This window comes from Equus asinus, chromosome 18 (assembly GCF_041296235.1).
Source record: "Equus asinus isolate D_3611 breed Donkey chromosome 18, EquAss-T2T_v2, whole genome shotgun sequence".
Classification (NCBI taxonomy): Eukaryota; Metazoa; Chordata; class Mammalia; order Perissodactyla; family Equidae; genus Equus; species Equus asinus.
This window is the reverse complement of record NC_091807.1, coordinates 19,549,168-19,621,256: the sequence shown is the minus strand read 5'-3', so window position 1 is coordinate 19,621,256 and position 72,089 is coordinate 19,549,168. Positions and strand designations below refer to the sequence as shown.

The window sequence follows — 72,089 nt, the reverse complement described above, 5'->3', positions numbered from 1 at the left end:
TTTTGTTAATTTTTAAATCCCATAGTAATATTGTGATTGTTATTTAATTCCTTGATGTTTTTCATTTTTGGTTTATAGAATTCTAGCTTCATAACAAGCTCTTTAAGACCAAAATATCTGATTTTAAGAACGTACTTTCAAATATTTGTTGGTGATATAACAAGGATTAGGGAGAATTACTCTTCTAGAATGTAATTCTTTGAAAAGTTTTAGGTATATTTTGCACCTTAGTTCTATGTATAACTTTAATAAATTGGATTGAGTTTTGGAGGGACCTAGTAATGGTCTGTGTTTGGGGAAAGAATACCATTTCAAATATCTTCTTTTGAAATAATTCAATCATACCTCCGTTTTCACCTACATCAACTGTGTGCATGTGTGTGTGTGTGTGTGTGTGTTTTCCTTTATAACACACTGTGCTGGATGCGTGTAGCTTTATCTTCTCTTGTTTCTATGAAGATTTTGCCTTTTACTGTATTTCCTGCTTTTTGTTCAGTCTATCTGCTGCAATTTGTTTGTGATTTAGCTTAATTTTATTTTCTTTGGCAGTGTACGTTTTTCTCCAGTTTTTGGTGATCTTAGCTGCCTGTCCATGTTGAAGAATAAGACTCTAAATGAGACTCCTGTAAGCTCGTACTTGCACAGCAAGGCTTATTGGAAGCATCTTTACTCTAAGGGTGATATTACTGGGTTTTCCCTTGGAGAACAACCAAATGTCCTTACTTAGATGTTTTTTCTTGGTCTCCTAGTTTTCTTGTTAGAGAAATCTACCATTCTTCTTAATAGAGGGTAAAAGCTTGAGTATCAGAGTGCCAGGTGCATGGCAGGAGAACAGGGCTGGGAGAATGGCCACACCATTCAATTAAACGTTTACCTCTAGTCCTGTTGTCTACATGACCTCCCACCTCACCTGTGCCTTAAGGTTGTATTTTGTCTAGTGGGGAATTCTCTAGAAGTCTAACTATATCTTTCAAACGTTCTTCCTCTTTTAAATTCCGTAGCTGCTTGGAAGGTCATCCTTAAATGGGGGTCATGGCTTTTAGGTGTCATCCTAAGTTCCACAGGGCACTCAGAGGACGTTTGAGTTTCCTATTGTTTTTTCTCCTTGCATTCTCAGTCCAGGCCAGGTATCACTGATCAATTCGCTTATCAACTTTCAAGAAAAATGTCATTCTGCCATTTTTCTCCTGTTCCCTTTGCACTTGTGAGATTTACGTTTCTCTTCTTTTAAGATCATTTTATTGTATTTTTGTTGGGACTTGAGAAGGTATTAAGGAAAATACATGTGATAAATCTACCAACTTTAACTAAAAGTCTTTAGTCTTAAACTACTTAAGAAAAAAAAAGAGAGAAAGTTATTTGAGCAAAATATTTTTAAAAGGTAAAATATAGTATATATATTTCCTCAATTTAAAGAATTTGATGCGTTCTTTACGGAAAAGAAAACAAAGAGTTGTATATCCTAATTTGACGAAAGTGTACCTTTTTGAAAGGAAACTATCTTCTTGCTTGTCCTTTTCAAGAAACTTTCATTGTTAGTACCAATATGATCCTAGAAGTTTTAGATTCTAAGAACAGAAAAAAGTTATGACATGATTCTTCCCCTTATGAGGGATATGAAGAAGTAAGAAGTATAACTGTCACTAGATTTTTCTTTTCATCTTAATTTTTGGAAATGCTTAAAAATTAACTGACATTTTCTTTAAATTATCTGTTTCATGCTGATATTTGATTGGAAATTCAGTTACTTTGTAAAGTTCTAAGTAAAATTTTCAACATTGATTTTCTTGTGAAATAAAAAAAATATATATAGTTTCATGGATGGTTTTCCTGCCCCTACAAATTTCTTAAGCTCTTTGGGGAGGGTAGTGGGGCTGTAGACACTCAGACACATATTAGATCAAATGAAGCTTAACAAAACGTTAGATACTGGTCCTTTCAGGATTCACATCCACTTCCCCATCATCTTAGAACCCTCAAAAATACCTTTGGAATTGTGTATATTAGTTGAATAGCACACGAATCTCCTAAATCTAACGAAAATGCTATTTGATATTATTAGGTCATTTAAAAAATTTCAGGGAGATCCAAGCTGCCTTGTTGCTATAATAGATTAAAATGTTCTTGCTTGTTTGTTTTGCTTTGTTTATAAATAATGTTCTCTCAGATTTGCTATATGTTACATGGTATCATAAAAATTATATTTGATTGAAGGCTTTTAAAAAACTTTTTGGTAAGACATTTAGATTTTGTAGGAAGATTTTCAGATTCTCCAATCTTGGGAATCTCTTGGATGCTTCAGAAATGATCTACATAAAACAAGTGAAATGAAATGGAAAAATAAATTGAAGGGAAAAATGAAATAAAGTAGACCTCCAATTGAAATGTTAAAGTTCCCAGGAAAGCAAGGATAATTGTGTTTGCAACTACTCTGTTTTAGGCTCTCTTTTTACAGTAATTTCATGGTTAAATCAGTTTTGTAAAATCATCCTATTCTTTGCCCTTTCTTTGCTTATATTTTCTTTTTTGTTTTTTGTGAGGAAGATTCGCCCTGAGCTAACATCTGTTACCGATCTTCCTCTTTTTGCTGAGGAAGATTGTCCTTGGCTAACGTGCGTTCCAATCTTCCTCTATTTCGTACATGGGATGCCACCACAGCATGACCTGATGAGTGATGTGCAGGTCTGCGCCCAGGATCCGAAAATTCGAACCCCAGGCCACCAAAGTGGAATGTGTGAACTTAACCTCTACACCACTGGGCCAGCCTGCTTATATTCTTTTTAAAGGGTTATCAAAGTAGACTATTGCCTGTAGCCATGGCATGGTCAGGTGGCTTTAATGTAGGCTATTACAACCCCGTCTCCTGTGGTTTTATTGGTCCAATGTGACTCATCTATTAAATCAAGAATTAAGAATGGGAGACTTCCTCTTGATGATGCAGAAGAGTCACTCACATGAGGAGACTGAAATGGGCTGTTAAGCAAGGTTTACTTTAGAGAGTAGGTGGCTCTGATTTCTGTTCTCAACATGGAATTTTAAAACTCCATTGTCACTTGGGCATCCCCTTCATCAACATGCCTACTTTGGAAGTATGAAAACAAAATGAAGAAACAATCTTGCCCAACATCACAGAGCTTACCACTAACATGGTGAGGTGATGAATCCAGAAATTCTGATGTACCAGTCCATGGATCTTAGGTTTTTTAGTGATTTGTGTTAAACAAAAATAAGCGCCTCGCAGACGCTTTAGGCTATAACCATTATGTCAATGACAGATTAATATGCCTTGTATTAAAAAGGTCTTTATCAGACATATTTATAAATCCCTTAAAGGGATAGAAAAAACAGTAAATTAGAAGTGATTCAGACCTTTCTTATTAAACTATCCCTTAAAATATATTTATATCTTTAAAACATGTTTTAAACATATGACATACAGGGCTATGTCAAAGGACAAAAATGTTTATATTATTATTATAGCAATCCTTTTTGTCTATTGGTTCTCTCAAAAGAATTACTGAGTAAGGATTTATGATTGCAAAGAACAAAGCCTATCTATTAATTTTCTTTCATACTTTCTCTCCATGCATACAAATATTTTGTCCCAGAATGAACTCCACATTAGAATTCAGAAACTGGGGTCTCTCTGTCTCTCAGAATTGATATATACATATATATATATATGTGTGTGTGTAAATATATAAAATATGTATATAAATATATCATATAAATAAATAGTATTATAAAGCAATTCACTTTCTTTAAAAATTTGCTTTGTCATCTTATATTTCTTCAATTATGCATTCTTTAACTCATACATGAATTACCTAATTTTTTTCTATATATATTTTTTAGTTATATTTGTTTTAGTTTTGATTTTTTCTTTTTATTATTTAGATGTCTACCTACCAATGCCAATTACTCTAAATGTTTAAGGGAGCCCTTTTTTCTTTTTGGTTTAGGCAATTTAAAGGTATTCCCTATACATTTGAAGTATTCAGACCCATGTTCCCCTCCACTTTTTTTCTTCATTTACTAATCCTACCAGTACAACTGAATGAATTTTGTAAACTAAGCTGTAGCTGGAGATTATGATTTAGCATAGTCTTTTACTGGAACTGAAGGCCCCCAGCATTGATTTACATACAAATTTATTTTGGCTCTTCAATTTTAAGAGAAGAATCTCTATAGATGTATCCTTGCCTTTCCTTGAAACGATGTAGAAATAAATAACACATTTGTGACATCTAGATTTGGCAAATATATTACTGAAATAGTATAGCAAAAGAAAAAAGTTTCTGATTAGTTGAGAATTTAGTTCCACCCTGAAACAGAAGTCATTTTAATAAAAAAGTAAATTAATATATCCCTTGGAGTAGATTTTGAGATCTTGAGTCACTGAAAGTGAGATGAGTTAATCTTCTCAGCATTAGAAATAAAATGGATTCAGGGCATAGAATAAAGCAGACTCAGAAAGAAAAAGAGAGGGATGAGATACAGAAAGCATCCTTCACAGATCATTTTATATGGAACTCTTGTAAAATGAGACCAGTGGGAGGGAGGCAATTCTCCATAGTCCTCTCTTATTTCTCTGTCTCTTTTGAATGAAGTTACTGACAGCTTTTGTTGTGGACTACCTTTTCAAGTATATTTGTACAGGAAAATGCTGTGGAAAATAGAGACACTCTCTCCCTTCAGAGCAGAGGACTGTTTTGTTTTGCTGTCCAGGATAAGAAAGCTAATGTTTCCCTGTGTTGCAAAAGTTGGGCAGGTTTACTTGAAGTCCCTTTACAGTAATTGGCAGTTTTTAAGCTTGGGCTTCCTTGGCCAAGGCCCAAAGCCACTGCATGGGCAGCATCCGACTAGGCCAACTTCTGCAGCTCCCCAGTGGAACTTGTGGGGCAAGTGAAATCGATACAAACATAAAGCTCATACTTCCTGCTTGACCATGAGCAATAAATTTCTTTTCTCTAAACCAATAAGCTGTTGTCTTCTGCTGGCATCCATGAAACTGTGGCAAGCTAAATTGTTAGCTTGCAAGTCAGGCAAAATCACAAACCATTCACAGTACTTAAGACAATATTCTCCTTGAAGATCTTTTCATTTCTGTGATGAATTGTAAACTCTAAAATTCCGTTATTGGATTTGTTTGCATGCATTTTTTTCCTTTTCCTCTTTTTCTTTCTTTCTTTTCTTTTCTTTTTAAGTTGTTTGTGTTCTTGTTTTTACTAGAAATCAGAGAAATAATCTCAGTTACACTTCTGGATTCAGATGACCCAGAAGGACAATGCCTGGGTCAGAGTGATATGATAAGATGCATAAAGTATTTTGCAAAGTAAAATCATGATGTCCCCAGTGAACATGAACTAGTGGAATTCATAAAAATATTGGGAGGACTGTGGAATTTTCTTAGAAGCAGAGAAAGAGTCTAAATGTATCTGTTGTAAATGTTTAAGGGCAAATTCATACTGCTGATGTCTACGTTTCACTCTTTTAGCACAAATAATGAAACAATCTGTGAGGACATATTCTTTAATAATAAATGTGAGCTACACTCACAGCAGAAATTTAGAGCATACTATACATTTTTTTAATTCATGATTTCTAATATTGGTTTCACACTTTCTGGGACTTCCACTTTATTCTGCCTTAGATTACTTTCAACAAGGAAATCAGTTAACACTGCTGATTTCACTTGCTTTACTTTCAAAAAAATTTCTCTCCAAAATTGTATCTCTACCTTGTGAATTGGCCTGAATTAGAAAACAGAGAATGAATTTCCCTTCCCTTTGTAAAAACTCTTAAGAGAAGCTACAACACTAAGTCAAATCAGATCAAATATTCTCTGGGGCTGTTGCTGGCCTTCCAGATCATTCTAGTCTACCAATAATCATTGTCATAAATAGTTATGCAAGTGGCTAGATGCAGAATCATCAAAATGCATATTGTAGAACTGTTCAAATTCATTGATTTATTTGCTGTAATTCTTTTACAAGTCTTGGAAAATTAAAACAATACAGACAAAAAAGAGATATTTGTAATGACCTATATGAAGTCAGATCAAATGGGAAATAGTAACTGAAGATTTTTAACAATAACTGAGAAAAATTTTTTTTCACAATTTCACGATGGTATTTTTCTCCTTCCCTTTTTGTCATTAAAGTCTTATGGGATCCCTTCAATACAATGTTATTCCTTCAAACTATTCAAAGTAACTTGAAATAATATTCATTAGAACAAACTTTGTCTTATTTTTAAATAATTTTCCATTCAAATCATAAAAGTTCCTAACTAGACTAGACCCAAGAGAAGTTCTTGTCCAAATTTATTATTGTACACATAATGAGATAAAGGAATTGAAGGATGAAGGAATATTCCCTAACTCCTTTCTCTGCTACTGAGAATTCTAGTGGTTGTCAGCTTCCAGTCCATTGCACTTTCTACCATATCATCCTACCTTGGAGATACCACCTTGTTGTGAATTCAAGAAAACAATGCCTAGTTTGTTCTTTGAAGTATTCCTTACTCTCAAGAACTTTCATGTATGGTCTCTTCTAATTTTCCTCTGATATTTTACAATTCAGCCAGAAGCATATTGTAAAAATATATCCTAGAATTTCCAAGATTATATTTACTACGTTGAGTAAGAATTGAGGTGATTATTTATTTAGCAGTTAATTTATGCCATGCTGTAACAGACTTGAAACGTTACACACACATACACACACACACACTGGAAGTCTAGATCAGGAAACCATTAAATAGATTATAGAGATTTATTAGAATAGAAAGTATCAAGGGAGTACTAGGAAGAAAAGATATCTTCACAGAGTAGATATAGATTTAAAGACCCAAATGAGGATGTAGCCTGGTGCATAATTAGTCTTAATATAGTTTTTTATCATTACTGTAATTTTTTTTGTTGTAGTTTGGGTAGAAAAATAGACAAATAAATAAAATGAGTTCTTATCTTTGGGAAATCATTACTTTCTGAAACGCATATAACCAAAATAAATATTTTGTTAAAATGAATTCTTATAAATCATGTGCTGTATCTAGATAGCAAAAGTTGAATCCTGGTGAGTTCTTTACCAAAAAAGCATGATATAAGTCTTGTCCAGAAAGAAGTGTTTTATAACCTGAATAATCTAGACAATAGAGCCTAAAGTGAAACTCCAAGGCTGATATTTAGTGGTGGGCTGCAATCTCGTGGCACTCAGTTTTGAAATCTAGGTCTTGACTGACAAAAAGCTGCCTTCTATTCTCCTGCAAGCGGGGCAATTGCTGCACTTTCTCTGCTGAGAGCAAGTGAGACCATGCCAATTTGGACCAAGTAGAAAGCAGGTGCAAGGGGCACCAAAATTGGATCCAACACAAAGTCTTTAGTTTGATATTTGTTTTGTTTTCTGTTTACATTCATCCAATAGTGTTTATGTATACTCCAAGTTTATTGGATAATTTCTAAGCAAACAGTTTGCATTGTTTCTTATGTCTAGGAGTACACAATGATCAATGGACTTTTATAAAGCAATTTATATGTCTAGATAGTACATGTCTACCACTGTCATTCAAGGTGGGTCCTTTTGTAAGCTCCCCATTTTGTGTACCAGGACCCAGAAAAACATCTGTATCACTTAATGTGGGATAAGGACGAGCAGGAATTCCCCCATCCTCTCATCATACCATGAGAGCACGCTGATAGCTGGGTGATCTGTGGCACATGCAGTCAGTTTATACTCCAGGGCAGGACTCCTCAAGCCTGTTGCTCACCAATAACATTAAAAAATATAAAACTTTGCGCAGTTTTTTAATATACACTAGAGACTAAAAATAAGTAAATAAAAAGTAAATACCATGGAAACAATTATGTAAAACAATAGACCCTAGATATTTAAAACTCAAAAATATAAAAGTAATTTTGTTTTGTATGGTCTGAAAAGATATATAGAAAAGATATATTTTCTTAAGAAATGTATAAGCTTATTAATTTCTTGCCATGTGTAGGCCATATTAATAAAATATAATGGGGAAATTATATCATATGTGACATAAATAATATTATCTTTTGGCTTCAATTATTTGAATAGTTTATAGATTGAAACCTTCTGAGTTTTAATCTAAATTAACCTGTTTATATTATTTACATCAAAAATAACATATTTTATGTTTTGACATAAATAATCCAAATGGGTTAATGTTTCACCCCATATTGTGAATATAAGCTTGGTGTTTGATCTGACTTCTAAGAAAGAGTTCTAACTTCGTTAATTAATATGATAGTCAAATACATAATAGATTTTACAGTGAGAGAATTTTTATTCATTTTAAGACAGTTATGTTAGAAGGAGCCTAGAAACACCATTCTAAAATATAATGAATATATTGCTAAAATATCTACCTAAAAATTCAGTGTATTTATGTAAAATTATGCAAGACACAAAACCTCAATTTTTAAAATAAATGAATGACAGATAATTTTTATTTTCCAAGAAAATTCTAAAGTTTTGTATTAATATAAATATAAATGTGTACTTACATATACACACATATATTCCCTTATGGGAAGTCAACATTTTCAAAATAAGAATGTTTTAGAATATATTAGTGACAGATTCTAGGTGACATAAAAATATGTAGGACATATTGTACCTGAACTTTTTTCTCTTGTAATTGCACTTTTCACATTATTCATTAATCAATAGTTTACAAAATTAATTTAAATGTGTAAGTAACTACATACATTTCAGACAAGTCTTATCTATCTGAATATTTGTTGTGTTACAAAAAGGAAAATACATTCTTTCTGATAATGTCTTAGCTGTATTCTTGAGAAAACTTATATTCTCTAGAAAGATCTTAAATTTTTTTCCTCAATGAGAAAATGAGAGACCAGAAATACAATAGCCAACTTCTTAATTTAATAACTTCAGTAATAACCATTGTATTATTACAAGAAAATCCAAATTCAAAAGGTCAAAACTGAAAAAATAAAAACTGATCACTTCCTTCTTTTCCCTTCAATCTGTAAACACATTTCTGTCACCTTTGGACCTAACCTTACTCTATTTTTGTCACAGCCTCGTTTACAACTTGCAAAAAACCCCAGAAGAATGACAGGGTCAATGATGGAGCTGTGAATTCCCCTGACTTTTCTGACTTGCAAGGTGTAGTTTCCTTTTGTTAGGCATTAAAACCAATAGCAGTCTGAAATATATAATTTGTGATATCTCATTCATCAATCATTTTTATTCAATGTATAAAAACTCATGCTGTAGAATAAAAAGCTGTATCATGAACAAAACTGGAATGCAACAAATTGCTTTGACTACCACCCTAACTGGTAGGCCAGGAAATTATGACTTCTCTTAAGTGTCCAAATTAATTTGGAGCAAGAATAAAAATTCCCTTGAGGAGGCCAGACCATGGGGAACAACAAGCAGTCACTTCCACCTGGACTTTTCCAATGGCGAATGGCCCTGGGGCTTCATCAATCAGAAGCCATCAATGATTTCTCACTTCTCTGCTCTCAGAATTCTCATCCTACATCTTCCTCTGTGGTACTACAATACTATACAGGAGTTATGGCATTTATTGTGATGTATCAGAATGTATTTTTTCGTTTGTTTATCTTTTCCACTGGATGATGAATTATCTAAGGAAAAGGAATCAGTCCTATGCTGGTTTATTCACAGTATCTTCTATCTGGGCCTTCCCTGGAAGAATGAGGTGCCCTGGGGGAACTCAATCCATCTGAGCTTGCCCAAGAAAATTGTATTTGAAAGAAACCAGGCACTGTTGCTATTTTCAATGGATCTGTTGGATATCACTAAAAGAAGGAATTTTGAAATAAAAAGGAAAGCCACGCAGTCCAAGCTTTGGGTCAAGAACAGTCTTTCCAATTGAAGTAGCTAGCCAAAGATAAGCCTGCCTGACAGGGTTTTAACATATTTCCAGATCCACAGCTTTTGGGAATTTGTAATATAAAAGCTGGTAATTTTGTTATTTAAATAGTTTCTTCTGCTCTCTCCTTCTGTGAAAGTGAACATCCATATTGTGAGGGATCAGAATTTGCCACCCCAAAATCTATCTCTTTGGCTTGATTATTTTTAAGCATAAAAACCTTGGAAAGAAACTTTGACCATTCCTTTAACTGCATAAAAGAATTTAAGATAGAAGGCCTGTTCCAGGAAGGAGCTATCACCATAGATAACTCTAGGTGTGGTAGACTGGGAGAAATCTTGCCAGGCCCATTTTTATCCAAGTTCTTTCTTAGGTCACCCTGTCTATAGATGGAACAGCAAACATTTGTTTGTCAAACACTTGCTTTTCCATCTCCCTGTGAATTGTCTTCCTCCCCTTTGAAGTCCCAAACTAGTATCCCCAACATCCTCCTTTGCCTTTAACTAAAGATGGTATTTAAGGTGGTGGCTTCAGCCATTTTGGTGAGTTACTCAGATTTCCTGGGTTTCTCCCTTGTATACATGTTATTAAACTTTGTCTGATTTTCTCCTATTATTCTGTCTCATGTTAATTTAATTCTTAAAATCAACCAGAGGAACCTAGAGGGTAAAGGAATAGTTCTTCCTCCTCTGCAATAATGATTTTGATTTTTGTACACTCTGTGTCAGTCTCCTCCACTGAAACTCAAAGAAAATTGTTGATACGTTGAAATATTGAAACTAAAATTAGTTTCTTCCTGTAAAGGAAATACAAAAACCTTCTACTGGAAAGCAAAGTGGAAAATTGTCAATTAAATGTCAATGAAAGTTTAATATGCTGAATTAGTTTGCTAGGTATGCTGTTACAAACTGCTGCACGCTGGGTGGCTTCAATAACAAGAAATTTAGTTTTTCAGAGTTCTGGATAAAGGTAGAAGTCCAAGATCAAGGTGTCTGCAGGATTTATTCTTCTGAGGGCCAGAAGGGAAAGATTTGTTCCAGGCCTCTCTCCTTAGTTTGTGGATGGGCATCTTCTGCTTGTGTCTTCACAGAGTCTTCCCTCTGTATATCTGTATCCAAATATCCTCTTTTATAAGGACACTAGTCATATGGTATTAAGACTCACCCTAAAGACCTCGTTTTAACTTAATTATCTCTGTAAAGATCCTATCTCCAAAGAGTCACATGTGAGGTACTGGGGTTAGGACTCCAACATATGAACTTTTGAAAAGGCACACTTCAGCCCATGACAGTCGCTAAATCAGTTCTCTAAATGCTTCCAATGGTAGATAGGTTTTTCCGAAATTATCCAGAAATTAACATTATATCTTCTCTTCTCTGACAGCAGAGTTCAATCTTACTGATTGAATGCTAAAAAAAAAAAACAAAAAAACAAAAAAACAAGTGATTCCTTTCCCTGAAGATCAGACCTATAGAAATGCGTTTTTAAAAATTTATTTTGGGGGCTGACCCCGTGGCCGAGTGGTTAAGTTCGTGCGCTCCGTTGCAGGTGGCCCAGTGTTTCATTGGTTCCAATCCTGGGCGCGGACATGGCACTGCTCATCAAAACACGCTGAGGCAGCATCCCACATGCCACAACTAGAAGAACCCATAATGAAGAATATACAACTATGTTCTGGGGGGCTTTGGGGAGAAAAAGGAAAAAATTAAATCTTTAAAATAAAAATTTAAAAAAAAGTTTATTTTGGACAGCTGTATTAAAGGGATGCAAAGCTGCTGTCACTTTATACCATCATATTTTCATTTACTCACGTGGAACACCATATGCAACACTTTAGAAATGCACTCACTTTGGGTATAAAAAATTCACATAAGGCTGCCAGTTCTATTGCCAGTTCATCTTCCTTCTTCTGGATACTTTGCTTTGCACATTCACAACCAATAATTTGACAAGTACTGACAACTGCTTTTTGCAGAATCACCTATGCTAGGTAATATATATACTACTAAAATCTCACATCAACATCTGGTTAGAAGAATCTGCTATAAATGCGTAGACACATCATTTTGTGATTTTACTTGTATTTCACCTTTATTTGCTAGCAGCATTAAAATGGAGTGATTGTATACATATTCCTTCCACCTGGATAAAATGTACTTAAATGTCTTCGAATATTTGTTATCTATTTCTAAACAAATGAACTAGTCGACTAATAAAACAAATAAACTGCTAAATAAGCCAGACAATCATGCAATCTATAAAGCTATTTAAAGCTTTCAACTTTCACAATCAGGAATCTTGCTTTTAGGAAATGGTAGTGAATGAGTGCTATATGCCAGGCACAGTTTGAAACCCTTGAGATATATATTATTTATTAATGTATGTCATTTTTATAGCTAGCCTATCAAGGAGGCCCTGTTATTATCTCCATTTTACATATGAGGAAACTAAGGCACAGAGGGATTAAGTAATTGATGCGACATCACACTAGTGGTTATAAAATAGTGCACCCACAATTCAAACCAAGGCAGTGTGACTCCAGAATTAAAACTCTTATCTACTGCACACACTGCCATCTATAAAAACCAATGAAAAAGTACTGAGATTTAAGCACATCAACTTTTGATCATGAGACGAATTTTAATACTAGTTTTATGGCTTATTATCTGTCTAACATTTGAGTCTGAAAATATTCTTACCATACAGTGTTAACTAAACTCTCCATCTCCACCCAACACAGATCCTCTTATTTGGTGTCACAGTGTCTTTAATGCTCATTCTAGACATATGCCTTCAAATATATTATAGTTCCCCTTAAATGTTAATGTGTCTCATGTATCGTGATTGGACAAAAAGTGATAATAAATTTGAAAAGCTTACTGTGGTTCCAAGCACAGAGTGAACATTCAATAATTCTTAGCTATTATTATTACTAACATTTTTATCAATGTTGCTACCATCCTACTATGATTATTTAGCACCTGTACTGAAGATAATACTAATACAATTGAACTGTGTGACTTAAAATAAGTAATTAATTTTAATATTGTCTAATGTAAATCTTCTAATGTCATATAAAGTTCAATAGAATACATATGTTTTATACATATAACTATAATACTTGGGAGATAGTCAGAAGAGCTTGTATGTTAAAACCTCAAAAGAAAAACTGTTATAGTTTGGAGACAAAAGGAGGAATTTTCTTGCATTGCCTTTCACTTCCACCAACATTCCCTACATTGCTTTCCTGGGATGAGAAGTTCTTTGTAGAGTAAGAAAAATTAAGAATGCTGTTTTGACTGGATCCTCAATATATCAGTGGATTCCCAATACATATCCCCAATGTAAGTACATTTATTTTACTGATAAATACAGATAAATACACTTACTTTAATGATTAATAGTCTACCAAAATTGGAGTGTTCAAAAATTTTAGGAAATCCTCAGCTACTATTATCTTTGTACTTTTGAATAGTGTGTATTATTTTATTTTTTTACAGCTAGCGTATAACTCAGCTCATGATGACAGTGAAGAAGTCTAGGGATTTAGATTATTTTGAATTTTAAAAACATAAAAATTATCTACAGCTGATGATAAACAAGGTCTGTTATTACAAAAATAACTCATTAAGAATATTCACACAAAAATATGACAAAAGAATTATGAGACAAATATGTTTTCCCATGTCAAGGATAAAATCTGCAGTTTTAAAAATGTAAACAAAATAAGAAATTATTAATGTTGTCATAGTTACTAATGATAAAATGTGTTTTATAGTAGGATTACTTGGAAATTTTCACTCTTTCTTCAAAACGATGATGATTATAATAATGATAAAAAATAATATCCATTAACATTTTACCATATAAAATACATTGCTGTTTCTGAAAACGAGTTTACATATTAATTTGTTATATCTTTATTTGGATTCTTATCTTGTTACGTTACTGAGAAAAATCAAAAACCAAATAAATGTAAAATAGCTCTTTGGAATGTAAGTTTCACTAGTGCATGTAGTTATAAATATTTTACTTACATAATATCCCTAAATTCTGACAAACATTTGACAAGTATTTGATGCTTAATAAAGCATCTGTATCTGACAAATATTTGGTGCTTAATAAATATTTTTGAATAAATAAATGTTAGTATTATGAAAAAATATATTGTTTTATTAACCTCATCATTAGTTAATGAAGAAATCTCAGATAAACAAGCTAAACTAAGTTTTTTTTAAGTAGGTCAATATTCGAGAGTACTACAAAAATTAAATATTAAGGAATGTTTTTATTCCCTATAGTTTCTTAAAAATAATTACTGTGTGAGTTACAAGTGAACAAAGAAGACTCTAGTGATGGCACACCTGGGGACTACTCTGAAATGCCTTGATAGGTATTAAATAAAATATCCCTTTTTTGTTCTGATGGTAAATCTATGAGCAAACCAATTGCAAACTAAATGTGGAATTAAGAGTGGGATCAATATCTTTAACGTTCATTCTGCAACATTAAAATGTAGACACCAAATAATTTCACTTGTGGATCAAATATCCTCATGAAATAAGTAGAGGACCAAGACAGAGAAATATTTAAAACCTATGCTTATAAAATTCATTTATAAAGAATATCCTCATATAGGCTTGCGTAATAGATAATGAGAAGTTCTCATTAAGCTTGAGCCAAACATGAAATCCATCTGGGGACAAAGTGAAGACAGGAAGTTAAAGAATGAATCAATCAATTACACCAACATTCCCAACTCTTCAGAATGGTACCCTTTCCTGATACACCTGCTATCTGCTGACAGGTTGGTGTCTTGATGAATCTGACACCTTGATGTAGTCTGTCAGTTAATGGAGTTGTTCAAGACAGTGGCCTAGACAAGTGAAATCTGTGCTGAAAAGCAAATATCATTTATTCCAAATTCTACATGGGCTGTTACTTGTGTAAAACACCATAAAAATAATTAACTAGAAAAATTAAATGAACAACTCATAAATATACAATCCAGACCCATTTTTTAAAGTTATTGAATTCTAAAGCTATAAAATTACTCCATCGTATTGTTAAAAATGTTCTAAATGTTTATTCTTAGTATATTTACTTTCTGTACTTATATTCTCACAGATTGATAACAGATTGAGAATTAACTCAGTCAACCAATCACAGTGAGTGGCACATGGCTAGACCAGGTAGCAGTAACTACACATGACATTAGAGAATTTAATTAACAGAAAATTATGATTCACAGAACAAGTGTTTTTGGTGTTGGTGGTGGTGGTGGTTTGCTTGTTTTGATGGTTGTTTAATTGTGTTTTGAGGTTTCTATAAATCTAACCATCCAGGGAAAGATATTTATTAAAGGATCAAACCTTCATCCTACTCCCTTACCAATTCTCCTTCTCATTGTCAATTGGTAAGAGAAGATGCATATGTGTGATAGTCAATCAGTAACATGACCCATAGCCTGGAGGCAGTATTTTCTTCTGGTGTGATGAAGTCACATGTAATCTTGCATGGGATTGTAGACATATCATGACCACAGTACTCTACTGTTTATCCAGACAAATTGGAAATACATTAATCAAATTTGCACAGATTCTTTTCTTCTGTTTAATTAATGTTACATATTCATGGAAAAGTTGAAGCAGCACTATACAAAAAGTAGTTCATACTTGGCAATTTATGTTTTCCAGAAAAATGAGAACTTCATCTTATTCTATTAGATGTAACCTGTATCTGCATTTTAACTGCAAACTGATATCGTTAAGATTCCTTCCCAACTTTTTGCCAAACTTGCGACTTCGCAAATGCTTTAGAAAATTCATGAAAGTGCCTTCATGAAAACTAATTTTAGTTTTGGTGTACTTGCTCCTTTTTATGTAGCCCCTTTTTACCTCCTTCTTATACCTAAGCAATGTCTACATGAGGGCACAACACAGAATGAAAGAGATGAAGTACAGCCCCCATGGAAACTGCATTCTAATGGATTAACTACTATTAATTTTTGGAACAGTAATCTGAATTGGATGGCATGTGGATAGGGACAGATTTGGAAAAGGTCAAACATTTCAAGACACCAAGTGAAATATCCACTGTAAGGGGTTTTACTGACAAGTTGTCCTTTACTGCTTTGATTTAAGTGCTTATTATTTCAATGACATTTTTTTCCTAATTAATGGAATGAACAGCAATTTATGAAGTTAGATAGATCACCTCCTTCATCTATATTAATAATGGCACCTATTTTAAACCATTTAAAATCTTCTGTGTTCCAGAAGCTGTTCTTGGAAAAATGTGAACAGATGTAGATATTCATACATTCATGTATTTTATATATACTATTAAGGATTAAGGACATGAACAGTTTATTTTAACCCCTAGTGATGTCAGAAAGAATATCAACCAAAATATTAACAATAGTTAACTGATTATCATTGGTTTATAGGTACTCACTTATTTTTACTTTGTCTTCATATTTTTGATTGTTTGAATGTTTTTCCATTTAACAGCCTAAAAATTTTTAAAGCAGGAAAGATATTGCTATTTTAATTTTGTAAAACGTAAATATGTTGCCAACGTGTTGGATAATTATGACAAACTAACATCGATAGTGATTTCATTGGGGGAAGATAGTAAAGAGAATGCTTGTTAATTATGCTCCATTATGTCTCTAGGCAATTATTGATGACCTTCACTAGTAAACAGCTGTGCTGTCCAATATGGTGGGCACTAGCCACACGTAGCTCATGAGAAATTGAAACATTGCTAGTCATAATTGAAATATATTTTAAGTATAAAATACATAATTGATTTTGAAGATATAGTATGAAGTAAAGAATGTAAATTATCTCATTAACTATTTTATATTGATTTTATATTGAAATAATAATTTGGATATATTGGTTAAATAAAATATATTAAAATTAATTTTACTTGCTTCTTTTTACTTTTTATTTTGTATTGTTTTGCTGGAGAAAGATTGGCCCTGAGCTAACATCTGTTACCAATCTTCTCTTTTTGCTTGAGGAAGATTAGCCCTAAGCTAACATCTGTGCCAATATTTCCTGTATTTTGTATGTGGGTTGCCACCGCAGCATGGCTTGATGAGTGGTGTAGATCCATGCCTGGGATCCAAACCCACAACCCCAGGCTGCCAAAGCAGAGTCTGCCTAACTTGACCATTATACGACTGGGCAGACCACAACTTTTGACTTTTTAAATGGAGCTACTAGAATTAAAATTTCATAAGTGATTTACATTATATTTCTATCAAACAGCACTGCTTTAGGGTGTGTAGTTTTCCCGTTTTCAATGTCACACAGCTACCATTGCTAAGCTAATGAAACTGATGTTGATTCAGGGTTGCTCCCCATTCAATCGCCTTTTCTTTCTGCAAAGGAGATATTTCAGAAGTGTTCTATGTGGTGAGTCTCCACTAACTTGGCACAACTTCACTCTGCTCCATGTCATTACACGTCTACATACTGAGAGGAAGGAGGTTGGTGGCAAGGGTCTGCTTTGAATCGTCAACAAGATCCACAACCTAATGGTTTTATCAATACTCCTCAGCTCTTTATGGTTACAATTTGGCATCAACACATGAAGAGATATTTAAGGCATTTTCTTAGACTTTGCTACATGCAGAATAGCTGGACAATGTTGTTCTCTTTTATTTTATAGTCATTTTTTTTAAATGCTTGGTCAGATAATACTACATCAAAACAGTGCAGAACAGTCTCTTTGCACTCTATTTATATACGTTTGGTTTGGGTGAGAAAAAGTTCATAACAGATTTCATGAGTTTTCATTGATCTTTCAACAATAAGGAGTGTTGTCTCAGTGCTGTGATAATTCTCAAAATTATTATGCTAAATCTATTTCCAGTCTGTGAATTTCGGGACCTCTGGTCCTGTCTTAAGTTCCCTGAAAATAATGGTTACATAAATATGGACATAATAGTTTGTTTTATTTTCAGTGGTGGTTACGTTTCTTAAAGAAGAATTTTCACCCAAATCTTGGAATTACAACATTAGTGAGAGGCTTGAATTTAGAAGCTATAAATTGTGCCAACTGCGGAAATTTGTTATCAGCAATTATTTATAATAGATTTAACTAGTTGATATAGAAGAATAGCAAATATCTAAAGGAATCTGAATCTTCTTGACACATACATTTTTCTCTTTATTTTAGGGTTAATGGCATGGGTTGTATTCCATAATATTAAGCCATGGATAATATTGCTATATAAGCCATTCAGCACAACAGACAATATAGAAAAGCTGAAAATAATGTATCCATTAAATTATAACATATTCTGCTATGATTTTTCTGTTTGTAGGAACACATAAACGTTTTCTCATTGCTAATTCTAAATTTTAATATGTTCTTAAACTTATATATGTACATAAATAAATACCATAACTCAAAACAATCTTAAGACATCAATATAGGTTCTCTTATAGTCAAATGAAAATAACCTCTTAAAACTAAAACTGTGCTGAGGTCATACCCAGGACTCACTAAAGTAAATGTCTCCCTTGTTCTGGAAAAATAATTTGTTTTATAGCATGAAGCTTCTGTCTTGCCCGCTATCTTATAACAGAAATAGCTATTTCTGTCTTTAATCACTGAAAGTCGAGCCTTAAGTGAATGAAAATTATGACTTACAGAGACAAGTGAAATCTAAGTATTTGCATTGCTTCTGCAGTTTCAGATTTAATTAGCTACTTTACAACTTTATGAAATGCATGAAGGATTTGTCCAATGAAGATATACTTGGCAAACACAGTTACCGAAACATGTCTTTACAGTAAGTCATTTTAGGTAACAAAAAAGAGGGGAGACACTGCTTTGGGGCTGAGCTTTGCTTCTCAACCTACTCATCACTTTATGGAATATTTTTCCTATTATTGCTACCATTGACCATCAAATATATCTCATGCTTTTATTACTAAGGTTAAAAAAAATCTCTCAACGTTTTGCCACTTCATATCTACTTAGATAACACAAAAGCACAGCTTACCTTTACACAAGCAGCATTGAATATTCATTCATTCAGATAGCCAATACAATCTTCTAGAAATTATGCTCTGGATAGATAAATGGGAACACACTGCAAAAATTCATTGAGCTTATGATCTGTTCATTTATCTTCTTGATATGCTCTATATCAACAAAAGTTTTAAAAATCAATAGTATTTCTACACACTGGCAACAAAAATAGAACCTAAAATGAAAAGTTATCCTTTAATAGCTGGAAATAAACGTCAAATACCCAAACTATATATCTAACAAAATAGGTACAAAACATGTACATTGAAATATATGAACATTATTGTGAGAAGTTAGGACCTAAATAAATGGTGGGTTCATGGATTGAAATGCTGTATTTTAAAGATGTCAATTCTCTCTAAATGTATCTCAAGATTCCGTGCAATGACAGACCAAAATCTCAGCAAGCATATGGACTTATTCAGTATTTCAGTATATGTAGAAAACAATGAGTATCTTTTATCTAAAAGGTATTTTTGATGTAATAGGTGCTTTTTATCTTTTATCTTGTATATGAATTTTATAAGCATGTACGCGATCTGATTTTATGATTGAAGAAATGAGCTTCACCTCGCTCTCATCCATATCTCATCTAAACAGTTTCCTGACACTTGAATTTCTACAATTTTTTTTTCATTTCTCTAACTTAAGAGCTTTTCTTTTTTTACTCCCATTCAAATCCAACAACCCTTGAGAACTACAGCTATTTGAACTGTAACAATAATTTATAGCTAACAAGGAAAATGATTTCAGAGCAGAATTTTTATTAGGGAATAGGAAATAGAGAATAGAAAAAGAGTCCACATGCAGTTGATTCTGAGCTGAAAATTTGCATTTGTAGCAAAGGAATTGAAATGCTGGTGCACTGAAGATAAACTTTGGCTTTTTAACAATTTTATACAGTGAGAATGTTTTTTGACATGCATTAATTATAGTTGTGGAATGTGTTATTAATGTACTCTGTTAAATATATTGTTCTTCTTCCTCCTGGAAGGTTCAAAGCGTAAAAAGGAAATAATTTTTAATTTTTGTCATAAAATTAAAGATTTTCATTTTCACTGTCACAAAACTATTGAATAAGGCTCATGTATTTCACTTATAAAATAAATCATTAACCTTCATATTTAATGATATTTGACTTTTGTCTCTTCTTAACATCAATTGCACACACTTGTCCATCCTCCTCCTTGGTAAATACCACCTGCTAATCTACATTAATATGATTGCTATATGCTTGCCTTTATACCTAAACTGTTTTGGGAACTGAATATATGTAATGGTAATTTGTTTATCATTCACATATGCAATATCTCAGCATTGAGCATGTTTAATTCCAACAAAGTTACCACTATATAGAAGTGGTAAAGAAGGCAAACTTGTAGAATCCAAATATTTTCAAAATTACTTTTTCTTATATCATTGAGTAAACTGTCACATTATCCTCTAACGTCCTATGTTTCTGGAAGGAGAGCAGCATGATTCATTTTCCTTACATGAAGCCTCTACATTTTCTCTGTAGACTTTTGAGATTTTTTCTTTCTGTAGGAAACTATCAAATTTCTAAAAGATATATTTAATTGTAAAGAAACTTTAATTCAGTTTTTGAGCATTTGTTTAAATTTTTCATGTTGGAAAATAGTTCTTTGGGTGTGGGAATTTTTTAAATCTTTGATTATATGTTCCCCTCATCTTGTTCAATTATTTTGCTTTTCTGCTACTGTATTAGGTGGATGTAACCACTTGGATTTGCCCTCTGTATCTCTATAGTCTTCACTTATCTTATTCCTCTGTCTTTTGGTTCCTTTTCTGGAAGAATCTCTTGCTTACCCCCCCCAATTCTCAATTGATTTTTTCAAAAATATTATATTTTTTAACTGCAGTAAAATTATTAGTTTCCTATGGAAACCAAGCAAACAGGAGGATGTCAACATTTAAAATAAACTCATATCTATAATGTGTTTTATGTATGTCTCATGGTAACCACAAAGCAAAAACCTACAGTAAACACTAAAGATAAAGAGAAAGGAATCAAAGCACACCACTATAAAAAATCGTCATTTCACAAAGGAAGAGAACAAGAGAGGAAGAAAGGAACAAAGGAATTAAAAAACAGCCAGAAAACAATTCATAAGATGGCATTAGTAAGTCCTTACCTATCAATAATTACTTTAAATGTAAATAGACTAAATTCTTCAGTCTATCTCCAATAGAATGGCTAAATGGACAAAATAACAAGACCCAACAATATGCTGCCTACAAGAGACTCACTTCAGCGTTAAGGACACACATAGGCTCAAAGTGAAGGGATGGAAAAAGATAGTCTGCAAGTGGAAACCAAAAGAGAACAGAGCTAGTTATGCTTATATTAGACAAAATAAACTTTAAGAAAAAAAATGTAACAAGAGACAAAGAGGGTCATTATATAATGATAGAAGGTTCAATTCCTCATGAGGATAAAACAATTATAAATATATATACACCCAACATCAGAGCACCTAAATATATTAAGCAAATAATAACAGGTCTGAAGGGAGAAATAGACAACAATACAATAATAGTAGGGGACTTTAATACACCACGTTCAACAATGCCTAGGTCATCCAGACAGAAAATCAGAAAGGAAACAGTGGACTTGAACTAAACTTCAGACCAAATGGACCTAACTGACGTACAAAGAACATTCCTTCCAAGAGCAGCAGAATACACATTCTTCTCAAGCACACATGGAACATTCTCCAGGATATTATTCCAAGTACAGCTGTGACAGGATTTTTCACGTCTTTAGAGTCTGGATTAAGTTGACAAAGTGTGGAGATTATCTGTGAGGTTTACTCCAATCAGGTGTCAGATGAGTCTTTAAAAGCAGAGAATTTTCATTAGCTGGTAGTAGAAGTCAGAGACATTCAAAAAGCAAAAGAGATTTGATATATGGAGGAGTCACATCCATGTATGATGCTGAGATGAAGGGTCTCAGAGCATCAGCTCAAGGATGAAACTGGCCCCTACCTCACAACCAAAAATTAAAACAGGACCTGAGCCCTACAATTAGAAGAAACTGGATTCTGCCAACAACCAGAATAAGTTTGTTAGTGGTTTAATCCCCAAAGACTCTTGAAAGAGCTTAGGTTCGCTGACACCTTGATTTCAGCCCAGTGAGACCCTAAGCAGAGAAACCGATCAGGCCTGGACTTCTGTACTGTAGACCTGTGAGTTAATACTTAAGTTTTGTTTTGAGCTGCAAAGTTTGTGGCCATTTGCTACACAGCCATAGAAAACTAATGCAATCAGCCATCTGAGAAGGACTCTTTCCTCTAAGTAGAATTATGGTTTATTTACTTTCTCATTCCATTGGCTTTCCAATACAGCAAAACAATAATGTTTGTATTTTATCCACTTTTCACTTTATTGTAGCAGCACTAAGGTCTACCACTACCAGCAGCATTCCAACTGGTATCTAAATTTCCATTCTTAAATATGAACAGCTGAAAATAAAGAGAAATATGAGTAAAACCAGTATGGTGAAAGAGAATTATTATAAGAAACTGAGGATAAGAATAAAGGGAAAACAGAAATTTCAGAGAACCAAAAAATAGTAATAAAAAAAGGATAAAAATATTTAAAAACCTCCTACTTAGTTACCTTGGAAGTATAATAACTATAAAAATATGCTGATTTTACTCCTAATACTTTTCCTGAGTTTTATATGTATGAGCTTGCTAATTTTCAAAAGAAACTTATAGAAAAGTTACATTTTTATCTGTGTTTTGGTAGAGAAATTAAAACACAAGTCAAAGTAAATAATTTGCACAAATCCAGGCATACAGGTAGAAGCAGAGCTAGAAATTGACCTGAAATAGTTTAAATCTAGAGCCATGAAGGAGAAACACTACAAAATAAGGAATATTTAGAAAGAAAACATATTCATATGCATATATGTGTACGCATGTATACATATATATATACAAATTTTAGAAATTACAAAAAATTGTCGAAATGTTTAGAGTGGTAACCAGACATAAGAACTATAAACAAACAAAATGGAAAATATGTGAAAAAATAGAGACAGAAAATGATCTAAATATTATGAGTCCTATGAACTGAAAATATAGCAGAGGAAATCATTAAAGAAATAACTGAAGAAACCTTTCTAGATTTGAAGGTCATAGCAGTTTTCCAACAGTACTGAAATGGATAAATCATAGACCCATGCCAGCACATACCTTGGTAAAATTTTAGAACACTATGTTAAAAAAAAAAAGTCAAGGGGGCTGGCCCAGTGGCCGAGTGGATAAGTTCGTGTGCTCCGCTGCAGGCGGCCCAGTGCTTCATCGGTTCGAATCCTAGGCGTGGACACAGCACTGCTCATCAAACCACGCTGAGGCAGCGTCCCACATGCCACAACTAGGACCCACAACGAAGAATATACAACTATGTACTGGGGGGCTTTGGGGAGAAAAAGGAAAAAAAAAGTCAAAATAGGCTTTCAGAGCAGAAAAAACATGGCAGAAAAAATGGTACTTAAAAGATACTGGAATCTAAGTAGCATCATCTAAAAACATTTTCTTTTGAGTGGTCCAGGAATTGCAATAGCAGATTAATGTACCTTTAGCTAGGCAGTGAATTATATATTCAATGTTATGATAATGTAAATTAATTTCAATTTTTTATTTTTTAGAATCATCTATAGCCAAAGTCCAGAAAGCAGTTATTGCCATAGAATAGAATGTAACTATTAGTAAATATGAAAACATAATATACAAAAAAGGGACAGATTGACAGCCTAAGGGAATGGATTTTTTTACCTTTCCTAAAAAAATCATTCCCAAACATTCATGAATAAATACATATTATATAAAATTGTGCTATAAATAATAAAGGCATGCAGCTAAAAACTACATGTAATTACACAAACATCAAACTTTGGGATGGAACTGGGAGAGAAACAATGGAGATGTAAGTCGACTGCCTCCTATCTTTCATAGCAGAAAGTGAATATATATGTGATAATATGAAATAGTAAGAAATAGACATTCAGGCTTATTGTTAAAATTATAGTAGTAGCAATTCTGAGGGTAGGTGTGGGCTGTGGGGAAAAGCTATTGTTTCTAATAAGTACTTACGTATTCCCCTGATAAAATAGATGTTACTTCTTACAGAAAATTTTTTGAATAGGCTTTCATCAAATTACATATCTCAATAGCTTTCTAGATTCAAGTACACAAGTACAATCATAGGTCATGTCTCCTTGATTAAAAATAAATTAAGAATGTTATGAGTAATGTTATTTTTTTATTCTGTGAAAAAATTCTGTGCCTATATTCTATTCTAAATTCTGTTAGAGCTGATGAATTTAAAAATTAATATTTTTCCCACAAAAAATATACTTTTTAAGATCAATAGAATACAGTGTTGGAAAATTACTATATGACTTCTTGCAGTATTACCTCTTGAAAATTCATCGAATCAGGATTATATACTTTAAATCTTCCACTTATTATTTGTAAATTATTATACAAGTATCCCAACTATTTAGCATCTTAAGACCCATCTATAACAGAGTGATAATACTTTACCAACTTATCTGTATAATAAAATTGATATTCAAATAAATTTACCATACCATCTGGAATATAACATATTTAATAACTATTTTTGAGTATTTTACTTATCCATTTGAAACTAATTTTATACATGGCAAAATTCTACACAATGTTAAGTAATTACTAATGTTGGTTTAGAGAAATTCATCCAAATTTGAGCATATTTATTCAAGAAAGGCTAAGGTGAAAAGATAATGAGTGGAGAAATTTACAAGGTATGGATTGAGCACATTTAATTTAAGTGCAAATAAGCAATATAAATCTTTTTAAATTTGAAAATTTTAGGGATACAACCCAGTTTTCCATTCTGGAATATGATTGGAAAACAGTTTTATACATAATTCAAATTATTTAACAGAGAGTAAATGTTGTATTAAAAATATGTTATATATGTAGCCTAGAGAAAAAAAGAATTATACAGGCATGGCACACAAAAAGAGAATTATACAGGCGTTTATACAGGCATTTATAGTAAGAGGTAACAGCTTTTTGTATGCTCAGGATATTGTCAATGAGAGACAAACAGCTCACAACTAATGAATCATAATCAGTCATGTTTGTCCTCAAAAAAGTAGGAAAATAGTATACTGATTTTACATCACTTTCTCCTTAATTAGAACAATACACGATGGCTAAGTAATCATTCACGGTTAAAAGACCTTTTGAATTAAATTATTAAGTGTTTCAAAAATGCTTGGTTTCATTAACTGTAGCAGCTAAGCACATACAAAATAACCCAACTTCAAGATACTTGGAAATGATCAAAAATATAGTACTTGTCAAGTGCTAAACATATTCTAAGTACTTTCATATCTAAAACTGCAATTTACTGTACAACACCAGGAAGTAAATCAGATTATGTTCTGAACACTACAATTGAGCAGGTAAGAGATTAAATCAAATATCACTGTGATTGGTATTGACACCAACCAGGCTGGTGTTTTCCAAAATATGGAAGCTGTGACAAAAATATAACATCTATGTCCAAGTGTTTTACATACATTATCTCATTTTATCCTAATACAACAATCATATTGCAGTTTGTAAACTTGTGAATACTTAACACCCACATCCACATTGTATAGAGGAGAAATAAGGTCAAAATAAACCCAGTGGTTACTCTAAACCTAAATAAACCCCTTGAGAATTTCTCTGTTCCCTGAACTATCACATACTTATTGATAGATTATTTCTTCCAATTTTTAAAGAGCAAGGTTAGTTAAAATTACTTTTCCATTGAAGAGGGCTGCCATGCGCTCTGACTCTTTGAAACAAAGAGAGCATTCTGCATTAGCTCCAGATAATGTACACATTTACTTAAGAATTTTGCATTTCAAATTTAGCATACTCTAGGGAACAAAATAGCATTTATGAGAAAAACGTCTTCAGTAAAAATGAACCCTCCCAAAACCAATTAGATTAGTGCTTTGTGACTTATGATATATCGGCTTCTTTTAGAACAGATTTCATCCATTTCGAGTCATTTGTTCAGCCTTGAAAGTATAAGCATTTGTACCATTGTTTTCTAAAGGGCAGATCATGCCTTTTCTATTTGGTATACTATTATCAAAATGTCACAAAATGGCAAAGAGAAAAGAATCCTAGGGACCAAGAGAAACAAGTTTTGCATATTTAATTACAAAGAGAGAACAGAAAAGTATTTTCAAGGCTTTCAAGCAATGCTTATCTAAAATATGCGTGAATATTTCATTTATGGATATATTAAATAGAGAAACAATTATCTCTTGATTACATGTGCACAGAGATTGTGCTTAAGTATATTTATGATTGAAAACATTTAGAAATACTATTCTAACTGAGGGATGGTCAGAATAAGCATTGTTCCCAAGTCTTCACTTCTCCACATGCCCACTCCCAGATCTATTAAATGAACACTACACATTGTTAAATTATCATCGCACAAGTAACAACGTCAAACATGACCTAAAACAGACTTTTAATTTCCTCTATCAGGATTCTGCTCTCTCTGGAATTCAGTAATCCATCTATGACATAACCAGTTATTTTCAAACTGAAGCCCTTGGAGACATTATTGGTTCATTCATTACCAGCACTTCCTCATGTATCAGTCTTAAAATTCTTTGTTAAATTTTCAGTCTATTTATTTATATCTGTATGGACTGATAACTTTCTATTTTCCCAATTATAATCTATTAGTATCACTATTTGTGTTGATGGTAAAATCGTTCCTGACTTAGTCAATGGGGGCTCCAAGAGCTTCTTTATCCTTTTGACATTTCCCCACCATTTTTTGAGTGCTTCTTTGCTTTCTAGCACAAGATGTGCAAGTTCATCTTATACTTTTGCTACCCTAGACCTGGAATCAGTCATTACTCCAAGGAAGTCGACTTCCTTAAGGGGAGAAGAATATTTAGAATTTCACAAGTTTGATCATCGCTGTTGGGATGTCACTACTCTCAGGTCTTTTCAGTGTTCAAATTTAGGATACATAAACTCTAATAGGATACATCCATATCTATATTCACAATAAAAGTCATGATATTTTCACCCATTCATGATAAAAATTCTCAGTATGCTAGGAATACAGGGAAATTTCTTCAACTTGATAAAGAATATCTAGGAAAAATCTACATGTAACATCATACTTCATGGTAAGAAACTCAAAACTTTCCCACTAAGATGAGGTACGAGGTAAAGATGTTCCCTCTCACTACTTCTTTTCAACATTGTACTAAAAGTTCTTACTAAAGCAAGGCAAGAAAAAAATATAAAGATTGGGAAAGAAGAAATAAAACTTTGTTCACAAATGACATGATCATCTATGTAGAATATACCAAATTCATCAACAAAAAATCTTCTGGAACTAATAGGCAGTTATAGCAAGCTTGCAGGATATGAGGTTAATATACAAAAGGCAATCACTTTCCTATGTACTTGCAATGAACAAGTGGAATTTGAAATTAAAAGCACAATACCATTTATATTAGCATCCAATAAGTGAACTATCTAGGTAGAAATCTAACAAAATATAGACAAAATTTATATTAAAAACCTGCGAAACTCTGGTGAATAAAATCAAAGAAAAATTAAACGAATGAATATTCCATGTCCCTGAGGAGAATAACTCAATATTGTCAAGATGTTAGTTTATAATAATTTGATCTATAGATTCAACACAATCTCAAACAAAATCCAGGCATGTTATTTTGTGGATATCAACAAACTGCTTCTAAAATGTATATAGAGAGAAGACCCAGGATAGCAGACACCATATTGAAGGAGAAGAAGAAAGTCGGAGGACTAACACTGTCTGACTTCAGGACTTAGCATAAAGCTACACTAATCGAGGTAGTGTGAAAATGAAGAAAGAATAGACAAAGACATCAGGAGAACAAAATAGCGAGTCAAGAAATAGACCCATAAAAATGTGATCAACTGATCTTAGACAAAGCAACAAAATCCAGACAACAGAGCAAAGATAGTCTTTTCAACAAATGCTTTTGAAAAAACTGGGCACCTACTTACAAAAAAATGAATCCAGACACAAAACTTACATCCTTTACAAAAATTAACACAAAATAGATCACAGACCTAAATGTAAAATGCAAAACTATAAAACTCCTAGAAGAAAACATAGGAAAAAATCTAAATAACCTTTGGTGTAGTGATACTTTTTAGATACAACACCAAAAGCATGACCCATGAAAGAAGGAATTGATAAGTTGAACTTTATTTAAATTAAAATCCTCTGCTCTGTGAAAGATAATGTCAAGAGAATGGAAAGGTAACCCCTAGACTGGGTGAAAATATTTGCAAAAGTTACATCTGATAAAGGACAGTTAGCCAAAATTTACAAACTTTTAAAACTCAAAAATAGGAAACCAAACAACACAATTAAAAAATGAGACAAAGAACTTAACAGATACCTGATCAAAGAAGATATGCAGATGACAAATAAACATATGACAAGTTGCCACATCATATGTCATCAGAGAAATGCAAAGTGAAACAACATTGAGATACTACAACACATCTCCTAGGAGAGCCAAAATGTGGAACACCGATAACACCAAATGCTGGTAAGGATTTGGAGCTACAGGAACCCTCATTCATTGCTGGTGGGAATGCAAAATGCATTTTAGAAGACAGTTTGGTAGTTCTTTACAAAACTAAGAATACTCTTATGTGATCCAGCAATCATGCTCCTTGATATTTACCCAAAGAAGCTAAACACTTACGTCCACACAAAAACCTGCACACGGATGTTTATAGCAGTTTTATTCATAATTGCCCAAACTTGGAATCAACTACAATGTCCTTCAGTAGCTTAATGGAGAAATAAACTGTGGTACATCCAGACAACGGAATATTATTCAGTGCTAAAAAGAAATGAGCTATGAAGCCATGAAAATACATGAGAGAATCTTAAATTATCACTGTGTTAAAAGAAGCCAATCCAAAAATCCTACAAACTCTATGATTCCAAGTATTTGACATTCTGAAACAGGTAAAAGTACGGAGACAGTAAACGAGCAGTAGTTGACAGGGGCTGGTGGGGGGAGGAATGAATAAGTGGAACACAGAGGATTTTTAGGGCAATGAAAATACTCTATATGGTACCGTAATGATGGATACATGTAATTACACATTTTTCCAAACCCATCAAAAGTACAACAGCAAGAGTGAACTCTATGATAAACTATGAACTTTGAGTGATTATGACGTATCAGTGTAAGCCCATCAATTTTAATAAATGTACCATTTTCTCTGGGGATGTTGATATTTGGGGAGGCTATGCATGTGTGGGGGCAGGGAATATATGCGAAATCTCTGTACCTTCCTCTCTACTTTGCAGTGAACCTAAAACTTCTCTAAGCAAATAATGTCTTTAAATAAAAATTTTTAAAATGAGTGAATTCATGTCAATTATTTCAACTCTTACTTAAGGTCAAAGGGTTCATTCTACTTTTTTTCTTCTTCATATAATCCAGAGAGAAAAATGACCCTATTACTCTTAATAAATTTAATTATTTAATCAAGTCCACTATATGTAATCAACATACCTCTGTGACCGCTCTCCTCCCTATGCAGATTACTCCCTCCCCGCTCATGCTCTGACCCCCTAAGCCACTGTACTCACTTTCTAATACCCCACATCAGGCCCATGAAAAGTCTAATCTCATCCTGCTGGAGCTTGAACTGTTCACTCCAAATTATCAGTCTGTCTGCATGGATGCTCTTCCCACCTTGCTTGAGATCTGACATTTTGGACAAGGTCATCTCCTTACATTGATGCTATATTGAGGCCCTCCTCACCCTGCCTAGGCTTAGACATGACCTTGAGCTGCCCTCAGTCATGGATGCTTCCCCGCACTGCTCTGGCTTTAACATCCTACCTCCATGTGGATGCCCTTCTCCAACTATTCAGGCTATGACACACTACATCCCAGGGCCCCCATGTATGGATGCCTGGCTCCCGACATGTGGCCTTTACCTCCCCATGCTGGACCATTCTCTGGGCGGAAGCTCTCCTCAATCTCTCTTCTGCTTTGATTCCCCATACTAAGTAGGTCTCCACTTGGGATGCCTTATCCATCCTTCTCAAGCTCGCACTTACACTGCATGGAAATCCCTTCCACCCTTCTGGAGTTCTTTTACTACACTCAAAATCACCCCTCCGCATCCTATTTGGGTCTAACTCATCTTGCCAGCCATGGAGATGCTCTTTTCACCCTGCTCGTGTCCTGAAAACTCTGTGTTCTGTGCCACAACATCTTAGTTAGACTTAGAAATGAATACCTGACTTGCTCTGATCCATCTAATGGCTTTAAGACTGAATTATTCAATAATGAAAGGGAAGATAATGGTAAGAGGAAAAGATTCTATTAACTTCATAGGAAAATCTTTTCACGTGTGTTCGTTTCATTGTCTTGGGTAGATTCTCTTGATATTATAATATTTGCCTTTAGGAAATCAAAGTACACTTTCAAATAATCCTATACTACTTCATTAACAAGGTAAGTGTCCCACTCACCTTTATACTCTTGCTGTCATATATTTTAATTCCACATGTTATAAACTTCGTAAGACATTTCTATTATCTTGCTTTAAACCACCAATAATCCTTTAAATAAAATAAAGATGGATAGATACACGATAAAATAAGCTTTTATTTATGCCCACACATTTACTCTTTCTGGTATTCATTCCATCTCGTACCATCTGGTATATTCCCTTAGCCTGGAGAGATTCCTTTAATTTTTCTTATAATGTGGATATGCTGGCAACAAATTATTTCAGCTTTTCATCTGAAAATCTGTTTATTTAATATTTGTAACAACAAATTTTGTAACAACAAAATATTTTTCTTGGATAAATATTTTGGGGTCCGTGTCTTTTTTTTTCTTTGTCATCCATTGTCTTTGCATTTATTCCTAAATTGATTTCTGTTCTTTGTATTTATTTGAAATGGATTTTGCTCATTTTCCTATATCTGTGAGTTGCTATTTTGAACACTTTGGAATCCACAATGTTACAAGGTTTTGAGACTGTCACACTGTGAGAATGTGAGACTTCAAGATAGTAAGGCTGTAAGATCGTAGAACATGATGTTATGGAACAACTGATTGCAAGACGATAAGTATGAGATACTGTCTTACCAGCAGAAGTCAAGATTGTGAATCCCCGATGGTGCCAGACTATGTGAACATATGACCACTTTTCATTTTCCAATCGTCATCCCAACTTCTACTTAAAAGAGAATTACTTGTTGAAGAGAATTAATCATGTGTTCGGGGTTATTTCAGATTACAGCCAACATGCCATCGCAGAGTTGGTCAAAATGTGGCTATTTTTCCAAATGCTGTCTTTCCTGGGCTGTATGGCTCCCATCTCTGCTCTGATCCCAACCTCAGCAACTAGACCCACATATAAAAGTGTCCCCATCCCTTGTTCATCTATGAAAGGCATCTCCCAGTAGAGATTAGTTATTTTAGATTTCTTTGTATCCACAGCTCCTTATTGTGACTTTAAAGAAAAGTATTATTTCTTTTTTCATACTATAACTTCTTCTTGTTTCTGTAAGAGTGAAGGTTATCCAGGGCCTTCTATAACCTAACCATAAGTGGAACTTCTCAAGTCCCACTTTAAAATGTCTTTCTGAGCTGGATTGCCTGATCCTGTGCAAATAGGAGAAATACTAAATAGACTGTCCATTTTCTCTGTTAAAAGAATTTGGTGTTGATACACATATTCTTGCATCCATTATATGGTATCTACCGCACCGTATCATCTATCCCTCAATTTTTGAACTAGCTATCTACTTCTCTATCTTTCTATATCTGTCTGTCATACATAAAGGGCTGGGTCTTATTTTATATTTCAAGTCTCTATTACATAGTACAGGCTCATGAAATAATTATTTTATTTTATTTTTTTTTAAAGATTTTATTTTTTTCCTTTTTCTCCCCAAAGCCTCCCAGTACATAGTTGTATACTCTTCGTGTGGGTCCTTCTAGTTGTGGTATGTGGGACGCTGCCTCAGCGTGGTTTGATGAACGGTGCCATGTCTGCGCCCAGGATTCGAACCAACGAAACACTCGGCCGCCTGCAGCGGAGCGTGCGAACTTAACCACTCGGCCACGGGGCCAGCCCCCAGGCTCATGAAATAATTATTGAATAAGCAGATGAATGTATAAATGAACAAAGAATGTTCTACAAAACCTGTTTATCATGACTCAGTTTAAGTGCCTTAGATACATGCTTGCAAATGGGACATTTTTAAAAACTATACACAATGTTTTATCTTTGATTAAAATGTTAGGAATCATTTTCTGTCTATTACAGAAAAGCTACGATAGAAGATTAAACATTATCAAAGAGAAAAATTTAAGAGTAATTATTGCCTTTGGACACCACGCTATGCTCCTCAGGGTGAGTCATCTGATCTTTTTACTTCAGCAGACTAATTTTTACCCAGAGATTTTGATCAGAACTCAGCAGGAAGTGAACAGCAGTTTCTTTTTCAAAAAAGAAGTTCCTCAATTTAAGATTGCTTTTTACTGATGTCTAATTTTTTTTTTCTGACTGGCTTATGTAATCATTGACACTCTTACTTTGACTTGTCTCTGGTACTTACGTGGTCCCTGCTTTTGAACACATGAGTTCAGACTAATGTATAAGTGGCAGCAGGTTAGTACTGCTCAGATGAGTTAGGGGGTGGATTTGTTAAGAAGAGAACCAGCATATTCTAAGGTAATAATGTCACAATGTTAGTTCTTATGTGGTTCCTCAGACATGAAGAATAAGAAATAACTTTCAGGAAGAAGAGAATGTCAACAGGATGGCTTTCTAGTTCTGGTGAAACTGCTATTGATAATTAAGATTGCCTGCATGTCAGCTCTCCTAAGCCTCCCCCCACCACCTCTATTCACCAATTTGCTTATCCTGTGTCATTTCTGATTAGTGTTGAACGCACAACTATTTTTGCATACAGCTGTTTTGTATCTTTCCGCATCTATTATTATCTTCTGCCAGATTCTTGGTAAATAAAGATCAAGATCTGAGGTAGCATAAGAGAACGGAAGGATGAGGTAAATATTCCAAGTCTAGCTAGGGCAGAGGTCAAGTCCAGCTGAGACAACCAAGGAGCTGATGGGAAAGACCATCAGGTGGCACACACAGTGAGATGGAGCACTGAACAGACCTCCCTAACCTGATCACTGATTCCAGAGTCATGATCCTGCTAGCTTTAGCTCATCTGGTGGATACATGTTAAATGTAAACACAAAGTGTTTGAGGCCTACAGGAAATTTCTGCCTTTGATTAAGACCAGCAGTGGCGCTGCCTGATATTGAACCGTATTCCTAACCCTTAATTCCATTTGCACAGAATTTCTGGGCACTGCTAAAGACAGGAGGTGTGTGGTCAGTAGCTTTCATTTGCTGCATTATTTCCATGTGCAAAGGCCTGGCTTAAAAGCCTTTTTTAAATGCCCAGAGTCCTAGTGCATCGTTATCATAATTTCCAGATGGGCTTTGGAATGTGTCACTAGATGAGCAATAAGATTTAAAAGGTTCTATTAGAGAAAAACATTAGCACCATTAAGTTTGCAAAGGACAAAGCTATGGGTATTATGACAACTCTTTCCTTACACATGCAAAGTTACAAAAAAGGTAGTATCTTCCTAATGAGCTATTTTCCCGTTCTCCAGTGGACTGAGAAGTGGAGAGGCTATTACAACAGAAGAATGGATGAAAATTAACTATGAAAGAAAAGGACTTTCACAGTAAGGACCTTTTTAAGTGAAATGAACTAATACATTTTCCTTCCTTAAGAAAGAGGCTAACATCACGGAAATGTCGAAAGGAACTTTTTCTGTGTTTGATTAGGTGATCACAGGCGATCCTTTTAAATTCCTTAAGTACAATGCTCCCAGTTGTGAAAGAGATAACTAATGAACTGAATGCAGAGAAAAACACAGTCTAATGCAACTAGAAAAGAATACTGCCAGTGCTACATACATCTTAAGGTCCTTTTATTTCTCAAATGACTATGTCCAAAGGACAAAGAATAATGTTTTAAATGTTACATTTGTCTATTAAAAGAGAGGCTTACTTTGTATTTTTCCCTCTAGAAGTTATTTAAATGTTGTACAATATACCCATGGATGATTAAAATGATGCAATATTTTCACAAATGTTATATGTCACTACTTTGAACATCTACCATCATAATAGAAAAATTAACATTTGGCATTATCCAAGATTTTGATATATTTAAATACACCTGTTTTTAATACACAGCATTCACTAGGAAATTGTAAAAATACATATTAGTTATTTCTTTCTAACAATATGAAATTATTTATGTGAAATTACATACCAACAAAAGTAAGATTGTTTTTCAAAAGAGCCGAGAATATAAAAAACCAAAGCGAACATTTTTACAGAAAATTAGAAGTTATAAAAGAAGATAAATAAGGTAGTTAGACAAAATTAAAATCAAGTTTTACTATAAATAGGGCAAATTAGAAAATTTTGCTCTATTGAATGCTATTCTTTCTGCTCTATAACAACAACTCAAGCTTATCAAAGCAGCAATTGTTCGTGAATTCAACATTATGGACCACATGATGTGTTGGGCATTTATGTGCTTATTGTCCTTCTGTGGAATAATAGCCATATTCTAGTTATTTTATTCCAAACTAATAACAAAATAAGCTATAGTATGCAGATGAAGACTTCATACTGCCATGAGAGAGGGTGAAATTAAAGTTTCAGGATTTTCTGATTTGCATATTAATATTTGGCTAGTGGAAATAATAGTATTCTATATAAATTTTTGATCAATTCAATTTATTCACAAGTCTCTTGTTATGCAGGCAGCAGGAGAAGTAGAAAGAGCGTGGATTAGACACCGCTGAAGACCCTGGTGCTTGGTTCCTGGTACAAAACTTACAAAATATCGGATTCAAAGCAGGTCAGTTGATACAGTGAATCTCAATTTTGGGTTGTAAATGAGTAAGATAAAATATTTCCTAGTTACCACACAGGACTATTGGTAGAAATAAATGAAACAATAATGTGAAATCTTTCAAAAACAGTAAAATCATCAATAAGTATATAATGTCATTATTAAATGCCTGCTCTCTACTAGATACTCCTCATTTATGACTCAATAAATATTTGATCAAAGAAAAATTTTAAAAGTCAAGATTAGAATATATTGTGAAAAGTATAAGATATGGAACTGTGATAAAGATAAGAGTAATGAAAACATTAGTGTGGGCTATCAGTTGGCCATTGGAGAAAAAAGTAGAAGAATGTACCACTCGTTTTGTACCACTCATTTAGAAATTAACATCTTATAACGTATAAGTGCATTGAAAACTATACTATAGAAAAACAAATACAACATTTTCAAATCACTAGAAAATTATAATTATCTGTCAAAAATATTTTCCGTACTCTTTTATCAAATTTGTATGTTGGAAATCAAAATGATAGCATTCTAAAATTTTATTTAATAAAATTAATCACAGTGTATTTCATGACAACCGGAGACGCAGGCAAAATACAACTGATATGCTATATTTGCTACAAATGTAAAAATATTTAATCTCAATATTTTCTTTAAAATTTCATATAAACTGATAAGAAAAGGATTTAAATTACAAATATAAATAGACAAGGATAATGAGCAATTTCTATAAACTGTGCTAAATAATTAAAAGTTAACAAGCAAAGATAGAGAAATAGTAATATGAGGGAGGGGGAAGTTCATAAGCAAATTAAAACAAGGGAGGGTAGGATTCATTCAGGAAGACTCAAGTAGTTCTGTGTAAGCATGTAGATTTTAAGGGTGTGTAGTGGTGAGAGTTAACTTTAAAATGTAAGCAGCTACAGTTTCATAAATTATGGTGTTCATACCTTATGTTCTTTCCCTGAAAACAGTGCAGGGATCTGTCTGACAAATGAGAATGAGAATCATGTTTGCAATTTAAAAATATCACCCAGGAAATTTATACCAAACGATAACTTAGGAAAATATAATAACCCAGAAAAATGACTAGCATTAAAAATCAATATTACCTTGAGAGCATTTGCAAATGAGAATAATACAGTTGCAAAACAGCTGAAAGTTATGCAGCTTAGCTACTTGTGAGGGACAGAAGTCAAAGCCCAAAGCACTTCTCGAGGCAGACTCTGTCTCCACCCACTCCTGCTTACGTGTACAGCATACATCTGGGACTCTAAAAGACTGTATCCTAAGGATAAGACTGAATGGACAAGAAGTTTCGAGGCCGGCCCCATGGCACAGCGGTTACATTCTCAACGTTCCTCCTCTTGGAGGCCCAGGGTTCACCCTTTCAGATCCCGCGTGCGGACATGGCACCGCTTGGCAAGCCATTCTGTGGCAGGTGTCCCACATATAAAGTAGAGGAAGATGGGTGTGGATGTTAGCTAAGGGCCAGTCTTCCTCAGCAAAAAAAAGAGGAGGATTGGCAGCAGATGTTAGCTCATGGCTAATCTTCTTAAAAATAAATAAATAAATAAAAGTTCCACGTGGGATTCCAGGCTTGCTTACTCCTTCATGGTCATAGGAACCATGATTCTTGAACTTGGATTAAAGTTATTCTGGTCTTGTAGGATATGCACTCCTGGTAGATACTGGACTTTTGACCAACAGCAAATGTAAATTCTCTTCAGCAGAAGATACATTCATACCAGACTTCAAATTATTTCAATGACTGATTTTTCAAATAAATGGCTGGTGTAAGGTCAAAGATAACAGGGACACAATAGAAAACAAACAGCCATTATTAGCAAAAATCAGCAGAAGGAGTCCTGCTTCCAAGTTAGAATTTTCATACAGAGAATATAAAAGAGCTATGTTTATAATGAATAAAGAAATAAAAGTAAGATTATAAATATCTTCAGGAAATAGGTTACTGTGAAAGATTTTATAGAAAATTAAAATAAGTGTAACTATTTAAAAGAAAAAATATAAGTAAAATTAAGAATTCAATAACTGTGATTAATGGCAGTTTAAACAGAAGTGGGAATTAACTAAATATAATAAAAAATAAAATACTAACAGCTCTGCTCTGACAACATAGCTAATATTCTTAGAAAATAGTAATAGTCTCATTTCATACCTTATTATTAAAGTGTTTGTTTACGTGTGTGTGTTACATATATGAAGTGTGCAATTTATATAGTAGAGTCAAATATCCAAGAGATGTTTCTTCCAAATACATAATACATGTATAGAAACTTAACCAAACTAAAAAACAAATTTGCTGAATTTGTTAAGAGGTCTTTTTCATAATTTCAAACAGATATAAAATGGATATCATAGATTATTCAGAAAGCAAGAAAACCAAGAAAAATACTGCATCTGTATTCAACATTGCCTATTTATTTCTAGAAATATGATAACAAGAATTAAAACACTAGTATTTGTTTCCCTTGTCAAAATGCACAGTTCCATGGTGCTAGAAGTTGTATAAATACAGAGATATAGAATTTAAGAAGTAGATATAGTTTTATCTTATTGATCAAGCTTACAAAGATGAATTTAGACTCCCAGGGTATATCTGAGGATTTTATGGAACTCCAGCGATGAACCATGTTTGTTGCTTATGACATTTGTCTTCTTCCTGCCAAGTATAGGAAGTCTTATGACTGCTATATTCTTGGGTCATTAATGATAATTGTCAAGACTCTCAGAGTTATCATGTCATCTCATATTTGTAAGTTGTTTTCTCATAGTAGAAGGGACATTTACAAGAAATATCATGAATAGATTTTCTCTTCTCATACCTTTCTTCCTCTGGCACAAATGTTTCTAGAAAAACAGGCTTTAAAATCAATGTGTTGGTGTCTTCCCACATATGAAATAAGCCATTTTCCCCATATTTATTTGTAATTCTAGAGTATAATTTGTCTTACACATTATAGACATTTTATAAAAACCTTCCATCTAAGTATTTGTTGATCATCATTTCTCAAAAGACAAAAAAAATAAATATTGAGCTCCTTGAACAAAATGCATTATTAAACATTTCTTTTTAAATGGATTGCCCCCACTGTCTCTGTTCTGTGATCGTACATGTATGCGTATTGGGGACAAAACATCCCAGTACCTTTACCTAAGAATTAAGCTTGAATTTTCTATGGATTCATGAACTAACACAAATTTGACCACTTTAAATAATTTTGAGGGAACTGAATTTTTAGTCTTGCTGTCAAGATTCTAATTATTTAGAACTGTGGCTGATAAACATTCTGGTACTTTCTTACCTGATTTCTAAGAAGAAAATCAGGAAGAGAAAATAAAAAATATCTATTTTTCTGTAGTTTTTTATTTACACAGGATTATCACACTCTGGGAGAACCTGTTCAATTTCTCATGGTTTGTGTGTGTGTACACTGGGAGTGGAGGACAGGCATGGGGTGATTGGATAGGGATAAACTTTGGTTAATAAATATCCTCAGAGTTGGCATTCTTTATCTAACGATGAGATCTCCCCTCTATATAATCTTAAATTGGAAAAAAAATTTACTTTAAAAGAGCAAAGCATGATTGGCAAATTTAACATAGTTAATACACTTGAAACTGACTGACTTGCGACATTTGCACTGAGACAAGGTTACTGTCCCTTGATCAGAAGGCTATGAGCTATATTGCATGGACAGACTACTCCAAGGTAGTGTTAAAAGATTTAGTAGACCTTGACCTGATAATACAGAAAGAGCTGTCAGATTTTAGCTCTCTCTCCAAGAAGAAAATTATTCCTCACTGGCCTGGCCAAAAATATTTATATTCTCTCTTCATACAACTGCAGTATGAGGGAGACCAATCATGCTGGTCCAAAAGAATAATTACATAAGCAGAACCCTCTTGAATGTGGGGTTCAGTGGATGGACAAGGTCTGAAAACACTGTATGACAGTTAAGAGCAGATGGGACACACAGATCAAGTCAGAACTATGATATAAACCACGTTAGCTCAAGAGTACAAAATTACTTATTTTAACATCACTCTTATAATTTTAATGAAGACATGGAAAGTGACATCATAACTTAATCTACCATAGTTCTGCGTAGAAGGGATGTTGAAAGCACTGGCTTTGAAGCCAGACTGCCTGGTTTGCAACTCAGGTCTACCTATGTGGTCTTGTAAAAGTCACTCACCTCTTTGTTCTTTTTACATGTCAATGCAGTCGTGAGAATTAAACCATGTAAAGTGCTTAAAACAAGATTTGACACATTATAAATATAGATTGCTTATTAGCCATATACAGCTAAATTTACTGACTATTACGTTGGTGCTTTTATATGAAATAGTTTATAATATCCTCTCCCAAGCCACAAAGAGTAAGCATGATTACAATGTCTTTTGAAATTAGAATGATGCAAAGAAACTGAGTCATAGAGAGCTCATGTGATTTGCTCAACGCCCATAATCTGAAAGTGACAAAGCTAGGACGTGAACTCAGAGCTTGACTACATTTCTTGTTAACTTTATAACTTTTCCATGCTGTCTGTTATTTTGAGAACTGTAAAGATTAGATAGATAGACAGATAGATAGATAGATGATTGATAGATAGATCGGCCCATAAATATAGATATAGATAGATAAACAGACAGACACGGACAAAACCAAAGTTAGCAGAACAAAGATAAGTAGAAGAAAGCTGAGGAAGGGAACAGTAGTGGGGAATTCACACTAGAGCTGAAACTACCAGTCTGCCTCTTCTCGCTATGGATTTTAAGACCTTATATACAAAAGTATATTTTCACATTGTGAAGAAAATAGTATATTTTCACATTGCTAAAAATTATAGAGTGCTCTTTGTAGCCCTAACTAATAATTTGATTGCCCTTCCTTTATAGTTCAATCATAGTGTGACTTTTTTGCGTTATTTGGCAAAGAGTAACTGGAGGTACACTGACATCACCATTAAATTACTTGTGACAGTGGCTGTAGATGAATACAAACGTCTTTCCCTCAAGGACATGCTTGTAAAAATCCAACACCAAGCAGTAAAGGCTAAGAATCCATCTGGCCTGTAAGAGGAAACATAAAAGATGACTATATTAACATCCTTGGTATTAAAAAATGGTACTAACATTGCAGTTCAGATAAGAATTTTATCCTATAAGGATTCAGAAATTATTAAAGAAAATTGAAGATTTTGTTCCAATTGATTATATGGAGGTCTTATTACACCAATAGACATAAATAAGAATGAAATGTTTCATCTATTTTCCCTATATTGAATACTCTTCTGGAATTTTATATTAGTGAAGAGATTTGCAGGAATAAATGATAAAAAATGATCAAAATAGTACTTAATTTTTATCAAATCATAATGAATAAATGAGCGAAAGAATAAAAGATCTGATGATGACGCATTCATATAACATTCTGAATTTCCTTTCTTGAAATTTGTTATTGTTACCCTAAAAATCTTGAAGAATATATACCATATAAAGCTTACGTTTAGGGGCATTACATGAATATGGTGCGGTTATTCCAAAATTAACCACAGACCTAGTTTTTTTTTAGTATATATGTTTTGTTGTGACTTTTATTGTTTGTTTTATAGGATATCTCAAGTTTATACCTGTTGGGGTGAGACACTAATAATAATTGTAATTACTAATAATCTAATTAATAATAGAGCACAAAAGTGTGCCTATTTAGACAATAAATTACATGGTCACCCTTTTCTATCTATAACCTATCTGTCTATCATCATTGTCATCATCTGTCATCTATGAACCTATTTTATATGTTGCTTGTAGAAACAGACTGGCAATAACTTCTAAAATAGAAAAATCACACACTGCAAATCTCTAAAGACTATCATAAGCATCTCTCTAAAAGAAATTTGTTCTCAAGTTTAACAGGAAAAACATACAAGAATGTTCGAGGAAGCAACTTTTAGAACAGGTAAAACCTGAAAACCACTCAGATAGTCACAAATCAGACAGTAGATGTGTAAAGCATGGTGTATTCTTACCATGCCATATTATATAATACTTAAGAGGAATAAATAATAGCAAACTCATTGTTTAAGGTTTCATCATAGTACATAAGACATCTGTTGTTTAAAATGCTAAAATAATTTAAAGAAAAATATACTTTGTAAGTATAGATGTGGATGCTATAAATTTTTAAGTGAGATAATAAGTAGTATTAGTTTTTAGATAATGGTCTTATCAAAGTTGGGGTGGGGTAAAGATGCATAGAACAGAATGGAGATAGATATATATATACATTTCCCCCACCTCAAGACCTCAGTTTATGGGTGTGGGTGGTTTTATAGGTTCTTTTAACATCATTAAAATAACTAATAAGCAATAAAGCAGATTATGCATGGACTTACAGTGGATGCGGTTTGAATCAAGAATTATGATAAATTCTCTTCTGTGGACAGAGATGCCCCCCCAACATACACGTACACACAGACCACAAACATACACACACATGCACACTCAATGCCAGATAATACTGACCACAAATTCAAAGCAAATATGACTCAATTACACTAAACGTGATTATCATGAGAGTTGTTATGATCAACCATAAAATATTTAAAGGTTTATTTAACAAATTACCCTTATGAATTTCACAATAGATCCAGTCGATGTCTCAAGTTGAGGTTATGAAAATGAAAATTCAAGTTCCGTTTTGGAATTAGATATTCAAAGGATTTGTATATCTCTATAATGTAACTATAATGTTCTCTCTCACAACAAGTTGTATTGGTTAGATTCACAGTAATAAAATCGATAATTTTGCCACTAACAGATTTAATTGGTCTCTTTTAAGTTATATTATTTCTATTCTTTTTAAAGTACGCAGTGAACTTGACAGATGCCCCTTCACTTTTAAAGCATTTGAATATATTTATCTCTCTCAAATAATCAGTTTTCTCTCATAGAAGCAATTAGGTTGCATAGCCCTTCTTCAGCATGCAGTACACAGCTAGCTTCACAAATATGTTTTTTCCTTCATAGCTTAGAGCTCAACAAAATGCAGAAAACCTTTACGTAAGGTACTATGTCCTTTAATGAACAGAAATCACTCTAAACTGTCAAGCATCGAACACATGAATGAGCAGATATCCAATCCAAATATCTGGTATTCAGGCCATTTTTAGTTGAACTTCCAATTATTTATATTTATCCAACACTGACAGTGATATTCTCAGACTAGTAAGTTAATTTGTGAATTAGTTAATGAAAAGTGAAAATAGTAAACTGATTTATTTTTATATCGTAACCAAAACACAAAGAAACAAACAAAACATGTCTTGTATGAATTCACCTGTTTCTTTTTTTTCTTTTTAATTGTGGTAAAATATACACAACACAAGACTTAAAATTTAACTCTTTTAGGTGTACTCTTCAGTACTGTTAAGTGAATTCATTTCGTTGTAACCATTACTACCATCCATCTCCGGAACTCTTTTCATCTTGCAAAACTTAAACTGCATCCACTAACAATAACTCCCCATCTTCCCCTCCCCCCAGCCCCTGACAATTACCTTTCCCAATCGTTTGTAGTGGTCTTGACCACATCTAATTGATAGCATTTATTTATTTATTCATTCATTCATTCAAACAACATACATTTATTTCTCACAGTTCTGGAGACTGTGAGGTCCAAGATCAGGGTGCTGGTAGATCAGGTGTCTGGTGGGGGTGCTCTTCTGGTTTCTTCTTCTCCCTGTATCCTCACAAGGTGAAGAGCAGAGAGAGAGAAAGCTCTTATATTCTCCTCTTTCGTCCCCCTCAGCTTTTTTGAGGTATAATTGACAACCAAAAATTGTATATATTTAAGGAATACAATCTGATGACCCAATTGTCCTGAATTCACAGAGTAACACATTAGTTTTCCTTTAAGCATGTTACTATATTCTCTTCTAAATGAGTTGAGACTTATTTTAAAGTCATTGTTATAATAAGCAACTTTTACAAAATTAGTTTCAAAAACACTAAAATGTATTATTTTAAAAGGTATTGAACATAGATTTCTTCAGCGTAAACAGAAAAATTTACAAATATAGAATAATAAAATTTGTATAAATGTTTCAGCATTTTTTTCAAATTGAATATTTCAGTAACAAACAGGTAGGAATATTGTGTTATAAAAAGAATATGTTAAATAAAAGAATAATGTACTACAAACTCCATAAATAGACATGATGTAAAATTCCCCTTCAATGACTTTAGTTACTCATGTTCTCGTCAATTCTAATAATTTTAGGAAACATATATTTTAAGCAAACTGCATTTGATGCTTTGTACTGGATCACTTTAGATTATCTCAAATTATGTTTTCCAGAATATTCAAGGTTAAATAGTTAACCTAGGAGGGTCCTTTTAATAATTTTCTATGATGCTGATTTGAACCCACTTTTTCTTTCCCTCTCTGTTGAACTTTTTTATTAAATTTTTGATAGGAGAATATAGATGATTTTAGATGGTAGTCATTATAAATAAATTAATTGAAAGAGTGCAAATCAGATTTTTAAAATATCTATACCTGTGGATATTATTTTTCATTTCTTTTTTAGAGCTGAAATAATACATGCGCATTTATTTCTAAGGTTTTTATTCTAAGACACCTCACATACTGCAGTTTCAATTATCCACACATCCATGGACTGATATTTAATCTTGGGTACAGGATGTTACATTTAACTCTTAGTTATACCAAACTTAGCTTTCTTACTTTCTACTTTTAACTATTATTTTGTTGATAGTGATATTAGATTTCAAGAAAGAGGGAAATTGAAATGAGTCTGAGAAGGACCGGCACGGTGGTGCAATGGTTAAGTTCTCACCTTCCGCTTCAGTGTCCTGGGGTTCTTTCAGATCCCGGGTGCTGACCTATGCACCTCTCGTCAAGCTGTGCTGTGGCAGTGGTCCCACATACAAAGTAGAGGAAGATGGGTGTGGATGTTAGCTCAAGGCCAGTTTTCCTCAGCAAAAAGTGGAGGATTGGCAGCAGATGTTAGCTCAGGGCTAATCTTCCTCAAAAAAAAAAAAAAAAGAAGAAAAGAAATGAGTCTGAGAATATTTCTGGTGAAAATAACAATGAGGCAAGAGGTAAAAATATCACTGTGAATGTCCTACCTCATCTCTGTTTAAAACAAATAAATATTTTATTCTTTGAAAAAGGGCCCGCTGTTCGGAAGCTGACAGTCCCTTGTGTTACCAGAATAGTCCACGTGTATCTAAGTTGATATTGGTGTTCTGTCAGTAGTAACATTCCCCTATTGTATTATTTGGATCACCTTTGCACCCACATTTTTATAAACAACAATTCTTAGAGTTGTTTAATGACCCACTTTGTTGTTCCGAATGTCATATCTTTGGTACCATCTTGTAACAGAGATAATATAGTAACTACATTTATGTTCCTTATAGTTTCATTTTACACCTTCAAAATAAACTTAGCAACCTCTTAATAGATAAAAGAAGTATTTGTTCCTCTATTGTTTCATGAAAAATTTCTCTGAGAATATCATCTCTACCATAAATTCAAGCTTTAATTAGGAAGCCTGATGTCTCTTTTATGTGTTTTGATGGATTTACGGCTCCCACTATGGACGTGAACCAAACCATGCAAAGCTAACCTTCCTAGTAGGAATAAGCCTCTAGAACAAGACAAATGAAAGACACCTAAGTAATAGCGATTCCCTATGTTCTTCATCAAATGTGCGGGGAAGTGTTTAATCAAAGAAAAGTACCACATCATGTAAAACAGAAGTGTTCCTTTATGCACCAAAGAATGTCTCAAAATCCTACCACTTAGAGAAATCTGTGTATAGAGCAGACAGACACAGCAATTCAACCTTGGCATTTAACCTTTAGTTAATTTTCTCAGAATATTTTTCAGTGTCACTACTTTTTTCAACTTTTATAAAATAAAATTCCATAATAACCTAGCAGGATTGCACAGTTTGTTAGCTTTTCCTATTTATAAAACATGTTAAAGCATTCATGAGCATTCTCTTCTCTTCCCCCACATAATCCCTTTAACTATCCCATAAAAGAGCATAAACAGACATTCAAAGAGCAATGAAGTGATTACCAAATATGTGCAAAATAGAGACTCCCCAGAAAATAGTTCATGACATTTAAATAGTTGAGGGCAGAGACAAAGTGGAAAATAATACTGGAGAGAAGATATGTGAGTCTGATAAAAATTTTGGAAGTGTGGCTTTATGAATTTTATTTCTCTCTTTAAATATGTTTGCTCTGCTTGACATCTTCTCCATATTTGACATCCTGTCTTGCCGAAATTCCGTATTAAAATTATGATATTTCTTCCATATGCTCATGAATATTGAGGTAATTGCATAAGTTCGCTTTGTATATTCCTCAGTCCATTTGTTTCTGCATATCCCCTACACTAGCTCTTAATTAAAATCTCTTACTGATTTTTACTTGCAATATAGTTAATTTTAATGCCAAAATAATATTCTTCAATTCCAAAAATAGGTAAATTTTTTTTTGTTTTTACCAGTCTTTACATGCTAAAGTTATCACTAAACTGACTACCCTTAACCAAACAGTTGTGTCTATTTTAGAAATGTACGTAATGGAAGCCATATGGTCCACACTATTTAGTGGGTGGCTTTTCTTGTTCAACTTCATTTGTGTGAGATTTACCACTTTGAGTGTTTGTGTGTGTGTTTTTATGTAGCAATATGTTCTTTTCTCTTATTGATGTATGGTATTAGATGGGATGAATTTGTGACATAATTAATTATATTTATTTTAATTAATTATTAATTACATTCAATCAATCAAGTTGCCAGGTGTACCTTGTTTTATTTTTTCCTAAATTTTATTTCAAGAATTTCAAATTTAGGGGCCGACCCAGTGGCAGAGCAGTTAATTTTGCACACTCCACTTCAGCAGCCGGGAGTTCAGCAGTTCAGATCCCTGGCGCAGAACTATGCATTGCTGGCAAGCCGTGCTGTGGCAGCGTCCCATATATAAAACAGAAGAAGATGTGCATGGATGTTAGCTCAGGGGCAATCTTCCTCAGCAAAAAGAGGAAGATTGGTGGCAGATGTTAGCTCAGGGTTTATCTTCCTCAAAAAAAAAAAAAAATTCAAATTTAAAGCAAAGTTGCAAGAATGTTTGCCACGTTTTTCTGCTTTTTTCTTTCTTTCACATATACATATAGTTTGTGTTATTTTGCTGAACCATTTGAGCATAAGTTGTAGCTCATTACATTTTAACTCTAAATACTTTAACATGTTTCTCCTAAGAGAAAAACCAAGTCTCCTACATAATTGCAACAAAATTACTACATACAAAACATTAAAGATATTACTGAACTCCTACCTAATATAATGTCCATATCCAAATTTCTCCAACTGCTCAGTTCTGTTATTTTTCCTTTATAGTTCTGTTTTTGCTGTCATTGTTGTGTTCTCTCTTCTCTCTTTTTGTTTATTTATTTGGAGAGGGGGTATCCAATTTAAGATTATTACCTTGCAGTTAATGTCAAGATTGCTCAATTCCCTGTAATCTAGAACACTGCCTCTGATTTCTTTTATTTTTCGCTTTTTGCCATTTGTGTCCAACACATTTGATTAAAATAAGATAAAACAAGACAAAGCAAGAGGAAAAATACAGTGTCCTCTGAAAGCCAAATCATTTTGTTTAAGAAAGAGTTGCCACTTAAAAAGCAGAGCAATTCTTTACTTCCTAGTAGAAAATGTCACTACTGAAAAGTAGTCTTTAATCTCTGTAAGATTAAGAGAAGGTGAAAAAAAAATGGAATTCATGGCTAGTTGTTATCTTCTCCAGTGTGGTTGCTGCTGAGTCAACTCCCTGAGTGTCCTCTGGGTTTCTGCTGTCACTGGCGTTCTCCACCTTGTCACATCTTCTTTCTGTGTCCTCAGGCCCTCAGGTCCAGTAACTTCAGGGAAGATTAGAAAACCTGAAAACTGCAGAATCAGTATAATCAGAGCTAGGAGAGAGAAGACCTCCCATGAGGTATTTCTTCTTTAAGGATTTTAATATATTTGTAACAAAATAACTTGAAACTGTTAATTCAAAATGCACAATATTAAACCAATCGATGTAAAATGTAATCTTGTAATTGTTTTTATCTTTGTATCATTAGTATTCTGTGTTGTTCCCTATGGCGCTGGCTCTATTCTTTCACAAAGAAGATGGAGGTCTTTATCACTTTCTGATAATCTCTAATTTTTATATGATGAAACAGAAAAATTGAGGGCATGTTTGAGTCAAACTACTGTATCTATAATAGGCTCTGGCTTCATCCTGCTTTTATTAGCATTTTCCAAGACATAGCATTCATTTTGTTTCTTCATAATTGTTTTAGATTTGCATATATGGATCTTTGTTGTTTTTTTATTTCTGATTTCAAACTAATGTTCCAGAGAGTAAAAACAAATTTGAATCCCCTAATGAAAATTCATACGAACAATTTGTCATAAGTAGAATAAACACAATGGTATTATAGTTCTCTAGAGGGGGAAAAAGTACTTCCCAGTAGCGTTGACTTTTTAATAGAGTATGTCTGAGTTTTCTACATTTACTTTATGTAAACTTGGCTGTAAACTCTGTTTATTTTCCAGTCATTTGAATAACAGATTCTGTGTTAAGTCAAAATATGGGGTAATTTGTCATATAATGTTAAAACCCTTTCTTCATTGAATGATGCCCCAAATGTTGATATGAACTACGTGATGTTTCCCGCCGTGAGCATCAGAAAGGAACAAAAATGCAGGCAGACCAGGAGCAGATCTCCTCCAGCTTTACACAGTAAGGATTGCCCTTTTTCAGGGAGGTGTGTCATTTAACCTGAACATATACATGGCTGCTTTATATGAACTATACATTATACATTAAGGAGGATATTTATGTGTATATTTTCAGGTAACTAAAATTAACTGTTTTACAAACTAGTAGGAGATACATGGGTAATCTGTGGTTAAACAGAGTACGTTGTCTTGATATTAAAAGAAAATATTCTGTCAAAATATTTATGGAAGACGTCATGTGATATCCAGGATTTCAAAACAAAACACAATAGAGAGGGTTGGGCGGTGGCAGGGATGAGACAAGACTGACTTTGTGTTGGGGACTATTGTAACTGGATAATAGGTGCCTAGGGATTCACGTCAATTTTCTCTATTTTTGTGTGAGTTTGAGATTTTCCATTAAAAAAAAAAATGACGGGCATAAAGGAGAGAGAGAGATGCTCTTAGTTAGAGAAGTCTTTTGTTCAATGAAAAACCATATAAACAACTCTTGGGTTTTGATACCAGCTTCTGAGTCCAAGGCTTTGTTTTCAATGATAATGCAAAACTCAACAATTATTCTCAAAATAAGTCTCTTTGTCTTTTAATGCTGCTCTCTGATATGGTCATCTTGCTAAAATAAAAGACAGGGATCTCTGTATTAATGGGAGCCTATTCTCCATGATAATAACATCAAGTTAGTCAACGAAAGATCAGGAGAGAGTGGAGCAGGAGGTAAACAGCCAGGTACAGAGATTAGACAAAAATGGTGCAGGAGAAATACAGACAAAGGAAAAACTACTCCAAAAAATGCAAAAATAAAGGGGAAACAGTAAGATTGGACATTTCTGCTTTTTTATGTTTTTCAATTAGTAACAACTGACCCCATTCTGCTTGGTTTTAAGACTTGCAAATAAAGCGTGTTGAGCTGTATGAGAGACTGCATAGAATAGTCCTGTGAAAAAGCGACTAAAGGGAGGTCACATTATTTGGGTAGAATTTTCTAAGAATCCTTTCTTAAAATACAGCTGGTTCTTATTAAAGGTTTAAACAGATATACACCCTCTGGTTTGGAGAACGTTTTTAAAAATTTGGCCTTAAGGATCCTAAAGAAATTGCCCCAAAGAGTAAGAGTTTCATCTTATTTTTGTTGTCTCTATCTCTCACTATCCTGCCAATTTTATGTTGATCCCAGGGGACACTGCCTCCCTATTCACCCTCAGGTTAAACCTAGTTCTTGGCTTATAGTAGGAGCTGATTCTAGAATAGAATCATGTCTATTTGAGAATATATATATTGTAGCCATTAACCTAAAGGCTAATGTTCCAGTCTTTCCAAGACACCTGCTCACCTTATTAGAAATTTCTTTCCCCTTATCATGTTAATAGTTGCCTTGCTTCTGATCAGTATACATCGCAGGTCCAGCCCACACAATTTACATTTAGACTTGATGACTCCCTTGGTGGTGTCCTGGCTGCTTGCCCAGAATGTCTTGTTGGTGACCCTGTTGTTCTCTTCTTTAAACACAAAGTTAATTATGACTTGTTGGAGCCTCTAAGGATATCTGATGACCTTTGAGACATCATAGAGTCCCTTGGTAATCTTCTAACAAGTAGATCAGATTCCATGTGAGAAAGTACCCTCTAAAAAAGTGCCAACTCAGGCTAAGACAAAGCTAAATAGTCTCTTCTGATGAAGTGACAGTAGAGACAGTATGTTTCTGAGGACACATATCCTTGAGATGGGATTGAATTAGATGTTATTCCAAGAGACTGGAACACCCAGTTCCTCACCTCCGATTAGTATGTGCTGAGTTAAATATGAACTGGAGTGATAAGGCTGAGAAAAGAAGATTTTACAACACTGGCTAATTTTTCCTAAGGAGTCTGGATTTTTACACTTTGCATAATATCTCAGCTCTAAGTTTGACTCATTTTATCGGTTAATTTTGTTCAATTTGCATCTAGATGGTTTAGATAGAAACAATTTTAGGAAAAGATATTAAATTTTGTTTTAGTTTTAAAGTGCCTCACACATAAATATTAAAATATGATATATGTATTCAGCATGAAAAATATGTTTTCTAAGAAACTATTATGGAATCCAACACAGTAGCAAGTTTAAAAGATGCAGCCATATTCATATGATAGTCACAACTATGTGGTTGGAGAAATTTAGCAAAATATATATCATCTCATTTAATATTTTCATGCAAATACACGTAGTATTTGCTATCGATATATGAATATTTCTTCATGTAGAACATCTTTCATTTGTTGTAGAGTAAAACTGAGGTTATTCAATAGGAATATATTTTTACTTATTCAAGACATTCCTAGATAATGGAGTACAACTGTTGTGTATTGAAATCATAAAAAATAGAAAAACTATTTTGGACCTGTCCATTTTATTAAAGAGTAAGAAACATACATATATTAAAAAGAGCTATACCTCCATTCATCACAACCTGAAATATATTTATATTTACTTTACATCTATGACATTGATAAGTCTGAATTTGAAATGTCATGGATAAAGAATACATATGCACTTAGTTATTATTTACTGTAATTGTATTACTATCACTTAGATGCATGACCTGTAATATGACTGCATTAATCAGAAATTAGTTGATAAAACTGCTGCTCCAGAATATGGCATTTATTCTGAAAAAAATACAAATGAGGTTTAGAAAATGCATGAAAGGGTAAATAATGCAAACAAGATGATAACCTTACTATGCAACTAAGGGTAGTAAACAGGCTAATAGCAGCTGAGGCAACAGGGCGGAAAGAAAAATAGATGGCTTTGAGAGACAACAGAATATTGAGCTAATAAAGGCAGCTTATTCCTAATGAGTGGACATGGGGTGCCAGTGGAAAAATGTCCCAGCCTTTTATCCCTGAGAGTGATAAGTCTATAGTGCATTCTACACAGGGATTGAGTCACATTCTGCACAGTGTTATCTGCCTCACTGACACACATTTTCTCTCTCTTTCTCCGTCTTACTCTCCCAGCATCCTCATTCCTAGTTCCTTATATCATCTCCCAAACAGACTACCTACACTCAAATCTTTGTCTTAACCTCTGCTTTTAGAGACTCCAAACTAAGATAACCTATAACTGAATATTGATGTTACCAAAAAGGGCTTGGGACTTCACTAGAAAAGGAACAAACATCACTCCAAGATGGATACTCCAGAATACAGAACTATAAACTTTCTCCTTTTGAGGCAAGAGTGATCACATCTTTATCACAGAGGAAGGACCACATCCCATATCATAGACAGAAAATAGATGCCTTATATCAGGCTGAAGCATGCTTTTATTACATTGTTATTTAGAAATTTAAAATTGGCAAAAGTGAACTGTATGGATCTTCAACTGACAAAAGAGTGGCCTTTCCTTTACTGTCTGTTGTCAATTCAGTACCACTTCCACCTCTCCACTGAGCTACCTTCTGACTTTCATGGGCAAAGCCAGGAGCTTCACTTCCCTAAGTCCTCTCCTCAACCAGCTTGGAGTCAAAGTCTGTCAATGGGAGGTCATCAGTCAAGGTTTAGAAGCCTGAAGAGAAAGAGAGACCATCATTCTCGGGAGGCAGTTGCAGATGTCAGGTTCCCTACAATTTCCTGTCAGATTTCTTGAGAGCATTTATGTGCATGCTCCAGATTTTGATCTTTGGGAGCTCTGAAAGTTTCTTAAGCTTTGCAAGTATTTCTGAGAACCACCAGAACAACGACTTTGGTATTGCAAACTGAGAACATGAGTGATGGCTTTGCTGATCTCAGTCCCAATAATGAGTCAGTAAACCTATATTTCTCTCCATTGAAGCCTTTCATGTCTGGAACACATAGAGGGGCTTCTAATTTCTGACTGAATGCTACAAGGGGCTGTGCAATAGTGCAAATGAGTTCACTTCCACACTTCTCATGCCCCCTCACCCCACTCGGTGCCCACAAAAGTGAAAGACACCTTAAAATAGAATTTTGATCAGGTCACATCCCTGATAAAAACTCTGTAATGACACTCAATTGATCTGAGGAGAGCGTTCGGTAGGATTTTTCTTCTGATCACGTCTTCAGCCATAATGAGCCTCTCTCTGCAAGCTCTCTGTGATAAAGCCATCCCATTTTATTTCCGTTTCTTATACATACTGAACTCATTCCATCCACAAAACACAAACTAGTTGAACTTTCTTTTTAATATAGTTCTCTCCACCATCCGTCTTTTTTCTAATTATTTTTCTTATCTCAACTAGTAAATCTCCTCCTTAGAGAAGGCACCCTAACTCCCCAAAATATATTGTCTCTCATTGTATAATTTCATTGTATTTATATAACTATAATTAAGCCTTTGCATATGTATTTTTCTAGAACAATTATTAGTGTCTTAAGAACAGAGACTATGTCAGAGTTATTTTTCTTTTTTTTTTTTAGGAAGATTAGCCCTAAGCTAACTTCTGCTGCCAATCCTCCCCTTTTTTGCTGAGGAAGACTGGCCCTGAGCTAACATCCGTGCCCATCTTCCTCTCCTTTATATGTGGGACGCCTACCACAGCATGGCATGCCAAACGGTGCCATGTCTGCACCCAGGATCCGAACCGGCAAACCCCAGGCTGCCGAAGCAGAACATGCGAACTTAACCGCTGTGCCACCAGGCCGGCCCCTGACTTATTTTCAGTTTCTCTCATATGCTACAATATTTTCAATTTTTGAAATAAAAACTTCAATAAAACTACTGATATAAACGAATGAATCCATGAATGCCAAAAAATATAATTACGTAAAGGAAACCATCTAAGGTGGTGGAAGTGCCTTAAGAAAATTTGTCGACTTAGGAATAAACTCAGTGTATGTAGCAGGCTCTTAGGGGATCGGCTGCAGAAAAGTAAAATAGCCCAGAAAGACAGGAGGTACAGGAGGAGGAAACATGAATAGCAAGGTGAAGAATTTGAATTTGAATGAAGTGCAATAAGGATCCAAAGATATTTGAATAAAAAATTGACTCTAAAAGAGTAAAATCACATTGTATATAATTTTCCTTTTTTATTTCTCTGGTATTTCTGACATTGACTATTTTGCTTTATTATTATGAGATCCCTCAAAAATGAAATAAAAATGCTGTTATAACTCAAGCACAGGAAGAAATATTACTTGTCTATAAATTCACCTGTGTTATAACAAGAAGAAAAGTAAAGGAAATCTTCCTGGATAAGGCAATTTCCTTTTTAGTTAAGTTTTACAAAAATCCAAAACATAAGGAGAAAATACCAAATGAATGACAGACCAGAAACTTAAAATAAGTGAATATAAATGGGTTTTAAAAGGTTTTCCATTAAAAAAATGATTTAGAAGTTAAGGTTGTTTTGGAGACTAAGGGGACCACATAAGAGGCAGCTGTGAAAGCTGATCTCTCCATCTTCTCCCAGCCAATAGTAATAATAATGATAATAGAAAGACTGAATACTCTGTCACCAGTGGCTTGACATTAATGACTGGAATGCCATGTGTATTAGACAGCCCCAACTATTACAGCCGGTACTTCCTTCCTCTTTCTAAACCTCATCTACTAAAATGCACCAAAACCTAATGGAGAAAAGATATATTACCAAGTCTTGTTTTAACAATTTAAATGATTTTCCATTCTTGGAATGCTATTAAGTCAAGTTAATGCTACTTACAGATGTTGCCCAGAAGAATTCTTGCTCGTTGCTTTCTTCTTATTTTGATGTGCGGTTTCACTAACTGATATCATACATCACTTGTGATCAGGATCAATGTTGCATACACGTTGAACTTGAATTCTGAAATGGCAGCAGCGGTACATTTCTGACAGAAAAGGGAGGGAAAGATAAAGAATACAATTGTATGTGTGGGAAATAAGATGATGTTTAATAAATTAATGAATAGGTCAGAAAAACAGTGATTCAGGAATAAACAAAAAGGAATTTAAGAGTAAATTTAAGGTGACAAGAATTAGAGACCTCCTCCTTGGTGACCATTTCAGATTTATTGCCACTTAGAGGAGTAGAACTGATTCACTTAGGGGCTTTTGAGGTTATTTCTCCAAGAAAACTAGGAAAAAAGAATGAAAATTAAATTGTGTTGAGTTGGTTAAAATGAAATCCATAAATAAAGGTATAGTATTCTTTTTCCTAAGAAGCAATATTGTGATTTTATTCTCCTCCAAAGACAGACACATTAATTTGCTAACTGTATTAGTTTCCTAAGGCTGCTGCAAAAAATTACCACAAACTTGGAGGTTCAAAACAATAGAAATTTATCTTACAGTTCTGGAGTTCAGAAGTCCTATATGTGTCTCACGGCGCTAAAATCTAGGCCTTGTGCCCTGGCTGTATCTTCTAGTGGTTCCAGAGGAGAATTGGTTCGAGTATCTTTCCCATCTTCTGGAGGTTATCTGCATTCCTCGGCTCGTGTCCCTTCCCCCATCTTCAAAACCTACATCTTCAAACCCAGCAGCGAAGCATCTTCAAATCTTCCTCTAACTCCGCCCCTCCTGCTCTATCTTTCACTTATAAGGACTCTTGTAATTACCTTGGATCCACGTGGATGATCCAGGATAATCTCCCCATCTCAAGACTCTTGGTTGATTATATGTAAAGTTCATTTTGCCAAGTAAACTAATGTATTCACAGGTGCTGGAGAGAAAGAGGACATCTTTTGGGGACTGTTATTCTCCTACCACATTACCATTATTACTTTCAAATTCTACAAGATTTCTCAGAAATATACATAACCCTAATTAAAATGCATTCCCTTTCAGTGCCCTTTGTCCTCACTGGTCTTTTCATTACTGTAATCAGTCTGTTTCTTTTCGCTGAAATGTTCAATATAAGACTCCTACAAGAGTAGCTTCAAGAAAAATTATAACAGAAAAGAATCATGAGAACTGTGATGGTTAATTGTGTATGTCCACTTGACTGGGCCACAGGGTTCCCAGATAACTGATAAAAGATTATTTCTGGGTTTGTCTGTGAGGGTGTTTCCAGAAGAGGTTAGCATTTGAACCAATAGACTGAGTAAACAATGATCAGCCTCCTCAATGTGGGTGGGCATCATCTAATTTATTGAGGGGCTGGGTAGAACAAAAAGGGGGAGAGAGGGCAAGTTTATTCTCTCTGCTTGAGCTGAGACATTCTTCTTCTCCTGCCTTGGACATCAGTGCTCCTGGTTCTCAGGCCTTCAGATTTGGACTGAATTATACCACCAGCTTTCTTGGTTCTCCAGCTTGTAGACAGTCGATCTTGGGACTTCTGGGCCTCTGTAACAGTGTGAGCCAGTACTTTACAATAAATCTCCTCATATATTTATGAGAAATTGTTGTTTCTGTTTCTCTGAAGAAACTGACTGATACATAAGCTAAAATAGAACACAATTTCATGTGAATTTTGTCATATAATGCAAATAGTATCCTATCATCATGTATACTGACTCTACATGTCTGAGGAGTCATCCTGATAAAGACATTATTATAAGTAAAACTAATATTACCTGTTGTCTTTCTTGAGCTCCAAATTCCTTAAAGATATTCCATTAAAAAAACACCATGTTCTTTTATTCCAGAGGAGTTTTTGTGCATTTGTTTTTTAATATTGTAGTCTCTAAATGTTACAAATTAAAATAAAAATATATTTGAAATTACAGTAAAGAGACTTGAGCTTTGTCAAAGTTGGGATAAACGGATCAAGATATTGAAAAAGACCACAAGGTCAATGATTTTTGTAGTGTTTTAGAAACGAGAAAACTAATATTTGATGGCAGGCAGAGACTGCTGTCTATATGTCTCTGGAAATTAAAAAATAAAATAAAAGTTTTACACTGCCTTTGAAAGGACAGAATTAAGTGGTAAAAAGGGCCCAAGAAGGAGATGTCAATATTTGAGTGCAAGTCAAAATTAAATCAGAATAGAACTATTTGAAATAATACTGTAAAAAATAATAAAAGTCACAGTATAATCTTCCAGTTATAGTTTTTCGGCTTTAAAATAGAATACCAAGTGGCTATGTTCTTACCAGCCTACAATTAGTTTGTTCAAAAATTACTTCTGGGGGCCAGCCCTGTGCTATAGTGGTTAAGTTCAGCATGCTCCACTTCGGTCTAGGCTCAAGGGTTTAGACCCGGGGTATGGACATACATCACTTGTCAGCTATGTTATGGTGGCGACCCACATACAAAATAGAGGCAGGATGGCACAGATGTTAGCTCAGGGCTAATCTTACTCAAGCAAAAAAAGAAGAAGGTTGGCAACAGATGTTAGCTCAGGGTGAATTGTCCTCAGCAAAAGAAAAAAAAAAAGTTCATCACGTGTATTGATGGCTTACATTGTGGCACACATTGTATTAGCTGAGGATAGATACCAACAAGACAGACTTTGCTTATAATCCAGTGGAGGACCTGGTCAATGAAATACTATTTAGTAAGGGCTATGATAGGAGAAGTTCAGGAGCTATATTTGCTCATACATGGGAAATCTAACCCAAACATTGTGTGTCATTGAAAGCATCTCATAACTCATTTCAGACAATTTGTTCAAAATTTTCAAATTAAAAAGATGAAATCAATTCTCTAAACATATGTAAATCCATTATTATGTTTGTATTTATATATGTATTAGTTTGAAATCTCAAAAGCAGAATTTTATTCTAACATATTTTTATTCTGGTATGTCTTTCATTGCTTTAGCCCAGAACATCAAGTTGTTTATTCTGGAGCAGTTCTGTTTACTAGCTTTCTGAGTTCTGGATCTGCGAAAGTCTTTATGTTGCTTTCATTCAAGACAAGATATTTGCCTGGGTGCAGCATTTTGGGTTCACAATTTGTCTTTATTTTTTTCTTCAGATTTCTGTAGACCATTGTGTACCAGCATTTATGTCATGAAGAAACATTTTAGGGCAATCTGATTTGTTTCCTTTTTCAGCACCTGAATTTTTTGTCTGAATATTTGTAGAAGTCTTTATTCTTAATGTTTGAAAATTATAATACAAGTTTTTTCTTCCCCTTATCTCCACTCTTAAGTGTATTACGTTGTAGAAAAGCATTTTCTTTTACAAATAGAATTTTTCTTCTGTATCTCTGGAATTTAAATTTTCCATATGACATGTCTCTTAGATTCATTTTCCTTGTCTTACATATTTGATATTACTTTTTTCATCTATTTTTTCTTAATTTTACATTTTTTTATTTAAGTTCTTATGATAATTTTTGAGTTCTTTTAAAATGTGATGTATTATTGGAATAAAATTAAATCTGTTTCTCACTGTTCCCATAGTGAATGTAATTCATTCTCTATCATCTTTATACATTTTAGTGTGTTGATAAGCCTTTTATATTCAATTCACTTACCGAATTAAAAAAGTTCTCAATAGCATTTGTCAAGGCTTTTTAATGTTTTTGATGGCTTTTTAAATATCATATTAACATTTCAATGAGCTGAGACATATAGCTTATGCACTGAAATATGTTTATTATGCATTTCATCTGAAATATCTTTCACAAATAGTGTCATTTTTAAGAAAAAAATCAGAACCGTTCTTAGTACCCTCAACAGTTTCATGTCTCACTGGATTAAAAGCCAAAGTTTCTACGTGGCCTCAAAGGCCTTCATGATTTGCTCTCTCCTAACTCCTCTACAACTTTGAGCTCATCACCTAAAAACCCCTCATTTTCGCACTATGCTCCGCCCACATTGGCTTCCTACTCAGCCCAGACCAGCTCAGGGGCCTTGCACTTGATATTGCTTCTCATGGAACACTTCGCTGTCTGGTACCTGTGCTTTATTTCCCGACATTCCTCAGTTTTCTGCTTAAATGTCACTTTGAGAAGGATCTTCTGACCACCCTATCTAAACTAGAACCCCTTCTTCCTGACTCATCAAAACTGTCACTCTCTACCTCTCTTTTATTGTTTGCTTTTATTTAGAGCACCATTCACAACCTGAGATCTTATATACTGTTCTCTTTCTTTGTTTGTCTAACCCACAAAAATATAAACTAGCTATAAAAGCACTATTGTTTTGAATATCTAGTGTTTTTCCAGTGCTCAGAATAGTTGTGACATATAAAAGGCTCTTAATTAATATCTGTGAAATGATAGAATGAAATAGTTGTATTATATTTTGTATTTCTAATAATTACTTTGTTCAGAGCGATATGCCAACACTATTTGATATTAGTTAATCTGATAAAAGTATTTATAAAGAAGTTACTGAAAAATGTATTCTCTAGCTAAAGCAGTTTTTTCGTTCTGAGATAATAAATAAGTTGCGACTTCCTAGTGCCTCATCAAACTGCCAAAGGATAATCATGGTTACAAGAAAATAACAGAAGCTTGCGTAAAGTTAAACACTGTGTATGTTATAAATCAAGAGAGCCACCATAAATTCCCTATCCTTTATACCACAATATAGCAAAAAGACACTTTCTAAATCAAAGCTTTTACTATGTACGCAGTAAAATTAATCAAGCCATTTACCAACACAACATGAAGTTATTGAAGAAAATGTCACTTCAGTCAGAAACCTCCTTTGTAAACATGGCACCATCAGGGTAACTTCCACCAAACACATAAAGAATTTCAGGAGCGTGGAGTGGATTTATAAATAGTGCTCCTCCAAAGGAAAATTTCACTTTATGAAAATGACAACACTCAGCAATGTAGCAGCTATTCTGTAACGCTAGTCATCTAAAAAAGTAATAGAATTTAGATGATGAGCTATTCAAAGTAGAAAGATTCTTAATGTGACACTTTTATCAAGAGAAACACAACAAAATATCAGAATAAAGAAAATAAGCAACGGCAAATCAAATCCTTTCCTCTTGACTGTAAGATGAATGTGAGTGAATCATTAATCTTGCTAAACTGTATTTTGAAAGGAAATTACTTTGCCAAATGCAGTTATTACTCTACTTGGTGTTGCACTGATGCACTATTAATATACCACACATTGGTTCTCTCCTCACAGCAGCAACTTTCATTGCTGCTTCTCATTTTCCTACTGTGGCTGAAAGCGGTATCCTGATGAAGGTGTTATCATGGGAAACAAATATTTTTATACGGAAATGACAAAAGTGCCCCAATATATCACAGTACAATTACTCTACTCTAGAGTAGCATGAGTTAAGTCGTAAATAAAGTCTTGCTTCTGCTAAACAAAAGAAGAACATCAGTGACATTAACTGTCCAGTTGGAAAAACATGTAAGTAAATATTCCCAAGGGACACCTTAGAGGCTAAAAAAAGAGGCCAGTCACTTCTTAAGGACTCTAATATGAATTCAAAACTCACTCTTACAAGTGTCAAGGTCAAAACATTTTCCCTATGTAAGTTTATTGTTTAGATAATGCAACTTAAGAATACAAAGTGATATTCGCACATTGTTTTTTTAACCTATGCAGTACACTTCAGAGATCTCTAGTCCTAATCATAAAATCATATACATTTTCAATATAGTAGTAATTTTTTGTACATAAACTCATTTTTTTCCTTTCAAATGCCATTGGCCAAGGGGAAAATAAAAGTTATTAGTTATAGTACACTCTTGGTTTATCCATCTGTGTGATTTTTTTCAGCCAGAAAGATAAAGGGAGGCCTAATCCTGGTGAATGAAAATATATGCTCAAATGTTTACTTTGTTCATCGTTTTACTTAATTGGATTTCCTGATTTATCTCATCTCAAGGTGGTATAAAATATAAGAATATGAAAATAAAATTTTGTATAATTTTATGTAATACTTCACCTCTTTATAGGTGGTCTCATTCCACACAGATTTTTAATACACTGAGGACAAAAGCAGAGACCAAAAAAAAAAAGGGAAGCTTCTGAGTAGAAATAAACCTTAAGTGCAAAGAAAAATATAAATAAGTACGGAAAGTTAAAGATAGAGAAAAGCACATCTGTAAGAAGATTATGGAACTGGTCAAATTAACCTTGTTTCACTTTTAGCTTCCTAAAACTTGAAGGAAATGGAGACGTGGTCATTTCATTGATTTTGGTAAAAAGAGAGGACTCTGGAAAGCAAATAATTAACCTATCACAGAGATCTCGAATACATTAACACATTGTATCTCACATGTTGACAATCAGGAATATATTGAGCCAGACCATCAACACTACTGCTATTTTTGTTTTTTGGTGTTTATTTTTTTTGAAGAAGACTGGCCCTGAGCTAACATCTGTGCCCATCTTCCTCTATCTTTTGTATGTGGGATGTCTTCCACAGTATGGCTTGATGAGCGGTGTGTAGGTCTGTGCCTGGGATCCAAACCGGCAAACCCTGCGCCACTGAAGCAGAGCATGCAAACTTAATTGCTGCACCACTGGGCCAGCCCCCTCTTGCTGTTTTTTGACATTTGGATTTTATATTATTCTTTATTAATATGGTTTTTGATCATATTTGCAGTAAAAATCACTGCAAAGTTATTTGGGGAGAGCACATGATAATATTGTTTTAGTAAATTGCTTTGTGTGTGAAGAAAATTCTTACAGTACCTTTTACATAAAGGGTAGACCTTTTTACTGCAAAAGAATTTCTATTAACGCCATAGCTATATTTCTATTGATGCCTTTTAAAAATCTGGATAGAAGATAGTTTTGAAGGAGCCTGCTCAGAACTGGAGCCTAGAAGAGCCAGCCCAAGTGCTGGGTGGGTTTGACTGACGATGTACCTTCAGACAAAATTAAGATTCTTTCTTCTCATAAAGGAAATACGGATTTAGTTGAGCACATAAATGACTGGCTAATTAAATACCTAAAACTGTGAGTCATACAGGATGTTCAGGATAATTTTAGTTTGACAATTTTCAAAATTCGTGTCATAATCAGTAGCTTACAATGGCATAAGGGTGAAAATGATCAATAATTCTTCCATGAAAATTTAATTTTATGCAGCATTGTGTCTTGATGATTCCTATAAAAATTGGTTGCAACAGACATCTGATAAGTGAAAAATTTGAACTGCCATATACAGTTAGCAAAAACTGACTAAATATGGAAAGCATATAAAAAAGGAGATACCAGTTTTGTATAGTTGATAAAGAGAATTTTTTCTATGGTTTTATAGCCATTACTTATTTTAACTCGTAGCTAACTGTATCAAATCCCGGTTGATGACTAGAACAATACGTAGAATTTGTGTGTACTAGTTATCTACAATGGACAGGAATAGTTTCTGAGTGTGGTAATTACTCTGGGGAAGGGGGGATGGCAAACTCTGACTTGTAGGTTTGCCAATTCCAAGGTGCTGAGACTCGCACCATAGCTGCCAATGTGATGTCTCCAAAAGTGAAGTTGGGTAGAGATGCTCAGTAGCACACTATTATATAGTATTTTCACCATACTGATTTCAGTACAGATTTCACCACACAGATACAATATATTTAAATAACCTCAAGAGTTAGATAATAGTAAAATGTGATAAAATAATCATAAATAATGAGTTTTGAATATTTCTTTATTCATAAGTTTATATTGTTGGGGTTTTTTCCCTGAAGAAGATTTGCCCCGTGCTAACATCTGTTGCCAATATTTCTCTTTTTTTTTGTTTGAATAAAATTAGCTCTGAGCTAACATCTGTGCCAATATCCCTCTATTTTGTATGTGGGGTGCTGCCACAGCATGGCTGACAAGAGGTGTAGGTTGTGCCCAGAATCTGAACCCACGAACCAAGGCCACAGAAACAGAGTGTGCCAAACTTAACCACTATTCCATGAAGCTGGCCCCTTGTTTCATTTTTAATAGTACCCATGTTTAACAACTGGTTTGCAAAATTCCTGAAAATTTAATAATTGACACTTATGAGCCTAAATGAACAGGTTCTATCACACTTAAGACCATCTGAAGGCAACAGAATATAATTAAAGAAATACTTTTAGGGGGCGAGCCCCATGGCCGAGTAGTTGAGTTCGCGTGCTCTGCTTTGGCGGCCCAGTGTTCGGATCCTGGGCGCAGACATGGCTCCACTTGTTAGGCCATGTTGAGGCAGTGTCCCACATGCCACAACTAGAAGAACCCACAACTAAAATATACAACTATGTACTGAGGGGATTTGGGGAGAAAAAAAAAAAGCAGGAAAAAAAATGATTAGCAACAGTTGTTAGCTCAGCTGCCAATCTTTAAAAAAAAAAAAAAATTTTAATCAGAGGAAGGATGGGCAAAAAAATGTCAAAAATATATTGACCCTCACTTTTCTAAATAGAGTAAAAATATAGATAGGATATAAGCCTTAATGAATCAGGTTATATACTGCATCTTGGCAACAAAACTATAGACACAAAGCTATTCTTAACCAGAGTCAAAGGTCAAGAAGAAGTTTAGAAACAAATATCTACAAAGCACATACATGTGATGGGATGTGGAAAGAAACTTTTCCTGTTGTCTTAGAATTGTAGCTAAATCCACAAAGGTGAACCCAGCTTAGTGCCTCTTCATTTTAAAGAGAACTTCCAGGCACACTCTTTCATTACTTATAAGAGTTTGCAGAACCCGTATGCTACTTCGTGAAACTACCACTTGACAACTCTTCAATCAGAAAATAGAGGAACTCAAGATCAGTGTGAAGAGCTGTAGACCTAAATAGTGCAATAGCTCTCCTGCAACCTCAGCCACCTCTTGCTCATTTTCTTTTTCCCTTGGACCAATAGATGTGTTGAGCAAACCAATCAGACATTCCAGAGGCAGATGTCAAACATGGGAATAATTTACCAGCATTCCCTTCTTGTAGGGACTCCTGTTTCTACAATCACTTCCACTGATGGCATAGATGAGAAGTCATGTATTCTCTCACACCCAGGAAATGACTGCAGGAGCACTAGACAGGTAAAACAACAGATGTTTTTCCCCCATCTTCCCTCCCTGCTAGAGACTGAAAGTTCATGTCACCCCCAAATTCGTATGTTGAAATCTTAACCCCAATGTGATGGTATTTGGAAGTGGGGTTTTAAGAGGTGATTAGGTCATGAGGGGATAGTACCCCTGTAAAAAGACCCCAGAGAGTTCCTTTCTCCCTTCTTCTACGTAAAAGTACAGTGAGGATATGGCCATTTAATAGCTAGGAAGCAGGCTCTCATCAGACACTGAATCTGCCAGCACCTTCATCTTGGACTTCCAGCCTCTAGAACTGTGAGAAATAAATTTCTGTTGTTTCTAAGCCACCCAGTCTAGAGTATTTTTGTTATAGCACCCTGAGCAGACTAAGACCCTCCCAGGCTTTCACACAGTAAAAGAGAGTGAAAGACCTAAGAGAGAAGGGGACAGAGTGAAAGACCAGCTTGTCACACTTCCCACTGAAAATTCCTCAAATCAGGCTAGTGATGAACAAGAAGATATAAGAATGTCAACCCAAAGTTCAAAAATTTGAAATTTATGAACTATCTTATGTCCAAATTATCAGAAAACCAAGGGTATCTGTCCAATATGTAATCAAATGAAAAGAGGAGCTGACAGTTCATGGTTGAAAATGATGAAGCAGGAAAAACAAAACAGAACATATATATGAAATATTCCTATATCTTTAATATTGCAATTAATAAAAATGTAAAATCGAGGTGAAGTACAGTGGTATGAAGGTACTGTCTCTTAAAAATAAGATCTTCCAGACGAGATCATAATGTATATTTCACTCTGGACGTCCAGACCCGATCATAACTATGGAATTATTTGGTCTCCACTCTTAGTAAGTATACCTCCTAGATACATATTCAGGAAAAACCTTTTTATTTATGCTTCCATTTAAGATGTTCTCTGATGAGAAAAACCAATATTTAAAAGGGATTCTAATGAAATACTTTAATTTATAGCTCATTGATTTCATATTCAAATATAAAACCCTGACTTAAATATTAATATTGTCCTCTTTACTATCCTGAGATAAAATATATAGCTATTAAACTTACTTAAGCACACATTTAAAAAATCGACAAAATGTTATAATTTTAATATAAAAAATTGTGAGAAAAATTATTTATAATAAAATAAGGCTCATTTCAGTCTGTAAAGGAACAGAAATAAATCACTACAAGATGTGATGAAGACCCCAAGAGCTTGAAGCTATATGTAGAATCGCTGAGAACGTTACAGTGCTATAGACTGAAACAGGTATTATAGGGCACTCAAATGCCACAAGCAGAACTGCCATTGGGGACAAGAATTTTCCAAGATGGTAAACCACTCTCGATAAAATTTTGAATCCTCTCTTGATTTAAAGGGAATTTTAAGTTGTGGAAAATTTAGTATATATTAGAACTTGAAAAATACTTTGTGTTGATGTCTGTTGTAAAAATGTTCTGTCAGATCACTATGAACAGGTGTTTCACTTCCCTGAATGTCCAGGTCATTTGAAATGTGAGTGGAATGTAAGGCAGGACTGTCTGTGCCGTCTTCTGTCCTTCTCATCCACAGCACACTAAAGGACAGTGGCGCTCTCCAATATTTGTGACAACTGGAAATGAGTCTATAAATTTGCAACTATGCCCAATAGTAACACCACATCCCCTAACACGCACTGGTAGTGAACAGTATAATGAGAATCAAGATCCTAGTCTATTAAATGGCAATAAGTGCCTCCGTTAATCTCTTACCTAAAAGATTGTCCCAGGTGTTAAAAATGTGATTTTTGACAATATCAAATTAATGAAAATCAGAGCATCAACAAATTGTAAAAAGATTAATTTCCATTTCCTCCCAGTAACTCACAAATTCATTAGAACTAAAATTTATACATGAATGACATTCAACAAAAACCTAGTTTCCCCAGCTATGTACTGCTTTTATTAAAGACAGCCACAATGCGCAGTGGTGATTGAACTTCCACCATTTGTTGAGGTTATATTCCGTGAACCGCTTAGAGCCAAAAAAGACATAGGCATTGATTTTTGTAAGTAAATTAGGTTTTGAGTGTAAAGTGTTTGTCCATGTGATTGCTCCCCCATTTAACAAATGACATCTTTGAGTACACTAATTGCTACCTCGGTTAATTCATCTCATGGATATACCATTAGCCACCTAAAGAAACAAGCGAAGTGCAGGACATAATTGAATCTTAAAAATATAAGTGTAACCTTCTGTATCATTCTAAGCTTCTTTTAAGACTATAAAATAAAACATGTAATTTTCAATAGCTTTTAAAGCAATTGTGCTTCCCAAATAGGCAGTTACATTCTAGTAATATTTTCAAATGCTTCACACAAATTAAAAAATAAAACAAGCTATTTTCCTCATTGACGCATAAGTTATTTCCATTTCACAAGTCTAAAGACTTGTAAACCATGCAACTCTGATTGTTTTTTCTGATCCATTTAATATAAGCAGGCAAAACACTTTCCCACATAGATTCAACCTTAGATATTAATCCACAATTATGGTTTATTGATCAATGGATACTTCTAGATGAATTTCAGACACTATGCCTTTTATCAAGATCTCATAATCTTGTTGTTGGAGCAGATTCATAGAGATAATTTGAATACAAAATATGAAATGTTTATAAAGCATTAAGGAGTCCAAAATTAAGAGACTATATAAATTAAAGTAACACAAGTGGCTTTAAAAGGTAATTCCTGGAATGTCTATGTGTTCACATAATAAAAGTTTCTTTTTCACTCACATAAACTTCAAAGACAGTATTCCTGATGAGTGTTCAGGGGAGTCAGAGGTGGGGGCGCACTGTGCTCCACTGAGTCACGCAGGAATCAGTCTTCACCGCTGTTTCTGGGGTCATCCTGGTGATGACTTCAAGCCAGCAGAAATGAGACGGGGGAAAAAGGCATGGCTATTTGCCTAACAGGCTTGGATTGGAAGTGACAACTTCATCTCCGTTTACGTTCCATGGTTAAGACCCAGTCACTTGGTCATTGTGTCACTTGGTCATTGTTGATTGTAAAATAGGCTGGGGAGTGTAGTCTACCTGAGATTGAAAGAGACAGAGAGAAAAGGAAGGAAAGAGGGGAGGGAGAGAGGGAGAAACGAAGGAAGAAAGAAAAGGAAGTCAGTTTTTGGAGATTACGTAGCATTCTTGGCCACTTTCCTGTGTGTTAAAACTAAAAAAAAAAAAAAAAGTTGAAAAAACCCACAGCTGTAAGCAATAGGGGACTTTAAAGGAGTTTTGCCAGAGTCCAGCTCCAGCCAGTAGGGTTCCTGAGGGAAGAAAGGCGTCGGTGAAGAAAGAAGTTACGGTGAGACTGAAAGTGAGGTTTCCAAGCCTGATTTATTCGAAGCATTCAAGCACTTATATAGGGTCCAGGTCATGTGTTTATGATTTCATGGAATTGTCTCAACACATAATTTTGGCAAGCAAAATTGGTACATAAGTATATCTTGTCACAATATTAGCACAGTATATCTGTGAGAAGTAAGCAACCTTTGTTAAATATAGATATTGACCTTTTCTATATGTCTATTAAGCGTCTAGATGTCTAAGACTGATTGCAAAATGGGGTGTAACGTCTAGATTCAGTTCCTCGGTCGAATGGCCCTAAGCCTCTATCTTTATTCCTGTAATAATGAAAGCAGAAGTATTGCAAAGTGTAAGGGGACCAAAATACACACAGGCCCCCAGCTCCGTCTGATCGAAAGCCACACAGGCACAGTGCTTGGGGTTTCTCTTTTACCATCAACTATTTTATAGGGTTCCCAATCCTCATCATAATCCCAGTTCCCCTGTGTCAATATATTATGATATTTCTTTGTAACTTTCTCAGGATCATGAGTTGCCTTAGGAAGGGGTAGTTTTTGTAAGCCTCTGCTCCTGGGTGGGTGTCATCATTTACCTCCTGTCCTAACAGGCCTAGGATAATATCTACTTCCTAGAAGGACCTGAGGAGGGAATATTCTCTTTTGAGGCTGATTATTAGAAGGCTTCCTCTTTGAGGGCTGTCAAAATTCTCTTACCGCCTCTCCAGGAGGGAGTCAGAACGTTTTTTCCCTTCAGGCTGTTGCTCCGATGAACCTTCCCTAGAAGGCCAGGTTACATCAGCTTCTTTCCCCTGCTTGGAGAGATTTTCCCCAAGATATCCCCATGTACAGAAAAAGAACAGCAAGAGTAATATTGCTAAGATTAGTAGCATGAGTAGGATCAGGAGCGGGCGACCGCCATCTTCTGAGGGTCCACCGTGCATTCCCTCATCTCTCTCCCTGACCCTTGTCCTTGGGTAGAGGCTTAGCTGACTGGTGGGCGGCTCCTGGCAGAGTTTTAATCAGAGAAGTACCATGTACAATTGATACTGACCCTGATATCAGTTTCCCCACATTAAACCCAGCATATATGGGGTTAAAACCAAAACACTCATTCCCTGCTTACTCTCTGGCTTCCTGGCTCCAGAATCCTCTATCCTCCATGGAGACAGACATTGTCAAGGACAAGCACCTGGATCATTTCTTCCCCACAAAGAGATACAGGCTGGTGAGAAAGCTGCTGACCAACAAGGTCACAGGCTTCCCCCTCTCTGCAAGTAGTCTCAAGGCCAAAGACAGGCTGGTGGGAAAGCTCCAACCAGCAAGGCCATATGCTTCCCCTCCCCTACCTAAAACCCCAAATAAAAACCCTTCCTCTTAGCTTTTCAGGGAGTTTGGGATTTCAGCATTAGCTGCCCTCTCTCCTTGCTCAGCGCTGTACAAAAATAAAATTCCTACTTTCTTCCATCACACCCGGTGTCAGAGATTGGCTTGCTGCGCAACCAGTGAACAAACTCTCTTCAGGTTCAGTATCACAATGGTCAGTTGCACATTTTAGATAGACCACTCCTGCATCTGTGTGTAAGAAGAAATTTGGGGGCAGCACATTTCTGGAAAATTATAGTTTCATCCATCAATTAACAGCAAGCCTGAGCAAGGAGAAATCAAACATAGCACAAGTGTCCTCATCTAAATATTCTTCAACTGTGAAGTGAGTACATAATAGAAAAATCATTTTAGTGGGGTCAGATATTTCCATTAAACTTTGCCACCAACTTTTTGTCTGTAAGATATCAACTCTCTGAGTCTTAGATAAATGAGAAAATTTTGACCAGGTAGGCCAGCAGTTCCCTTCCAATCCTACTAGTCTAGTAAATCTTGAGAAGAGTCCCACGGGATGAGTTGGGGCAGCTCTAACACTGCCCACTGGGCTTTTTGAAGACCATACAAAACAGTCAGAGTAAAAGGATTTTTTGTTCTAAATAATTCCAATGGGGGGTGGGAGTTGCCCCACAAACAGGCAATTCTCGGGACACCAGCTGGGTGTCCCACAAATCATCTCAATTCTGACACTATCTACCCAGAGATAGCATCAGATTCCACAGGTTAAGAGTTCAATCTTACAAGACTGCCCTTATCCCCAGCAGAGTAATCACAAGTCTAGGTTGTCACCTGGGCTTCTGAGCAAATGATTATAAATCAGAGGTTCCCATAACCCCTCTTTGGGTTTGATAAATTTGCTAGAATGGCTCACAGAACTCAGAGCAACATTTTACTTACTACATCACCAGTTTATCACAAAAGGATATAACTTAGAAACAGCCAGATAGAAGAGATGCAGAGGGCAAGGTGTGGGAAAAGGTCAGAGCTTCCATGCTTTCCTCAAGTATGCCACTGTCCCCAAATCTCCGAGTGTTCACCAATCCAGAAGCTCTCTGAACTTGTCCTTTTGGGTTTTTAGGGAGGCTTCATTACATAGATATGATTGATTAAATCATTGGCCCTTGATGATTGATTCAACCTCCAGGACCTCTCCCCTCCCTGGAAGCTGGAGGTTGGGACTGAAAGTTCCAACCCTCTAATCACATGGTTGGTTCCCCCAGCAACAAGCCTCCATCATTAGGAGTGGTCCAAAAGTCATATCATTAACACAAAACCAGTTGTGATAGAAAGGGGCTTGTTGTGATCAACAAAACACCTATTTCAGCTTTATGGATCTGAAGCAATTTCAGAAACTGAGGACAAGAGACAAAATTTTATGACAGAAGATGCTCCCGCTGCTCCTATCACTCAGGAAATTGCAAGGGTTTGTGAGCTGTGAGCCAGGAAGCCTGGAAGAAGACTAAACATATATATATATAAGAAATACATTTTTGTCATCTGAGCGACCAAATATATACTTCTTATACATCACGATATCACACAGAGTAACTCCAGGATGAGTGACAGCAAAATTTATGGTGGTCACTACACCCTGAAGTAGAAGATTTGAGAAACAAATATTTGATTTGATTTTAAAGGAAGAAAGGAAATGCATTGACGACATGACCTAAGGCAACTCATTTAAGATAACGTCTGTCAGTTTCCTCCTCTGTAAAATGAGAATTGTAATAGTATTTACCAAAAGGAGTAGCTCTTTTGATTAAACTAGACCATCCATGTAAAGCTATCAGCATATTTCATAGTATATGGTAAGTAGTCAACAAAAGCTAATAACTGTACTTATAAATTAGGTATGTCCCTTCTTTGCTCACCAGGCCTAAAAGCGAGTTAGTTGTCAACTTTGCACCTCTAGCTACTTCCAGACCAATCTCCCTCCTCTGTTCCTAAAATCCCCAGCTATAGATCTCACCTCGTTGCCCTATACCAGTGGTACTTAAATTAGTGTGCATCAGCGTCATCTGGAAGACACGTTAAAATGGAGATTGCTGAGCTTACCTCAAATTTTTAATCAGTAGTCTTGGAAGAGCCTGGAATATTACATTTCTAATAAAGCCCCAATGATGCTATTGTGGCAGATCCGGGGACCACACTTTGAGAATCACTGCCCTATAGCATGTACAATCTCCCTTTGTTAGTAACATTTACAAACCCCCAGGTCTTTCCTCATTTCCTGAGGGTTTTAGTTCCTGGCTCACTCTGACTCTCCCCAAAATGCTTTGGCTCAATCCTTACTAATTTCAATAACCCCTTAAAGAGCTTTTGCAACTCTCAAGACTTGGAGCTTTGTGATTGCTCTCTTTAAATAACCTTCTTTTCTCCTGTGCTCCAAACTTTCACTTGTATGACCCTACAAAAGAACATGCCATTAGCCATAACAACACCTCCATTATCTCAATTTCACACATCCCTCTCAGAGATCAATACTTCTAGCATTTCCGGCTCCTTTTCACTAATGCTCTGTCTCTGACAATCTTTTGGACCTGCATCCCACTGATGCCACCAACTTTTCACTGCCTCTCATCCTTGTCATGAATCCATTTGCTCCTCCAGCTTAATTTCATAGTCAGTTATGGTTGTATAATCTGTCGACTTTATTGCTTCAATTTCATTTGATCATACTCGCCCGGAAAAAACAAACAATTAAATATAACTCCTGTCCTACTACAAACCACATTTACAGATCAGAATGCAAACGGAGGGAAAACAATGGACATACTGATTACTGCACAGTAAATTCATGATTGTTAACTTGAAGTGCACCCTTAACACTGTGTGACCATCGAATTACTTTTTCTTTTTTTTAAAGATTGGCTCCTGAGCTAACAACTGTTGCCAATCATTTTTTTTCTGCTTTTTCTCCCCAATCCCCCCAGTATTAGTTGTATATTTCACTTGTGGGCCCTTCTAGTTGTGGCATATTGGACACCACATCAACGTGGCATGACGAGTGGTGCCATGTCTGTGCCCAGGATCGGAACCAGGGAAACCCCTGGGCCGATGAAGCGGAGTGCGTGAACTTAACCACTCAGCCACCGGGCCGGCCCCTCAGATTACTTTTTCTTATTGTTTACTCTCTGAATAACTATTTCATACTTTCTCCTCTCTCCTGTAGTCTCTGCTCTCCCCTCTGCATTGTCAGTAGTGTTTCTCATTTTACTTGTAAATCATCAGAAGTTACCCACCTACCCTTCCATGTACCTAGCAGAATTTACCCATAAAACCTGACTCCTATGATCCATGAGCTGCCAGTTCTACCCAAAGCTAGCTCCTTATTCATGCATTAGAGCACATCTACTCTCACCTACTCAAGGACAACACTAGCAGCTTGCCCATGTCTCTCCTGGTCAGTAATATTTCCTCTCTACTGGGTTGTTTACTTCAGAGTATAAACACACTTTTATATCTCCCATTCTAAAACAAACAAAAAATCTTTCATGACCATTTTTGCCCTCCCAGCTACTGCTATGCTATTTCTCTGCTCCTTTTCTCCAAAATTCATTTAAAGGGCTGTCTATACAGTTATGCATTGCTTAACTATGGGGATAAGTTTCTAAGAAATATGTCTTAAGGTCATTTTGTCTCTATGCGAACATCATGAACTGTACTGAAAGGGAAGAAAATTTTCCATCCCAAAGTGTGTCTCTTTAACATGAGGATTATTTTAGGCTGATTATTTTTAAGAAACAAAAAACTCAAAGGTTTTTTTTTTTACCTCCCCCTTAACTGCCTAAAAGAATTCAGGTAAAAAAATCTGTCTCAGGAAGTGATCTACCACCTTAGCAGAAAATGAACAAGGCAGTAGACAGGGAGGAACCTAGAAAAGCCTGTTTGTTGGGCTCCCCTCTGTGTTCTTCTGTTTCTGTGTGACCAAACACTTGTTTTCCAAATCTCTGCCTCTTGTCACTAACGCATGAATTGCCTTCCTTCCCTTTGAAGTCCCTGACTCTCCCCAGCACCAACATCTTCCTCTTTAGCTGACGATGATAGTTGAGGTGAAGGCTTCAGCCATTTTGGTGAATTACTCAGTTTTCCTGGGTTTTGCCCAAGTATACATGTTAGTAAATCTTTGTTTTCCTCCTATTAACCTGCCTTCTGACAATTTAATTCTTAGACCAGCTAGAAGAACCTAGGAGGGTAGTAGTAAATTTCTTCCTGCCATACAGTACTTACACAAACCTAAATGGTATACTCTATTACACTCCTAGGCTATATGGTACAGGCATGCTTCATTTTATCACACTTCACTTTATTGCATTTTGCAAATGTTGCATTTTTTTTCTTTTGAGGAAGATTAACCCTAAGCTAACATTTGCTGCCAATCCGCCTCATTTTTTTGCTGAGGAAGACTGGCCCTGAGCTAACATTCATGGCCATCTTCCTCTACTTTATATGGGGACGCCTACCACAGCAAGGCTTACCAAGCAGTGCCACACCAGGGATACAAACTGGTGAACCCTGGGCTGCCGAAGTGGAATACGGGAGCTTAACCACTGTGCCACTGGGCTAGCCCACAAATATTGCATATTTTTACAAGACCCTCCACCAGCAAAAAGATTATGACTTGCTAAAGGCTCATATGATGGTTAGCAATTTTTAGCAATAAAGTTTT

At 34.8% G+C, this 72,089-nt stretch overlaps 1 long non-coding RNA gene across 2 annotated transcripts; it reads right to left on the bottom strand.

The window, feature by feature from the left end:
* Positions 1-34,051: 34,051 nt before the first annotated feature.
* LOC123278314 (uncharacterized) lies at positions 34,052-65,725 on the bottom strand. 2 transcript variants are annotated; one of them, XR_006515657.2, is made up of 7 exons: positions 65,472-65,725; positions 53,535-53,682; positions 46,422-47,029; positions 43,904-44,089; positions 42,687-42,783; positions 40,015-40,112; positions 34,052-37,698 (listed from the first exon to the last, which is right to left on the bottom strand). It is a non-coding gene; the product is annotated as an uncharacterized lncRNA (long non-coding RNA). The 2 variants fall into 2 exon arrangements; XR_011495361.1 differs by having other exon boundaries at positions 37,444-37,698; positions 39,999-40,112.
* Positions 65,726-72,089: the final 6,364 nt, after the last annotated feature.